Source organism: Papaver somniferum, chromosome 3, assembly GCF_003573695.1.
Source record: "Papaver somniferum cultivar HN1 chromosome 3, ASM357369v1, whole genome shotgun sequence".
In the NCBI taxonomy this organism is placed as follows: domain Eukaryota; kingdom Viridiplantae; phylum Streptophyta; class Magnoliopsida; order Ranunculales; family Papaveraceae; genus Papaver; species Papaver somniferum.
This window is the reverse complement of record NC_039360.1, coordinates 25,982,721-26,054,809: the sequence shown is the minus strand read 5'-3', so window position 1 is coordinate 26,054,809 and position 72,089 is coordinate 25,982,721. Positions and strand designations below refer to the sequence as shown.

Below are 72,089 nucleotides of genomic sequence, written 5' to 3'. Positions count from 1 at the left end.
CAAACATTATTTTTTAAATATAATTTTATTATAATAAATTATATTTCTAATTTTAATATATTTAATAAAATATAAATAATATTTATTTTCTTATTTTATTTATTTTTATAATTATTTTATTATTTAATAACGAATTTTGTGATTATGGTTTGCTTAAAAAATATTATTATTTTAATAAACAAATTTGGTATTATTATATTATTGGAGTTATTATTTTAAAATGAAAAATGAAAAAATAAAGAAATAAAATAAAAGTTAGAAATATGACGTTAAGTGAGCAATATTTTAGGATAAAACTTGTCTTCATAATAAAATGACAAGGTTAAAATAGAGAATCAATTAAATCGAATTATGTGGATCCACATCTTCTGCTTTTCCAGCTTTTAAAAGCTAGTGTTGAGCAGCTTTTAAAAGCAGGCCTAAAATGAAAGTGCTTCTCTCCAAAAGCACTTTGAAATTTTTTTACCAAACACAATATTTGGTAATAGTTTGTTATAAATTTGTTACAAAGTGCTTTTGGTTGAAAAAAAACAATCCCAAACATGGCTCAAAATAAGATTTTTAATTAAGAATTGCCAATATTGACTACGGGTTTATTTGATTATGACTTGAGGAATGTATTTAAAACTAGGATAATATTTTGGTAGGGCTATACATGGCTGCCTGCTCTAGCGTGCATCAAACTTTGTTCCAACTTGTTGGGTTGTTCAACACTCCAACTTGTCCCAACTTGTTGGGTTGTTCAACACCCCATGGATATGCTCCGAATTTCATATTAGCAATTCGGGATTCGGCAAACGTATGGAACGGCAAACGTACGAGTATTATACGGTTTTGTAAAATCCAGATTCGGTCCAAAATTCGGTCAACGGGACGTGATTCGTCATTAATTCGGAACGGCATACGTACGTGTATAATTCGATTTATAAATGTGAGTTCGGCTCTGAAAATTCGGTATCTATATATAACAAATAATTTGTATTTATAAGGTCATATACCAATTTTTATGCATATGTGTGAGTTATTTAAGGAAAAAATAAACTCAATATGATGATATTAATAATATATACAACATTAGTTATCCAAAGGGGAAATTAGGCTCAGGCCCAACCCATGGATAACCCATAATATGAGGCCCTTAATTAAAAAAAGTTTAAATCTAGGCCCCGAGTTTTTAAAAGACCTTGATACCCTTATGCATATTGTCAAGCCCATAATTAAATAAAATTTAAATCTAGGCCCAAAATTATTAAATCTAGGCCCGAAATTATTAAAATACAGTGCGAAGGTGTAAACAGAAGTTACACATGCATATGGCATGTGTAACCAGAAGTTACACATCCTTATGATATGTGTAATGCAAAGTTACACTTGTATATATATGCAAATAAATAGACATAAAAAAAAACACAAAAAAAAGTTATTACTTTAATATTCATTTACAATAATTTCTTAGCATGTGTAACTAGAAGTTACACACGCATCTGTTTAGTGTAATTGAGAGTTACATATGTGTCTATCTAGTGTAACTGAGAGTTACACATGCATCTGACTTGTGTATTCAGCGTCAACTCCAGTTCCAGCGAGACCATTACCACGTTTAAGCAATTAGCTTTTATGAAGTTATCTAAAACCTGAAATATAACAACAAGCAATCAGTATTTATACGATTAAAATGAACAGTACATAAAACAATGTATATTCCAGTTTCACAAGCATCTGACTAGTGTAGCTAGTGGTTACACATGCATCTGAATTGTGTAACTGAGAGTTACACATGCATATAACATGTGTAACTAGGAGATACACATTCATCTGGCTAGTGTAGCTAGCAGTTACACATGCATATGACTAGTGTAACTAGGAGTTACACATACATATTGATATGTGTACCCAAAATCAGTATGTGTAAGTAAAAGTTACACATCTAATTAACATGTGTAACTTGCAGATACACATGCATCTGAATTATGTAACTAGGAGTTACACATGCATCTGACTTAGATATGTCAACATAAAATCAGCAAATCAAAAAGTGAGTTTTATCTTTTTGGTATGCAACGTCAATCTATTGCAGGTGTAAACTCCTGCTTCTTGAAGCTTCTTAATGTCTATCAGTTAGCATGTGTAACTAGTAGCTACACATCCATTTAGTTAGTGTACCTAAAAGTTACACATCTAATTAGCATGTGTAACTAGTAGCTACACATACTTTTAACTTCCAAGTTAACACACTCAGCAATTGATAGTAAAAAACAGATCAATCTTAGCTTGCCAAGTTAGAATCACGCATACGTCCATTATAAACTCCAGCATTAATCTCATCAAGCGCACACCATGGTATCTGCAGTGGATTTAAAAGTTACAACAGCATACCGCCACTAACTGATCATACACTAGTAAAACAGATGAAAGATGCTAACATTGTTCCTAAACAACATGAACTATGAAATGTACCAACCAATCAATGAAATTTTTTTATTGAAAACTGACAAAAGGACATACCAGCAGTATTTCTCTAAGACCCTTATACATACAAAAATTCATATGTAATCAGCAGTTACACATGCATATGGCATGTGTAATTGTTAGTTACATATGTAAGTCATTCGAATCTGCACAAGCCACGTCTGGATCCAATCCAATAACTACATGCCTAGCTTAAAACAAATTCAAAGGAAAGTATGTAACTACAAGGTGGAAGATTCATTCCATTCGGGAGCTACAAAATGGAATAACTTAACAAGATTAAACCATATCTGTATTTATACTTTTAAGATCAGAAATAAAATTGACGACACATTGCTACCTGGTCACAATCTACTGGCGTAAGTGGTTGCTTCCCAAAATTTTCCTTTCACATAAAAAATGCCAATATCAATACAGTTAGACCATGAATAGCTGATAATACCACAAAATAACTAAGTGAAGGAAACATAATCAATCAAAAATATAACCATACCTTATGTAATCTGACCCGAGCAAGCGATTCCTTGATAGAATTAACCTATTGTTGGGACTTATGTAATCAAAAATATAACCATACCTTATGTAATCAAAAATATAACCATACCTTATGCTGGACTAACCTTGCAGTATCAAGAGAAATTTTCATTCGCAGGTGCCACGTGAGAGTCGTTCCATGAGAAGGTCCTGTAATGTCAATCAAAATAGTGTCAACCTTTACAAGTTTCAGTAATGTCTGACATAAAACAACATATAATAGTTATGCCGTGCAATTGAGTTTCTATAGATCCATTATGCATCAATTGGTAAAATATGAACTTCGTCTCGCCATAAATACAATAACCCAGTAGGGAAATTATAGTCGAATGTCAAATACTACTCAACGAATATACTTCATTCTGTAATTCGAATTCAGTCTAACATCAGAATGACCAAAAAATGAAAAAGAAAACTTTGCATTGATCTCTATAAATGAAGTTGAGTAAACCTTAAATTCAGTTTCTGCATCTTGTCTTTTGCAATTCAATCTCTTGAAAGATGCAATGAGATTGTCATCATCAATATGAGCTCTATAAACACATCCAAACCCACCCTTACCCAAAATATTAGTCTCATTAAACTTGTCAGTAAGAGAGCAATACTACTTTTCAGAAAACGAGACAAATATATTTTCAACTTTAACACACTGAAATAGCATGTGTAATTGGCAGTTACACATCCAACTCATGTGTATCTAGCGGTTACACATCCAACTAGCTTGTGTAACTGGTATGTGTAATTTTTGGTTGCAAAGTTTGTTCATTTTAGCATGTGTAATTAGAAGTTACTTATGCATATGTCTAGTGTAATTCAGAGTTACACATGCATCATACTTGTGTAATTAGAAGTTACACAAGCATATAACATGTGTAACTTGAAGTTACACATATAAACTAGAAACTACACATTTATTTAATCTGTGTAACTTGAAGTTACACATCCACTTAACTTGTGTAACTAGAAGGTATGCAACAATATGGGTATTTCAGTAGAATTGTGGTTACCAAGGGATATTATTTCCAGGCGTTTCCTCTTAGATTTACCGATGCCAGTGAACTTCTATCTGCAAATAAGAGACAAGACAAGTTAAAGATCACCATCATTTCACCTATGAATTTGTTTACTTCATAGTCTTCTCGATCTTCTCGAAATGAAACTGAAGTTTTCAGTTTTTGAGATTTATGAAAATATTTTTTGAATTCCATATTGAGATCTATCACTAATTATTTTGATCGAATTAAAATGATTGCAACAGAAAATTTACTGTTCAATAATTTCTGGTGATGAAGTCTTCTCGATCTTTCACTGCTGATGACTTTCTCGATCTTCTTTACCTCAGGAAGATGGACTCCAGGAATATTTGGGCGAGACCCGAAAAGAACAATAACAAATTCATAGGAAACAACTCCAGAAGAAAAGAATCCATTGGAAAACTTGCAAACGCTCAATCAATCGACTCACTTTTGGATGAAGGTAGATGCATTCGACCACATGAACAGAACAACCAAAGTCAATATAGAACAGTGGCAGACCAAAGTGAGCAAGTGGTATTCCAACAATTCAAATAAAACCCATGTAACAGTAGCTCCACCAAGAACACTAGCTGAAATCTTCTTGTTCCTCCATAAGAAAACATCAGCAGCTGCAGCAGCAGAAAATTCACAACACATTAATCATAACGAGAAATCTAAGCATTCACAAATCAACCAACCAATTTTACTAAAATAATTCTGGGCCATATCGTAACAAAATAATTTCTCAACTCTCAAATTCAAAAAGACATGTAGGTGGACTGTAAAGTAAACAAATTGATATGTGAAGTAATGGTGATATTTAACTTGTCTTATCAATTATTTGCAGAGGGAAGTTCACTGGCATCGGAAATGTGTTTGTTGGATAAGCTACATGTTATGTTTCGTTAGCTATTGCGGTAATTCTATTCTCTTATGATGATTGAAAAGGAATATACAAATGCATGTCTTGAAGTTTACCTTCAACAAACTTGACTGTTTCAAATTTCAGTAACAATCTTGCTCAAACAAATAAGCTACATGTTCTGTGATTCTCATTACCTTAAGTCAATCTATACTTCTGTACCTTCGCAAAATATAATTTAATTCAATATAATCTTATAATGCTTGTCCATGAATGCAAGTTTCTGATTTTCAATTGCTAAGACATGAAGCAAAGTATATCTTCAGTGTTTCTGTTTTCAATTACTAGGACAATATTGACCAAATGAATTTTCAGAAAAATAAGGATCTTAATAACTATATACATTGTTTACGTGTACGTGTGGATTGCAGGGAGTGGTGGTGTTGATAATGATACCAAAAAAGTGGTTAAGCAGATGAGGATGGTGTTTCGAGTGAGCTTCAGGTAAACATGACTCCATAAAATTTGATTGTGATTTCCACATTTCTAGGTATCTATATATGTTGGCATATGGATGTCTAACTGCTAGTTATCCGAAACCTGTAACTAGCAGGATGTGTAACTGCTAGTTACACATCCTGGGATATAAAGTTTATGTTATGTATATTGCAAGTCTTATGAAAAGGTATATCATGCATATTAAAATGACTAGATAACATTGTTCAACAGTTGCTTTATGGCCAGCTTGTTCTCAGTAAAGGACCATCATTCAGTTTGGATGATGATCTAGTAGTAACTACCAGGATGTGTAACTGCTAGTTACACATCCTGGGATATAAAGTTTATGTTATATATATTGCAAGTTCTTATAAATACATCTATAACAAGCTTGGTAATACCCAAATTCCACCTTCGTAAATCTAATCAGATCGACGAAATCAATCAGTTCAGCTACAAAGTGAGATACCGATCAATATAGCTTCAATTTTTACATGTTTAATATTTAATTGATTCATACATCCTAATCTAAGTATACAAAAACAAGAAATTACAGCCACTTAAACCTCGATAAGATCACAGACAAGCAAAACAAACTAAACATCTAGGAATTGACATCAACTTTACATACAAACCCCAATCAAGTGCATCATGAAATTAACAGTAAAACAAATCATTATTCACCTCCAATAACATGCAACTAAGTCCATTAAAACCAGATCAGAAATTATTCCAAATCCAAACAAAATCAAACCAAATCTAGAACTTCAAGCTCAAAATTCAACCTCAAAACACCTAGATCAACCACCAAACTACCAAACAAATCTACAAAAAATCACAAAAAATCAGTAGTGAGATTCTTACGCTTTCCACCACCAAAGACATGATTAACAGGTTTCTTCGTTCCCAAGAGGCGATTAATAGCAGAATGAACACCTTTTGCTGATGAAGATTTAGGTACTGACTGATGTTTAACTTCCCTTTCATTATCAGAATCAGATGAAAACGATGATGATGAATCATGTGAATGAATCTTCTCTGATATCTTCTCCATCAACGATGAATGATTTTGACGAAATCTCCATTGAATCAAATCAATTCGCAAGGTGGAAAATAAATCTCAGAAAACCCTAGAAATGGTTTCTCCACAGACGAGAGAGAGGCAAGAGAGAGAAAGAAAATTTAGAAATGAAAATATCTACTGATTTTATTCTTGTTTAAATAGAAAAGGGTAAAGTTGTCATAGCGAAAAAAACATTTTCATTATGAAGCCCTAAAAATGAAAGTATTGGGCCTGGAAATATCGAAATATGAAAGTATGGAGTTGATAGTGGAGGATCCATTTTGTGGGGCTTCTAAATATTGAACCCATATAGTAGGGTGGTTCTAGTATTTTTCACTTATCCAAAAGGACGTCGTATGGTGGTTTAGATGCTTGGTTAGTGAGTTTGAGATTTCTCTCACCTTCACCTTCAAATCTCTTCAGTCGTTTTTGTTTCATAAAAATTACAACACGTCTAATATTCGGTCGTGTATGTTCGGGAGGCAGTAAAGCCCAAAAAGTGGAGTCTTTGAAAAGTAAAAGCTAAAGAATTTATGGCGAATTAAGCGGACGTATCATTCGGGATACGTAAAATTCGTGGACGATTCGCGAATAATCCGGGAATGCCACATAATACGCGACTTGGGTTCGGAGTTGCAAACGTACGCGAATAAGACGGTAAAATTCGTGATACGGAAAAATTCGTGAATGATTCGCGAATCATTCGCGAACTTACTAACTAAGTTCCATAGTCGACAAAGTACAACAGCCGCCAAAAAACACAATCATACTATAAATAGCAGCCGCCACAAAAGTAAAATATACTATAAATAGCAAACTAATTGTTGGAACAAAATCATCTCATTCTTAAGAAAAAACAACATTCTTTAATCATCTGTTTGAGCTAACTTGTTTTTTCATTTAGAACCAAAAAGAAAAATGAAGCCATCCACTTTCTCGTTACTCTCCTTCACTTTCACATATCTGTTATTTCTCTTTATTTTCTCTCATGGTGTTAATGGTGCCGACATAACTGAACCTACTTGCAACAAGGCGGCGAAAAGCAGTCCAAACATTAAATACCACTATTGCATGAGTTCTTTTAAATCAAATCCTGAAAGCCGAAATGCCAACGTACAACAACTTGGAATAATTTCAACAGAATTGGCAAAATCGAAAGCAAATTCGATAAGTACAAGTATCAAAAGTTTGTTGGAGAAGAATAAGAATCGAGCTGATAACAAGTACTTACAGGACTGTTTGGAAATGTATACGAGTGCAGTTTCGGATTTAGAAAAGGTTCTTGAAGCTTTTATTGCTAGAGATTATTTCAAAGCTAATATCCGAATGAGTGCAGCTATGGATGCTTCGACTAATTGTGAGGATGGATTTAAAGAGACAGGTTTGGTTTCTCCGTTGACGAAGATGAACGATAGTTATTTTCAAACAACTGCAATCGCTCTTACCATTACTAATATGGCCTGATGATCTTTTTTTGTTCTTTTAAGCGTGTAATTAAGTTTTATTTTACGAAATACTGTATACGTCTTAATTTTTATAAGAAGGCTTGAATATAAGTATAAGCTATTTTTACTTACAGCATTCATCTTAGATCTAATCCAAATGTGGCCAGAATGAAAAAGTGATAAAATCTCTTAATAAACGGAGGGAGTATAAAATCATCAAAGTAGTAAGAAATGAAGCGCAAACATTACACCATGGGAAGGAAGATAATGTATTAAAGAGGTGGGATCCTAATTCCCACCAACAAATAATTGTCACCATGACTACGAGATAGATTACAAAAATTTTAGTAAATTCAGATACATGACAACAGCTCAATTATCTCCTCCATGAATAGTTGAATACAAGAAATAGTTTGAGATAAAAATAAATAAATAAATAGATAAATAAATATATCGTTCAACATCAATTAAGCCAGCCAGCCAGCACAGTTCAACATAAAAGGAATTCTGGTCCATCAAAAGGGCTTGTTGTGTTCATCATCATATCCATGTAGCTGGTGCTGCAATTCAACCGCTGGAACTCCAACTCAATCATATCAGCGAATCTAGGCTCATAATCACAAAACATGTTATCAGCAGCAGTGGTAGTGGTTAACCCAGCAGGATCAAAAGTAATCAAAGGTTGGGGTTGCTGTTGGTATAAAACATCAGAAGAAGAAGAACCATGTTCGTAAACTGATCCTACTACCAGCGAACTAGACTCGCAATTAGTAGAATTAAATACCCCAAAATTCTTCTTCATCTCATCATCTTGATAGCAGCAATTTGAAGATGATGATGATGATGATGATGATGCCACTCCTGCTTTTAACTGCTTTTCTCTCTCGGAAATCATATTAAACTTGGATTCTAAATCTCTCTCAATCCTTTCAAGTGATTCAACAGTAGATAAATTATCGAAGTTACAGAATCTCTGATTCTTGGATTTCATCTTCTTTTGATCGTAAAACTTCTTTAGCATCACCACCTCATCAAATTCTCTAGGGTTCACTGGTAATGATTTTGCCCCGTTCATGAATTCAGAATAAACAACTGCAGCAGCCTTAACATCACACAGTGTTCTCAACTCATAGAATTTCTTCTCAAACCCTTTGATTCTGTTCTTGAAACTCTTCCTTCTAATCTTATGATCGACATTGTTAATGGAAGATGATGATGATTTCCCCCTTTCATTACAACCCATATTTTGTTTGAATAAGAACAGTCTATAGCACTCAGGTTGTAATGGCAAGTGATAGAACTACATAAGCAGAGATGGTGCTATTTATAGATAGATGTACAAGGTTGAGTTTATATAAGGAAATTGCAGAAATTAGGCTTCTAAATTTTGTTAACTAGGGTTGTTTCTTGGGGATTAAGAAACGCGGTAGTTCTTTTTTACTGGCGACAAAACGCGGTAAGATTCTTTTTGGTAAGTGAAATATATGAACTACATGGGCCTCAACGATCCTATATCACTAACAGGTTTTTTTGGCTTCCGTGTAGTTATGCAAAAAAGAAATATCCTAAAAGTTACTAGCTAAATACAAGACATCATTCAGGATATTAGCAAAATACCAAGGAACTAAACATTCACTACTACAAAGTAATATAGACAGAGTCACTAGCTACTTCCACCTTTGTGTTCTTTTGCAATTTGCAATCCTTTTCAGATGGCGCGGAGCTCAGCAATGTTGCTGCCCTTTCTGTATATGTACTCTGCAAAGGCAGCAAAAAACTTCCCTGAATCATCTCGGATGACACCCCCAGTACCTGCATTAAGAAACTCATTAGCTGCACCATCTATATTCAACTTGTATCTGGACAGGACCACTCAATATGTTTAACAGCATAATGAGAAATTGCTGAACTGGAAGGATGTAAGGTGGCTATATATTCTGCTGTCTTTGTATAGGCCTTTTGAACCACCATGTAACACTGAAAACACTGATTTTGAAACACCAGTTCGTTCCTAGCAGTACATATTTGCGTAAAAAAAGGAAGGACCGAAAACACTTTTCATCTGATATCTCCACTGGAGATAAGACTGCAAAAGGAGATGATTCCGGTCCAGATCCATATGAGATCTTGCAACAGATAGTCTCCATTGTAATTTATAAAACTACAGCATTCAGCTAAGGATCTAATCTGAGTGCGAGTCTTATACAAAATTATCAAAGTAGTTAGTGTTCAAGTGGAAAGCTTTAACTAGAGACTGTGAGCATGGAACATTGAACAAGTAATGTAAAAGTGAAATAGAGAATCAAATGAAGAGAGACATTCAAAGAGGGATTTTTTTTTTCTTCTGTACCTGCTCCTTTCATCAATTGAGTTTCGCGCTTAGATAATAGTTTGGATCCCTAAAAAATCTTGTTATTGTGTCTGCCTTTTCTGCTGAAAGATCTGTTTTCTCCAAAATAAGGCTTTTTGATGCTTGGGATATTGCTTGTATAGAACCAATTGCTGCATAGAGCTGAAAAAAGGAGACCAGTTATTTTCTCATGGAGTAGAGTATAATGTGCATAGTAATATACCAAGATCATACAGGCCCTCATTATGTAGAGGTATAAAGTTCACAGAAAACCGCCATTACCTCTACAGGAGGCATCAAGATTCAAGGGTGAGGTATTCTATTGTAGAATAGAATCATAATCTAGAAAGCTTGATAGTAAAAAGAATTCCTAACTAAGACGAGTTTAATCCATGATTTACCCAATAAATAAAACAATTTAGGAGCGACCGGGTTGTCGAATAGTGGATTCCACTACAAAAAGGATAATGAGCAATGGATTCAAACAAAATAATTACCGTATTAGCATCATGGTTGTTGACCCCGGGTATTGAGGTAACCACTTTGACGAACTGGTCCATCACTAGAACTGATTGCTCCCTCTTGTAAAAATAGATGAGTACTTTTATCAGGTATACTTTTCAATTATATGAGTGAGAACACAACAAGCAAACATCAAACAATGAACTGACCTCGGCATTTATCTTGGCAATGACACCCTGTCGCTTGCAAACTGCACTAGAAGTATAAAACCATTGCAGACACTTTCATTGGAGAATATCTGAGAAAGATAGTACATGTATTTGGTTACCTCCACGAGAATGAGCAATTCTCACAATCTTCTCAAATCCCATCTCCAAGTCTTGAACCGGCACAAAAGTTGGCTTCCCAAGCTCCATACCATACCTAAGATCAAAACTCATGTTCTTTAGATACAGACAATACGATAAACGATCATATTAGTTACAGCTGCTTTTAGCTTACTTGAAGTATGAGCGGGTGAAGGAGTCATTTTGTTCCTGAGTCGGAAGGGTGACAATGACATAAAAATGCGCAAACTGCCCCTTCAGCTTCTGCACTCTGGGAAACAAATTGACATCAATCAACCATAAGCAAGAAAGCCTGGAACAATGTTCAATGATCAGATTACCTGCTAAAGATGGAGGAAGAGATGTTGCAGTCCCATTTTGTGAGAAATAAGAATGCGACTGAGAGTCCGCCACAGTTAAATATGAAATTCTACAAGTGGATATTTGCATTTCTGAGTGCTAAGCCAATTAAACTTGAGAAATAGATAAATAAAAGAGGGGGACCTACGGGGCCGATAGGGACAAAGTTTAGTTTGAACAAATTGTCGGCAAGGAAAGAGGAAATGGAATGAATGAGGGACGGATGTTGTTCATCTCTCCATTTGGTTTGCATCATACACACACCACCAACTCCTGCTAAAACGAAAAAAAAAATTAGTCTTGTCCACTCGAGAATGATACAATGTACATCAACCATAAATATCCAAGAGCATCCACAATCACAAATGCCAAAGCTAAATTTGGCTTTCAGGTTTAATCTTAGGCCAAACCGCACAATGGGAAGGAAACTATAGTTAGCTTTCATTCCAGACGCACTCCATAGATCCGCCTATTTGGTAGGCACACTTTTAATGTTCATTCAGACGCGATGGAATATTTCCCAAGCGTTTGTATTTATAAATACCCTTTGATGATACGCTATTTAAAACAACACATGGCCGTTCTATCATCAGGCGCAGTTTTAATCTGTGCCCTGCCAAAGATGATACTTAAGGTCCCCCCACTATGCTTCATTTATTTTGGCATTTATACTCGTGATTGTGGACGCTCTAAGATACTTGTTGTAATCACATTCTTAGCGACATAAAAGTGTGAAACGTCCCAGATAAAGAATCAAAATGGTTGTCAAGTGCAATCATTTGAAGTATTTATCACTGAAGTTGAGATCTAGAAGATTTGAAACCTGACCTTCGATTGCATTTTGCATTAGAATCAGGAAAACATTAACTGCTTAACGAAAATATATTCAACTCCAGTCCCTAGTACTTGAACGAAAGAAACTACACAATGTAACTCTTTTTTGTGACTCAAACCTAGTTCAACTTCTCAAAATTGATAGTTTATAGAGAATTTTCCAAGTGTCACTGTGGCACATCAACAACTAACCAACGACATTGTTCATCTGAAGTACATCTCTGGCTATAAAACAAAAATAATCGCTTCCATTTCAGAGCTCACACAAAGAACAAACTCCAACCAACCACAGACTTTCACCACTTGACTTTTCAATGTTAACCAAGCTAAACATAAGAAATTCGAAATAGAAAAACCAGGATCTCATTATCCTCCTTACAAGATTATGACATCCCCTAAACTCGTCTCCCCGAACAGCTTGTCAATTTTACTTAGCTATTATCAATTTTCAGCAAGCACATATACACTTTTACGTTTTCATTTCAAAATTACTTACAGAATCAAAGCGAAAGAAGCATAGTCCTAAGTAAATCTCCAGCTCTACTATAAGAATTGCACTACACTACATATCATCTAATATATTATTAACATAATTTTCAGTCTGTACTCGTACGAATCTAAGCAAACCTAATTTTCAAATTCGTTCCTCTTTCCATCTGAAACAGATTTTCAAATCAAATTTGAGTGAGACTAAGCAAACATAAGTATGATCTTCATCATCTAGATTTTTTGAATCTCACTGTAAATAACATGCAACAAGAAACCGCAACTTGGAATCTACGCAAACCTTATTCGCAAATTTTAAAAATAATTGAATCTTCAAATCAAATGCAAATCAGAAAAAAAAAAAAAAAAAGAAGGCACAATCGAACTCAAATTTTACCTGGACTAGGAGCATCTGAAGGATTTGTAGGTTGATAATCACTGTAACTTGGTCTCAGATTCGCCATTGTCGGTTTCTGAGTATTTCCAGAGACTGAAAACTGGAGCGGATTTCAAAACAAAAGAGAATTACTGTTACATTTCTCTTTGGGGAATTTTTCAGTCTTTATTTGCATGATTTTTAACCGAATTACCTAAATGCCCTATCCAAAAATTCCCGCTCTGTTTATGCTTGCGCGTATTAAGAAGTGTCAAAAACCTGGACGAGAGTCACGACGAGACAATCTCATTTAACAGGTAGGAAGAAGTAACTTTCGTCTTGATGAAATCCAAAAGTCAAAAATGATTTTGTTTTTTAAGAAGTAGAAGCCAAAAGCAAAACAATTTTGCTTCACGAAAAATTAATTTTTCGACTTTTAAAAGTCGTTTTGAAATTTAACACCCAAATTGATTTTTGATTTTTTTACTTCTATAAATCGAAAAGCTATTTTTGATGTGTTATCCAAACATGTACGTAGAGTATTTGTTACCACGGTTTCAAAATAACTTTTCAGCTTTTTCTTGTGCTTCTGTCTTGTAGTAACTTTGAGTTGTTTCAGATCGGAAATGCTCTTACTTCTTCAGAATCAGCTTCTCAGAAATCAGAAACAAATTGTCTTTTGGCAATTGTAGGTCTATTTTTAAGGTTGTTAGCTCAGGGCCGTCAGGCTCTCTCTCGGTGGATGCAGAATTTGGAGGTCCTTTACTCTGCCGAAAGAGCTTGATAACCAGAAATAAAAATGCTTATGTTTCTCTAGTTATAATTTCAGAACGATTTTTAGAAACAGAAAAATCAACTTGAATGCACGTTTGGATACAAATCTACTTCTCCAAAAGTAGAAGTCAGAAGCAAAGCTATTTTACTTCACAAAAAGATGATTTTCCCGCTTTTAGAAGTCGTTCTGAAAAGTTATTGCTGAACTTCACAAATAAGATTCATGCACTGTTACATTGCATCTAATAGAAGTTTGCAAATCAGATTCATAGGGTGTTTGGATGTACACTCTCAGAAATTGCTTTTCGACTTCCGGGTCAGAAGCCAGTTTGGCAATAGTTTTCAGAACGACTTCTAAAAACATAAAAATCAGCTTTTTGTGAAGCAAAATAGTTTATTTTCTGATTTCTGGAGAAGCAGATGTAAACGGGAAGTTGTTTCTAGTAAAAGTTTGCAAATAAGATTCAGGCAATAGGAAATTGCTTCTAGTAGAAGTTTGAAAGAGTGACAAGTGAAATATATGAAATGTGCATATATGATACCAAAAGCATGTTCAGATAAACAAAAGCTTCTTTTATACATGAAACCAAGATTAGTACCTACACCTGATTTGTTTGTATTACATTGGTTGGGCAACAAAAGCCTATCAAGAACTACTCAAAATTGTAATACAAACAATACCATTACACTACCACTATCACCATTCATTTTTCTCTTTTGCTCTCTCAACAATACAGATACAACATTCATGTACAGAACTTCCACTACCTTTTGATTTTGCTAACAGTAAAACATCACTTTCTTAACATTCTCTTTCAATGCTGGTAACTCGCGAACACATGACCCGTTGTTACCCGTAAAATGTGTGTGTCGCTTTTTCGGGTTTTCTGGCACTTCTGGTCCCATATAGAATCGAGCACGATATGCAGCAAGATGTGCGTAGTAAGCTGGAGGTACTGCTTGTCATGAAAAATGAACAACTTTAGTGGATGCTCAATAAACGTATGGTTGGAGATATCGCAATTAGTCAATAATTTGGGTTTGTCAGAGTGTACTCGGTTTTATTATGAACAAGGGAAAACGTTCACTGTAAATAAGGATAAAATGAAAGAACGTGCATGGAAACCAAGAATATGAATACATCTAGTCTAAATACAGATTTTTCTACGAGACGTTTGATTGACATTGTGACCTACGTATGTTAAGAGTTCAAAGCTTACCTATAGAAACAGACCGAGTGCATCGAGCATACCTGCAAATACGCTCAAACTCCTAAGTAAGTGCCAACTAACATAGCCTGGATGAATATACATAAGCACTAACGATAAAAGTACTTACGTGTAACAGAGGTTGTTTGTGAGAGATTGAATCTCATCGGCACTGAAATTGTTCTCATCCCACAGAACATGATAATGAGCCGGTCTACTTGTCCCCTGCCATTTAAAAATTTAGTAATATCAGGTGGAATTCTTTTGCTGAAACTGTAAACAAACATTGTGGTGCTAAAATTGCAATCGTATTTATCTCTCTCACACACACAGAGCAAGAGAGACTAATATTGTCTCGAACATTTTAAAAGCACACCTGGATCCCAGCATGACTACAAAGATAAAAGTCGAACTCAGTAGGATGACAAATTTTTGAATCCACCACGGTCCCTGCAAATGATACAAAAGGATGCTTAGTATAGTGAGAGTAAAAAGTAATGGAGAGAATATAAAGGGTGCCAAAAGTGAAACAGTTAATACCAGGAAGGATATTTCCACTCTTGTCAGTGCTACTTCGATCCTTGTGGTTATTTGCATATAGTCTTGTGTGGTGACGTTTTTGAACGATCACAAAGGTTACTCGAGGCTGGTAGTTTGGTTCTAAAGAGGCACAAGCCTAAAAAGAGCAGGCAAATTAGTTAAGGAAAATGGGTAACTAAGATACTACTAGGTCTGAACTCGGGCTTGGAGATAATAACTAACCTTACGAATGGCATCCAATTCATATAGCAACACCTGATAAAATTGCCCTTCGCTTACACCATCCCTGCGATGTTCATGCAAGAAGTTTGAAAATAGATAAAACCAGCAAGTTCTCAATTTTAAGCTTTCACAGGAACAGAAAAGAGAGCGAGATATGATAGTAAGCTGGATGTAATTTAACTGGTTATCAAATTTGAACCTGTAAAATATGATCCTCAGTGGTTTTTGTCCAGTTGCCTTTCTGAAGGAAATTAAAAGCTCCCTGCAGTGGTCAAGCTTTGGTGTAAATAAGAAACTGTGGCAGTGAGCTTTAAATTTTGCGTTTAACTGTCAAAAAAAAAAAACATTTTCACATGTACCTGATCATTCCTCCAGTAACGGTACCCCTTTGAGGATCATGCCAAGTTTTGAACAAGTCTTGAATAAGCTCTTGTCGATGAGCTTGCGCAGATACTAAACCAGCATACTTTGTAACCTCGGGCCAGTCTTGAGAAGCTACGACCTGAACTAATAAATCGTTAGTATGGAATTTGGTGATCCATCTCATAGAACTAAAGTAAAAAAGGAGTTTCTTGTTATTACCGCGGCAATAGATGGACTGGTGTCCTCTCCAGTTTCTGGATGAGTTACGTCAGCTCCGAATATTATAGTAGGAATGTCACTGACCAAAGGAATTTTCCAACATAGTGCATCTAAGAGTACCGTATTTCTTCCTCCCATCTGCAACAGTGGAGTTAATATGTATACACCAAAACTTAACAGGGGAGAGAGTGGAAATGAAGATCTGAAAAGTGTACCATATGATTTTTAACTTCAAAATGGATATCTCAGTTTTAAATTTACCTTGACATTGATTTTAAGCGAAACGTTAGCCAGGTACTGTTTGCTTAACTTGAAAACATGTTTTGTTAGACAGCATTGGGATATCAATCCTAAATCTGTCTCGCAAATTCTCTTTAGATCACCTGAACAAGTAAGTGTAATCAGTACGCAAAACAACATATTTTCCTTTAGATACCATTCCTCACAGGAAAATTAACATAGGAAAAGAAAACCTGTATTTGCTTGAAAACATAAAAAGAGAAACTAACCATACAACGACCCGTTGTTATCAGGGAGGATGGCTATAAGTAGATCCAACTCTTTCCCTTTAAGCTTGTTTAAGGCTGCATCATATACATGTTTTAATGCCTTCTCTACTTGATCTGGCCTTGCTGAATAGATTGGCATCACAGGCTCACGGTTGAATTCCTACAATGAAGGATCGAGAACATTTAAGATTTACTTAGGTTCTTTATGCATCCTTCCTACATGAACATCGATATAGAGAACGTTCAAAGGAAATAAGAGAATGATGGGATAGGAATGTCACCATGCCAGAAACTTGGCACATCTGTGCCAGCTCTTGACAAAAGCCACGAACAGTGTTTTCTTGTACGCTTTGTGAGAAGTTGATACAAGCCCAGTAGTTTACAGTGCTTCCATTTATCATTTTCTTCAGTACGAAAAGAACCATATTAGCATACCAAAAATAAAATATTGGATGGAAAATCTAGAATGAATCTGGAGGCATGTGCCCCCAACAATTGACTTCAGTACCTTGTTCATCATGTTCCACTGACCAACTTGAGGCAAGCAATCTTTTTCTTTCCCGCTATCATGATATTTTAGCTGTACCATAAAGAGACCAAATGAAAGAAATTTAAGCAGCTTAATACAACATGAAAACATACTCATGTTAAGAACACTAATCATCTAGTTATGATGTATGTTACCCATGGGGCAGGAAGAACTCGAGCTTCAAGAGATGCAAGCTTATCACTTATATTGATGCCAAACTCCTTCGCATAGGGATCTTGATCATATCCATTTTGGCGAACAGTCTGAAAAAATGATACAGAAAATTCTGTGTGAGTCATCTTCGTTGGTCGGATTCTCGACAGATTCATATGTTTCGGTTTAGAAAGGACTATATGGACAACTAAACCTGGTTAAGAAAGTGAATTTAGATACGAGTAAGTAACCTGCAAAATGCCCATTTCTTGTTCACGTGGTCTTTGGCATGTAACTTTCAAAAAGGAAGTTATCTGCTTATCGTTTAACCTCTTTGTGTATCTTTGCCCGCCGACAATCTTGCAAGTCTGCAATAAAATGTATGTGGATAAACTGAGAAACGGGCATTATGCGAAAGCTTACTTATCAAAAACACAACTGCTGATGAATGAGATTTACCTCCATTGGCAAATAGTTGGCCTTCTTTTCATTTCCTACTTGGAGGCAGGGAAGATGTGAGTATTGAATGGTATACCCATACATCTCTTGAAAGTACTCGACAACTGATTTCATATTCATTTGCTCATCCACTGGAAACCTATTCAACCCAAAACCAAAGAAAGATCACTTCAAAATCAATATTATGAAGATCAGTATTAAAAAGTTATTAAAGGGAAACGATCTGTACATTAGCTCCCTTGTAGTCTGTGACGTCAACCCTGAAACACGGTATTTCCGTCGTACATTTTCTCTATGAGTTACTTCAACTTTGACACCTCTGAGAGATTTCTTAACCTGCGGAAATTGCTCACACGATTACTTGGCTAGAAGCTAGATCTCGAGTTATTTGAAGCTAAAACAAAGTCTCCAGATTAGATATTTTTTGGGTGGGAGTAGCTGCTAAAAAAACAACCCAATCAACTGGGATGTCATTGTTACAAGCACTGTTATACATCCAACATAAAATTGGTAGAAAATTTCAATTCCATATTATGCCTGATTTATAGTACAAAGGACCTGATACAAACCAACACAGTTGATATTGGCACTCAATGAGTGTTTACCAGCGCATAGCGCCCTACCTTAATACGATCAGCATCTGACAGAGGCTGACAGAGTATGTTCTTGCCCAAAACTTGAGCAACAAACTCCATTACAGGAAGTGGTTCAATAAAAGCAGCCGAAGAATTGTCTGTAATTGGTTCACAAAAGAAAAATGTCATCAACACAATATTTATAAAATGAGAAACTGATCCATCCATACTCATTTCACCAAACACAGCATTTACCAATATTTAGAGACAGACCCATTTGTGTAGGTCTTACACTCTGATAAAATCCACACCATGATTGTAATCCATCTCCAAGTCGTCGTGATTTTCTAATATCAGGAGCATAAAATGATCGTCCGATAGATAAATACCTACACCAAAATTCAAATGGATTTACAATGACCTCAAAGTTAAGCGAATTAACAAGATATATTCCTAGATGAGACTGTCTACAGAAAGAGACCATAAATTTCACCATCACACCACTTGCTACTAAACGAACCCAATTTTCAAGACTAGTGACTAGGGCGAGTATTGGCCTTAATAATACAATTCAACACGAGTGAAGAGTTCTAGAATAGAAACACAAAGCAAGTAAGAAATTCACCTTTGCCTAGGTAATTCTCTTAAAACAATGTCAAGGACTTGAATAGCATCATGAGGAGCATCAGTAATTTTCCCAGCAAGAAACTGACGCAAATGGTCGAGCTCAATTCGAGCTACAAACTTGACTATCACTTTGAATTCCAATTCTCTGCCAATCAAGTATATAGGTAAACAGACAGAACTAGCTAGATAAAATGTCATTTTCTCTAAAATCTCGAACTTGGAAATATACCAATCACGAGAACTACTGACCTTGTGAGCTCAGTTCCATCATGCTTTTGCAGTATAATGACATTAAATTCCTTTGAAGTAAAAGGAAGTAATCCAGCAGTATACAGGCTTTTCATTCCATCATAAGCTGGAAGTCTCATGCCCAAATCAGTTCCTCTATGAACTTTTATTAATTCAGCCATTATAGCTCTATTCATACCACAAGAACTAACATCAGGCATAATCGTTACCTACATTAAACAAGACAAAACCAATTATTATTGAGCCCCTGGACTACAAAATACATAAAAATCTTGCAAAGAGGAATGAAATGAAACTTACATCATAATGAATTAAGTCTGTGTTATCAGATAACTCAATCAAGAAATGATTTGCTTTAACAATACATTTAGTACCGAGCTGACCGAAACCCGGTCTTCTCCGAAACATCAAACCCTTACTGGACACTGGAATAGAAGAAGATATCAAGCTCAGATCAGTTTCCTGTTTCATAGTTTCAACTTGATGATGATGATGATGATGATGATGATGAAGAAGAACATCATGATGATCACTAGTAGTACTATTCATCATTTTGCCTCTACATTTCTTCCTTCTTCTTCTACCAACACTAGTAGTACTTTTCTTTTTATTTTCCTGTAAACAATTTTTTGATGATGATGATGATGAATCTGATGATGAAGAAGAAGGTTGCCTTTGTTGCTGCTGCTGTTGATGATTATTCAACGAATTTTGTAATGGTTTTCTAGAAACCACATGTTTTTCTTTGGGTTCTTTCATCTGAACTTGAGGCATTTTGTCAAAAACAAAATGATCTTTCTTTCTGTCTCTGGAAAGCTGGTGGTGATCTCTGTTTTTATGTGCTGATGAATTGATTGATCATATTGTTTACCTGTGAAACATAAAGAATGTTAATTGAAGTTTGAAAATGAAAACTCGTCAAAAAAATCAAAAAGTACTAAATAGTGGTCCATAATATACAGTAGTACTTTCCAAGAAAATCAAAATCTCTGGTTAATGGGAGGAGGGCATTTATGATTTTTCAAACTCTTTTTTTTTTTTTTTTTTTTGCTGAGAAAGATGAAGAAAAGGAAAGGGGGGAGAGAACTGCATGCAGAAGGGATGAACAGAGTTGAGTGAAATAATGAGAGAAATGACAAACTAAGGACTGTATTTGGACATACCCTTATGACATTTTTCACGTTTTCTCTGAAAATTCTTGAGAATATCGGGATCTTTTTATTCAAGAAGTATAACGGATGGAGTGGAGTGAAGCAGAGAATGAAGAAGGAGGAGGAGGAGGAGGAGGAGGATGGAACTTGGAAGGATAGAAGGAAGCTGCTGCGTTTAAGTGATAATAAAGAAAGAAAAGTACCGACCGTTGTATCGTGGTTGCTGCAGGAGGGGAGTAGAAGGATTAAAAGAAGGAAGTACACAGCAATCAATACGAGCTCTGTGCTCATAGCTAGATGATAGATTCAAGAAGGAACTAATAGTATAATAATTTGTCTAAAAGAACTAAAAAAAGGGAACAAGAAGTAAGCATAAATGTCTACAATGTCTCTGTCTCGATTGAATATTTGTATTGCTTCATTGGATAATGTTTTCCTACAATTTTTATGTGATGGAGGTCCGTCAAAAACTCTTGGGGAACCACTAGGACCAAGCACTTTGGCTATCCCGACTACGGAAGTGATAGCCATCCATTATAGGCGGGATTTTTGTTTGGGAGATTTGCTCCGTCGAGCTAGCATTTTCTATGCGGACTAACCCCATATTTGTTTAGGTCTCAAAAAAATCTCAAAAAAAAATCTCAAAAAAAAAAAAACAAACGTAAAATTCAATAATAAGCTGAATGTTCTTTGGAAACTGAAGTTACAACCCTCATGGAAACATACATAGTTCTCGTGCAAATGGTTCCTACCACAATGCAAAAAAAAAAATATATCTTGGCATTGTGTCGTATTTTTTTTTATACTCTAAAGAACCGGACAAACAAATTGTATCATAATACTTGCTCTTAGCGATTCAATAAAGTGGGTTTTAATTACCTTTTCGACGGTAGAGGCCGAAAAACCAATGTTGCTAACTGGGGTACCAAGAGTGTACCAATTTATAAGAAATAATGTTTTGATTTATATGGATTTCAGTACACGCAGATATGTTGATATCCTTATTAGAAGTCATCCAGGAAAACCTGGCTTGCTTGGGCTTATAGGTTTTATTTGAGGCGTATTACTAAAGACAAAAAGAAATATTTAAATATTTTGAAGTAAAATTAAAAACCTTTATCCACCAATTATAATTAGTATCAATTTAATTGATTAACAAATTTTTAATCTTGTTAACTCAAAAACCAACTAATGTTAATGGTCACCAAACTTTTTCTTTTTTGTAAAATTATTAACCAAGACCAGTCGATGTTCATGTTCTCGTAGGATGACTCTGGTTGATGCCCATCATTCATGAAGAATACTCAGAATCGGTCGATACTAATTACTACATAGACCGATTGTCGCTTCAAAAACAAACTGAAAAAAGTTAAAAATTTCTTTTACCAAGAATCAGTCGATATGAATCTTCACATCCATCGACTATCTGCTGGTGTTGAAAAATATCAAACCTAATTTAAATCCATACTCATTTCCAGATCGAGTATGAAATCATATTTTATTTGAGATCTCATACTCATGAGTATAAAATCATGCTCTTCAATTTGGGCGTAAAATCCTGCTCATACTCATTTCCCATTCGGGTATAAAATTGTCTTCATTGTATAAAATTTATATTTGAACTGAAATCGATCATTTAGATTGAGAATGAGTATGATTTCATACTCATTCTATGATCGAGTATTAACTGGAAAAAAAGGGGGTCAACCAGAATCGTTCTTTATAAGTGTCCACGTTGGTCGATTCTGGATTGATGTTCTTCAACCCCGAAGAACATTAAGAATAGACGGTCGACGTGTATGTGAATATCAGTCGATTGCTCAAAAATCGGCTAATGTGGTTATTCATATCAACTGATTCTGGATAGAAACAAATAACCTAAATTTTTGAACATCTTCAATTTTGAATGTATGAACACATCAGAAACCTTCTTAAGAGTAATGGGTCGGCAGAAAAATATCTAAGAGAGTGGAAGTTTAAAGACTTTTTTTAAATTTTTAAGTTTTAAAACTTAATACTTTCACCCTTTTTAGACACCTTTTATCCCTCTCAGCTTGATGTGTGAACAAATTGATTGGCCTCAAATAAGAGCCATATGCCTCAAACTAGGGAGGCAAGAAAATCCGCAAGTTCGACTTTCACCCCCTTCAAAAAGAAAAAAACCTATTATAGGGACTGCAAGGATTTGATTTTGAAGGATCCTATGGATTCAACTATCCTATATGTGGATGAGGGGGGCCTAATCTATTATCAAAAATACCCTTTGATAACCAAAATAATTACCACACCTAAATCAAATCAAATCAAAAACTAAACCTAAACCCAATAAAATAAAATAAAAAACAGAAACGCGTTTCTTCTGCTTCCTCTCTTCTTATCCTCCATCGTCTCTTCTTCTTCTTCGTTTTTTTATTTTTCAACGACGATTAATCGTCAATTCTCGGCTAATAATAACATTAATTGGGTAAGAATCGAAAACCCAACCTTTTTTTTATTATTTTTTATCCCATAAACAGGTTAGATTTGATTAAATTAGAGATTGAAAAATTAATTCCAGAACTGAATACAGTTGGGAAATATTGATTTCCTAACCGTAGAAATGATTTACGGTAGGAATATATTGATTTCCTCACCGTATAATTTCTTACGGTTGGGAAAATATGAATTCCCAACCGTATATAACTTACCTAACTTTGTATACGGTTGGAAATCTTAACCGTAAGTTACCCTGACTTCTCATACGGTTGGGAAAATATGAACTCCCAACCGTATATAAGTTACCTAACTTCGTATACGGTTGGAAAATCTAACCGTAAGTTACCTGACTTCTCATACAGTTAGTAACATGAATTTTCGCGAAAAAAAATTTTGATTTTGATTTTCAAATATTAACCATAAATCAAATGATTAGTCTAATCTTATTACTAATCTTATCACTCATCTTGTTTAATTTAGTTAACCTAATCATTAACATTAACTATAAGGGTTTTAGAGATTACTATTTGATGACCTCATTTTTTGTCATCATGTGAGCCCTCAAATCCAAGATTTTGGAGCCCCTATAATAAATTTCATAAGAAAGGGCCCCCCATTCCTATCCCATGAGATAATAGCTCTAAGGCCGGTTCCTATGGGGGTGGCTAACCCACCCATTTGCCATGCCAGCTGACCTGGCAAACTGGCCGCGCTACTATGGTAATAATGTTAAGCGATCGAGTCTCAACCGAACGATGGAGATTGCGCTAACGGTAGAGACTCGACCTCTAGCGGTATAGTTTCCTCCGTTCTGTTGATTTCAAACCTCCAACGGCTCTTTCTCCACCGCTATAAAAATGTGACAGTCACACACAAAAATTACACCGAATTTTTTACACAAAAAGTTTCTATCTTTATCTATCTTATCTTTCAAAATGGCAAAGTTTGAATCCCAACTTGACTTGGCTACCCAACTTGATTTTTCCAGAGTGGTGCTTGAAGCCGCCGTTAGTAAGATATGTGAAGGTTGTAAAGAAATAGGTAAAAACCAAAGAAGACTACAAGTTTTGGATATTAACCAAATCAAACCTCCAACTAAAAAAAGACAAAGAAAGGTTGAAGGGAAGGATAATTTGAAGGCAAAGAAGAAGATAAACAAAGGAAACTTCGTTCATGAGCGCATTGATTGGAAGTTTAGTGAAATGGAGAAGATAAACAAGATGAAGAACATTGTCCTAAATTTTTACTTTTAAAGTCTTTATTGTAAGTTATGTCATTATCTAGATGAATGAAAGAGGCACTACTGTAAATTAAAATTCTAAACTTTTAATGAAAGATGCACTTGTTTTATATTAATAATATCTTAAAATTAAAATTTGATACAAATGAAAGATGCATCATATTTGGGAAGCTAATCCAAACTCATTGTATTTGGGAAACACCCTCAAGATAAGATAACAACCATCGAATTGAAAAACTTTTCCCACTCTGTTGCGCCATTCGAGCCGACACATTTGCTCCACATCAAATACGTTTTTGCCATTTTGTCGGTTTCGATAGCCTTCAGTAAGTGCAGCAACAAACAACTTCACATCCTTGCTGATTATTCTGAAACGATGACACAATCCATTTGCATCTCGATTTTTGAGGTTCAATATTTCTTCTTGAAATCTCTGAAATATGCGACTCCATACAAACTCTTGTTGCTGATGTTGTCCATCATTGCAAATGGATTCATCTTCAGCTATGCTAAATTTGCGAGCTCGAACTCGAACTGACATATTGGATATGTGGAGTGAAAGAATGGAGATTGAAGAAATGGTGTGAGTTGAAATGAAATTTGATATTTATAGGATGATGAAATGATGACCGTTAAATGAGATGATACAAGCGGTCGAGTCGGTGGAAACTTGACCTGGCCTGGCTAAGTGACAAATTTGCCACTTGGTCAGGCCAGTTTGCTCGTTTGCCAGCTTCATTGTGGGTGCAAAACCGACAAATCTTGATTTTTCACACCCATAAAAACCGTCTAAGTAAAATAAGAAAATAAAATACTTCACAGGTGATGGGACTAGGGAGATCTAAACCGGTTCCAGAGCTCTAGAATTAATTCTGGTTCGGAAGATCTAGGCTTTATTCGAGGATAAGTCGCATTGTTTAGAAAGAAAGTTTGATTTCAAAAAACTGGCTCTGGTACTAATACTATTGTCTGTGACAGAAGATGCCTCCAATCCGTAAATTAGACAAAAGGTATACTGAACTGAAGTGGACTGGACACCAGGTGAAATTTCGTTTAACCTACAAAAGATTTGTCAATTGTCAATCAAAATTTCTTCACATTGGGATTTTGTGTTTTTTCTCAAATAAGGATATAGAGTTTTCACTATCACAAACCCTTTTTGTTATCGTAGATTGTGGACAAGTAAATTTCATTTTATTTTTTATTTTTAAATTAGTGGTTCTAAGTAAAATAAGAAACATACATTACACTAAACTCCAACTCATGAAAGAAAGCTAATGAATCCATTATACTAAACTCCAAGGAGAAAAAATTGGTGTGATCGAACAAAATGAAAGAATAATGCATGCAGTGCATCTAAGTACGTATGCTTGGGGATAATGAAACATCCTCTTCAAAAATGGGATCCCAAGATTTGTTTTCTTTTTTGGCAGTTTATAGATTTGAGCCCTATCAAGTTTCATGGAATTATAAATGTTTCACGAAAAATCTAACTGTGCTTCAAAAATAAATAAATGAAAAATGAACTTAAATTTGTAACCACAAAATCCCATATTCAAAAATACTTATCACTATGATACATGATTTATAAGGGATGATACCAGTCCATCGATCCAACGATCAGGATTGTCAGGATCTTTTGATTTTGATAAATCAGTAAAGCTAAGTCAAAATGAAAAAGTCACAGTATTTCTTTTTTTAGAGATGGAGAGAGCATTAAAAATTGATTTGGACCAAAGTGGACGGCCCCAAAGTGGCAATTGTACCGGTAACGTTTTGATTTTTAGACATCATTGGATTATACTGCCCACATTAAAATGGTGCGGTTGGGGCGTGGGATTTAGCTGCACCGCATATTAGGTAAGCGGTAGCCTGATCAGTTAGGTTGCAAGAAAATCGTAATACTTGCACGGGTAGGCGTGCAACAGCCGTGATAAACACTCAAGATATTGATTTTGAATATTGTAGAAAAAACTTGTATATTATCATCACGGGCACTCTGTGGCTCTAGAGACAAGACTGGCCAACAACTACCCGAGAGAGATAATAAATTCAAAAGAGAGAATTTTACATAAAGCTTTATGTCCACTTACTCTCTTGCTTTATATGACACGAGTAGACTGCCGAGTGCAGAAAGCGTCAAAGACTGAACAAGCATTTTCGCCTAAAAACAGCCTTGCAGCTGTTAGCAATTATGGAAGCCAGACAAGTTTTGGCTGAAAAACGCCGACACCTAATAACTAGAGTTTTAAACTTTTAAGTCTATAACACTTGAAAGATGAGCCTATCTATTAGCCGGAGAGATGAGCAGGATTTCTGATAATTTATACAAGAGTCTTCCTAGAGAAATAGCTTGAAAAGCCCTTCAAACCATCGTCATTTATAATGTGGGATACAAGGTCTTCACATGATACTGTTTCATATAAAACAAGACAATCCAGATCGTTGGATTTTTAGATTCCCTTCTTATAAATCATGCGAAACATTTCGGAAACTCCACCAAAACTCAAATCTCATTCATTAATTAATTACATACAAGTCCCATGGAGAAAAACCAATATAAAAAACGGATCTTGCTGTTTTTGTTCCCAGGGTCTTCAAATTTTTTTGAGTACAAGCTCAGACTAGTGAGTTTGCGAACCCACACTCAAGTGAGTTTTTGAGTATAGGAACTTCAAAATTCGTTTAGGTTCGAGAACTCAAAAGGTGGGGTTCGTAAACTTGATCTATTTTGGAGTTCACGAACTTCTCATTATTTGTACGTTCGCACACTTAATGCCTGGGTTTGCAAGCCAAGTGATACTTGGAGTCCTGGAACTTTCAGTGCCCTGTAAATTCGCGAATTCATATGCTCAATGTTCATTGAGCTCCGAGAGCGAATGTTCGGTTTTGACAAATTTTACTTCTTTGTTACTACTAGGAGGATTTATACCATTATAGCCCAATCCCCTTTTATAAGGATGATTTCTATTTGATCCTAATATTGAGTTTAATTCGTTTTTCAAGTCTTCTTTTAACCTTTTGATATTTTCAAAAGCGATATCAGGATCCTAGTTAGCAATTCGGGGTACTAAGTGATGTTCAGAATGACAAACATAAGTGTATTATATAGATTCGGATTATTGAATGTGATCAAAAATTCGGTCAACAGTTCGTTATTCTGCAGTAATTCGGAACGACATATGTATTGAATAATTCGTTTCAGAAATATAATTTCGGTGCTGAAAATCGGCCTATATCAAAAGATATTTTAATATAATTTGTCATAGAAATATGATTTGAAATATAATATATATACAAAGTATTTAATGCTACTTAATGCTACTTAACAACCGAGTTGTGGACTAGTGGTGGGGGCTCTCTTACCATTCATGAGGTCATGTGTTCGAAATTCGAGTCATCCGTTTTAAAAAATGAAATTAGATAAAGTAGTAAATCGATTGACCAATACGCCAAATTGCTAACCATGGTCTAGATCGTTCTTAGAAGTTTCCTTCAGAGGTTTGAGTTTTTCAGTCTCTGAGTTCTTTAGTTTTTCTAATTGACTTCTCAAGAAGGCTTTTCCTCAGCTTATCTTCAAGTATTTGAATCTTCACAAAGAAATTAACTTTACAAGAAGTAAGCTCTTGCTTTTTTTAGATCGTGAAGGAGCTCGTCATATTTCATGATTTTTTATTTCAAAGTGCCAAAATTTTGCCTTCTCTTTCATGAAACTGATTAAGACATTGACATAGGTGAGTTACTGCTTATTCAGTTCAAATTCTTGGAGATTTATATGTCCAATGAGATTAAAACCATCTTTAGGAAGTTTCTTTTTGGAATATATGAAGTCTCGACATGCAGCACCGACTAAATCTAGTGTCATGTTAATGGATTTATTTCTAGGTTTTTGAGAAACATTTTTTCGACTTATGTCTTATAGGTTTGATCATTACAAACATAAATTATTAGGTCTTTTCGGTATTTTCTTGTTATGATACCAATTGAAAAGAGGAGAGTACCAAATCCACTACAAACTTTTTTTGTTTTGAACCTAACAGATGATCCATTTTGTGAACTTTGATAAATATAAAAGCAAACAAGGAATATCCTTGAATAATCTCAATTCAAGATTCTTAAATTACAAGGATGATTAAGGTACAATTTGCTTCTACTTCAACTATAAAAAACTAATCAATATAATGTGGAAAAATAAATAAAAGCAAGACACAATAAATTTTGTTAATGAGGAAAACCATCTTTAGGAAGTTTCTTTTTGGATTATATGAAGTCTCGACATGCAGCACCGACTAAATCTAGTGTCATGTTAATGGATTTATTTCTAGGTTTTTGAGAAACATTTTTTCGACTTATGTCTTATAGGTTTGATCATTACAAACACAAATTATTAGGTCTTTTCGGTATTTTCTTGTTATGATACCAATTGAAAAGAGGAGAGTACCAAATCCACTACAAACTTTTTTTGTTTTGAACCTAACAGATGATTCATTTTGTGAACTTTGATAAATATAAAAGCAAACAAGGAATATCCTTGAATAATCTCAATTCAAGATTCTTAAATTACAAGGATGATTAAGGTACAATTTGCTTCTACTTCAACTATAAAAAACTAATCAATATAATGTGGAAAAATAAATAAAAGCAAGACACAATAAATTTTGTTAATGAGGAAAACCATCTTTAGGAAGTTTCTTTTTGGATTATATGAAGTCTCGACATGCAGCACCGACTAAATCTAGTGTCATGTTAATGGATTTATTTCTAGGTTTTTGAGAAACATTTTTTCGACTTATATCTTATAGGTTTGATCATTACAAACACAAATTATTAGATCTTTTCGGTATTTTCTTGTTATGATACCAATTGAAAAGAGGAGAGTACCAAATCCACTACAAACTTTTTTTGTTTTGAACCTAACAGATGATTCATTTTGTGAACTTTGATAAATATAAAAGCAAACAAGGAATATCCTTGAGTAATCTCAATTCAAGATTCTTAAATTACAAGGATGATTAAGGTACAATTTGCTTCTACTTCAACTATAAAAAACTAATCAATATAATGTGGAAAAATAATAAAAGCAAGACACAATAAATTTTGTTAATGAGGAAAACCACAATTGCAGAAAATCCGTAGGACTTTGTCCAGTTTGAACACACTGAACCAAGCAGTTACGAGCACTAGATTACTATCTGATTTCATATTGGAATGTAAATGAGACAGAATAAACCCTCCAAGATACTTTGTTTCATCTGTATCCCTACATCTCTTGGATCTCGCAAGAACCTAAGAATTTGATTCCCCTAATTGAAGTCCTTTATAAGCCTAGAAAGTTGCTTCACAATCCTTCTTGAACATCAGTGTTCGAGCACTGCTCGGTCGAACTCACAAGCGTTGCTATCTCAAACTTGTTTGTCAAGTTTAATTGCCAAAACTATAACTCTTGATTTCTAGTATACTAATAGTTAAGTCTCGGACTAGGATAGAAAGTGTAATTGAGCTCTAGACTCCACAGTGTTCATCATGCAAAGACGAAGTACTACTCAAGGAACTGGTGGAACTTCATCGACAAAAAGGTATGTGGAGACTTGAACTTATCTATCACTCAAAAGTCTACACTATCTCCTATCTTGAGACAAAAATCGTATTGCTATATAGACTATGATTATACAAATATACTATTTCGAGCTGAGTTTATCTTGTTTCTCTATTTCTCGAAATATGTGTTGGTAAGCTTTCGCTTTGGCCAAGTTCACGACCACACTAACCTCTGACAAAGAGATCATCGTGTTCACGCACCTTTTAATTAAGAGTTAGCGCGATCGAACGAGTTTAAATTCCTTAAGGAAAACCTAGATTGTTCATATCAGTCTTAAAAAATGATCACGACCACACGATTTGGCCACGCAATTCAACCAGCCTATCCTACTCCTAACGGAACTAGGCAATTGTCATGATAAATACCGGCGAGCCCACTAACATCCCGACCGGTCGAAATTCCTTTAGCTCGTCCGTTACATCCTTGAGCGTTCACCAAAACATGGGTGATCGCGTTATCTAAAAATACCTCAAAGAGCTAAGACCGGAAAAAATGGTCTCAAAACCCATCGCATCCGTCCAACTTATCCGGCCTAGTTGGACGGCTTAGATCGCATCTTGAACGATCAAAGAGGTGCCAAGGTGTTCACCGGCGACCCAATTTTCTTCCCAGTTGATCGACTTGCTCATGGCAAGTCAATTACGCATCAAACCATTCGATCAAACAAGAGCAGACGCGGCTGCTTCGAAACCCTAATTTGTGTTTGACGCAGTATGTTACTATCGCAAATTGATCATGACCGCTCATCTTCGCCAGCCAAATCGAATGGCTTAGATCTAATTTTAGATAGCCCAAAAGATGTTAACGTGCACACGAGCGGCCTGTCTTTGCGCATGGCCGATCGACCTGCTTGAATTAGCGCCCAACGCTTCAAATCGCTTAGCCAAAATAGGGTTGGCCGCACGGCTTCCAAACCCTAATTAGAATCAACGACAGCGTACAACTGCCGCAAATCATCTCGTCCGTCCAACTTTGCTAGCTTGGTCGGATGGTTTATATCGGATTTTAGATGGCTAAGAGGATGACGCCGTGATCACCGGCCACCCCTCCTCCTTAGAGAATGATCGGCCAAGTCATGGCTCGTTCATAAGGTCCCCAAACGATCACTCAAAAAAGGTCGTTCGCGCTACTTATAATTCAACAACAGTCATTAACTGCCACAAATCGTCCCAGCCACTCAACTTGGCTAGCCGATTTAAGCGGTCCAGATTTAAACTGGATCAACCGATAGGATTTTAGAATGACTACCAGTTGCCACTCTCCTATATGGCCTGACCGGCCACTCATTGGGATGCGTGCGTAGCTCCTACCAACTCCCTGAAAGAGGACGACCACGCTCCTTTTAAGACACTAAGCTCCGCGACTGACTTAGATGAGCTTGGAAACAATGATTCTTTATATACATTGATTATAACCAATGTTTTATAAACATTGTTTCTACCAATAATTTTGACCTAAAAGCACTATGTGCTGCTTTTAGCGGCGAGTCTCATGACTTGACACATTCACTCGAGACATCAAACATGTCACAAACTGGGGGATGCTCACTGGGTATTGGTCTGGCGGTTTACAGCGTGCGACGTGCAACACGCCCATTACGAGAAAGTGTTAGGAAAGGACGGACGGTTAACAACAATGGGAGTAGTGGGTGAAAGTGTGACCAGTTCTCCCTCGTAATAGAAACGTGGTGATCACCACTGTTACACAACCCCACTTCTCCACTACTTAATCACCTCCACTTCCTACGAGATCAGGGGTGCTCAATCATGACTTGTATAAATATGTTTTCGACCTATTTCGACAAAACAAGTGTTCTTAGCACAAGTAGCCAGAAACCATTTTTCTGATACAAGTCATAAAACAACCACACCTTCATAATTCAACATTCTGATCTCAAACACCTTCTTCGCTTCCCTCCCAAAGATCAACCCTTATCCTTCGCCTTGTGACCGAATTGAATCTGGAATAACCATTTCTTGGTTTAGGCCACAATCTTACAGATTGATCTCTCGAATCTAAATGTACTCCCATGCAGTGCATTTGTTTAAGGTTTGAATTCGTTTCTCATCAACACACCCAAATCACCAAAAATAGCAGAATCATTTTTTACCCCAAAACAACTGGCGACCACAGTGGGAGGTTAATCTCTCGGTTGCAAGAATCAATTTTCAATTTGATTTCAATTTTCTCAAGTTCAAGAGGGCGAATTTTTGGTCTGAATATATTCGTTAAACCGATTTCGTTTCAATCACCAATTTAAACATCCACTCTGTAATGCATCCCCGCCAGTAGAACTCTCAGAAAGTCATGAATGATTGAAGTGCAATCACCGTGGAAGACATGTTTAGGATATTAGAAGATGTCCTTGCAAATCAGGTTGATATTTCCAAACGGCAAAATGAGATGTTGTGTCTCTTAAGGAGTATAGTAAACCGGTTGTGGAAAGAGTCGGCAAGCACTCGCCCGGAGAACATCATCAACAATAAAGATAACATCGGATCGTTATCTGAAATCCATGTTTACAATGATACAGACAGAATACGTAACCACATCGGGCATGAGCCGAATGGAAACGATCAACAAAATCCAGCCGGCAACAAAGAGCTGAAATAGTTCCATAGGTAAAGGGACTCGCCAGGAGTGTCACAATACCTGCGGAATAAGAGCAGGGAACTGGCTTATGAAACTCTATTAGAGAGTCTATACCTCAAGACCCTCGTAGAAGTTCAGAGAGCTGTTCAACAATACGCAGCCACGACTGCGCAGATTTTACCGAGCAGAGAAGCGCTTGAAGAAGGATAAATCTTCCAGGATCTCCATGAAGACAAGAGCTTCCCTAGTGAACGGTACTCGGTTCAACCGCTTCGCAGCGCTGTTGCCATCGATGCATAACCCTCGAGGGAAGCTGCACTTCAGCAAAACTGCCAAACTAAGCGATCTGCGTCTTTGTCAACACACACTCACGTCTCAACCCCACTCTCGAAACGATCCTTATACCAAAGCCCGCAAGAATTTTCACGACGACAGCTGCCAACGAAAGAGAAGCTAGACTCAGGATACCCACATTTCCCATTTCCAATGAGGAAGGTTCTGGAGTTGCTAGAAGTTTGGGTGCAAGATGGAGTAGTTCAACTACCTCCTACATGGTGTCCACCAACCCATCAGGAGATGATCGATCCAAGATATTGCCATTACCACAGATTTATCCATCACCTTACCAGTGAATGCAACGGCCTGAAACGCATTGTCTAGGAGAAAATTAATTCAAGGGAGTTGCGTCTATGAACTAGAAATATTCCTTTTCTCCACAAGTCGGTATGTGTAGTTTCACAGAAGAGATCAAATCAGCTGGGGACTTTTTTCATCATCATAGGCATGTTACAACAACACGGGTCACAACTTGGATTGTAAGCAATTATCTGGGAGAGCCCAATTTCGTTCGTTGGAACCTCGTCAACAAATAAGTCCCGTTGAATGATTATATGTGCGAGTCCTTTGGAAATTTGTTGGGGACTCGACACATGCATCCCATTTGAGAATGAAGTTAATATCGTTTTCAATCTCTCCGTTATATTTTCCTCTACATGTTTCCCTTTTCGTGCAATGCTTGCAATTTTCATGCAACATGCACGATTTCTCTGGGGCATACTTGCATTCAAAAATTAGAATTTCAGTCTGAGTAGTCGACCCCAAGCATAATTCCTTTCAGAAAACTACTCAGGAATTATCCCAAAAAACAAATTCAAATATTTTTATAAAAAGAAATCACTTGCTAATTCAAAACCAAAAATCAAACCATGAAAGGAATTCCTCACGTCACTCAAAAGACACCTAAAAATAAAGGAGGAAGTATAAATTATTCAAGGGAAATCGTCCAGCAACAACTGGTCCTTCTTGGCAAAGGCGTCTTTCATGTTCTGGGGAGCAGTCTGCTTCAGCTTCAACTCCTAGGATAATTTCTCGATTTCCGTCTCTTGCTGAGTAATGAAGTCCATGGAGGGAACATCATCTATTTCGACTTGCAACTCTTGGAGTTTAAAAATCCTTCACAGAACCAGGAGGCGTTGAACTCAAACTTCACAAACACGTCTCGATGGAATTCCCAGCTTTGAACTACCTCGTCAGAAACGGTGTGTCCAGTAACACTGCACATATCATAAATGGAAGATAGGGATTCTCCAACACGCTTAACCAAAGAAAAGAGACTCTTAATATTCTTGAAAGTGGAAACGTGACCGTGTTTCTTCCATATTTCGGTGTACAACTCCGCATACTTAGCCGGAACGCTAAATCCTCCAACCAACATATGATATGTGTAAGGGGCGTCAAATGGGGGGGGGGGGGGGGGGGGGGGGGTCAAAAATGGCTCCAGCTACAGAATCCACAACTAATGCCGTAGCATTTCCGAGAGCTTCTTTGGGGAAGACCACATCTACAGCCATGGACGCAGCATCTCTGTTCTCATCAGGAGGAGGAGAGATGTTCTCTGCATCATCGGCCACCTCTACCTCGAGATTATTCTATGTTATGGCTTCACCCTGAAACGTCACTGGTTAATGTTTACTTCCCATAAAAAAAAGAATCATCTTCAAAGAATATGTAGAAGACGTACCGGTTCATCTTCCGGCTCACTAGGAGAGTTAGATTCTCTACTACGCTTTGAAGAGCTTCCTTCATCACCGTCAGAGCCTGAATCTTCTTCGTCCTCAGTTTCCTCTTCGAGAGACTCATTATCACCAGATTTCTCTTTTGAAGGTCATGTGTTGTAGCTGCGTGCGAGTCTAGTGAAAGCATTCACGTTCCTGAAACCTTGTTCTTTAAAAGAAAGAAGATGTTAGTGAAGCTGACTCAAAATAAATAAAATTGGCTGGTTAGAGGAATCGTGTGTACCTGCATATTGGAAGATTTGAAAATTACCGGAGCAGTTAAAGTCGTTCGAACTCCGCCTGCACGCGTCTTGGACCTCGTCTCTTTCTCCTGAGGACTGGCTCTAGTCCGTTTGCCCGAAGGAAGCGGCTTCAACAGCTTATGTCGTTTCAAAATCTCAGAAGAAGGCTTGTCGCGCGGAACTGTCACAACTTATTTCGCGAATTTTTGAAAAGATAAGAGCTCTTCTCTCCATAATTCCTTGTACTTATCAGTCGCCACTGGTTTTCTTCCTGGGAGCCAGAATTGAAGGCTCATCTTTGTCGCGAAGAGGCTAGCATTAAAAACAGATGACAAAATCTCCGCTGAAGGTTTTGACGGGCGATCGAACGAGATTCCCTGATCAATCCCATATGACGAGCGGCTCTGTCAATATTATACGGAACTGCAGTAACAGATCCATTAAAGAAAGATGGGATATATCCCGACATGCAGCTTCGCATAAATATAATCTCTTCAAAGCTCATATCCTTTTCATCAGTATGCAACACTGTATCAGGAGCGGCGACAAAGGTTTTTGGCTAAACCATAGAGGAATGAACCGGTTCCCACGAACGAAAATCTATGGGATGCACGCTGTTGAAAAAATCAATGAGTTTCAACCCGGGCTTTGGATGCCTTTTCTGCCAACGGAGAATTCTGGAACCTCCAAACAAACTGGAGAATGAAGTTGCAGGGACATGAGCATAACCTTTAAAGTGCTCCCATAAGCATGCTTGAAGGAAAGCAATGTGAATATGCGACTCCACCTTCATATACCCGTTGTAAACATACATGTCTGCTGCCAGGGAATCCAGATGATAGTACAAAGACCCAAAGAACAAGCTGCCTAAGGGGAGGATTATGCCTTGAGCCAGCTTAATAGCAAACATCACGAGTTTCCATATTATAATCTTCTTACCAGAACCATCGTCAGAAACGTCTCTGGACAACCACAAAGATAAAAAGGCAGCAACACCGAGTACATCATCCAACAGTTGTCCTACTTTCGGTTTCATGGGAAACCATTCAGACACCAACCAAGTATAAAATCATTTTTCATCATTCTTCTTCGAATCATATCCCTCCGCCTTATTCACTAGAGTGGCGAATATCGCTTCTTCTTCAGCAGATAACTCAACATCAAGATTCCCCGCAATCGGAAGACTCGGCAGAACTGCTACACTCTCTAAAGTGATGGTCATTGATAGCAAGGGAATGATACCCTAAAACTATGTTCTAAATACTTGCAAGTACACAAGGCCAAGAATAACTAGTGAGCAAGCAAGGGAAAGTCCACAGGGACTTGGAGGATGCAAATGTAACTTTTTTGTTCTTTTCTACTAAAACCTAAATCTAAACAGTGACAACAAAACTAAACAGGACACTAACTAACAGGAAGATAACTAATCAGGATAACAACTAACAGGACATTCACTTGAAGAAATAATTCACACCAACATTAAAGTCAACTAATCATTAAGCTGAAACTAATCATCAAACATTAAATAGAACAAAATTTTTGACAGAAAACTACACTAATTCAACACTGGCAGTTGAAGCAAGATTAACAATGAAACTTAAACATGAACAACAAACATTGAAGTTGAGATTTTTGAAACAGCAATGAAGTGATTGAATATTTGATAGAGGGGAACTAGGGCTTGAGAATTCACCACTCAACCCACACTAGCATGTTAGCTATTGCACTACTCTAGCTTCTTAGATGGACAGTTTAACTTCAATCACTATATCAAGGCAAAGTATTAGTTGTCTTCTCAAAGAAAAACTAATCAAAGCTAACTAACATGAAATTGAATGCAAGTGAAACATACATATGATGCATCTAACTACCTAGGATGCTTGACATTCTAGGTGAAAGTAATATGTCATCCACATGCTTAAACTATCCTAAAAAGTGAGCATGGCATGAGTAAGAGCAATTTTCTTAACATCCTAGCATTCAGGCTAAGGGTTTTATCTAAACCCTAGCTAGGATGTTTAGAACATGAAGAACATCTCTAGCATATTACTAACAGTGATGTTAAACATGGAAATTTATAAGTGACAGGGCATACAAAAAATTGAAAGTAAGCTTCTGATTTTTACTCCAAAATGAGCTTGGGTATCCCAGACTAGCTCAACATCATACACAGTGTCTCAATTTATAGTTACACAAACTAACCCTAAAAATCCCCAATTTCAGAATTAGGGTTTCATAAAAAATAAAATTAACTCTTACCTAATCTCTGAAAACACTCAATCATCTTCACCCATGCTTCTATTGCTTATTGTCGTCCAACTGCTGCTCCAATTGCGTGCTATTTATCAACCTAATTTACTAATCTCACACGCCTAGGGTTTCTGAGAAGAGGCGTGAAAAATTAGTGAATTAGGTTGCTGAAATGGTTGAGGAAGTAGGTAATGATGGTGGTAGTGATGGGTTATAGTGGTTGATGGATTTGATGGCTTTGGTGGTGGTAGGAGAAGCGGCAGGAGGAGTTGGTGGCGGAGGCGTGGGTGATGGCAGAGTTTTCTCTGCAGACGGTGAGGGAGAAGATGGAGTCGATAGAATTGGAGAAGGGTGTGTTTGTTTTGCGGGTATAGGTGTTAGGTGTTGTAGTGTTGAGCGGTTGTAGCAAATTCGATGTCCAGCGAAGATGATACGTTGGATGATCACATCTGGATTGAATCGAACGGCTAAGATGGAACAAGCTTGCAGCGACCATTGGATGCGTGATACAACAATTCTGACGGCTTAGATTGGAGTTAGGTACTATGATGTTTGACAGGAGCTTCAAGATTTGATGCTCGGTGATGAGGCGAACGTTGGATGATGTGATGGATCCAATCTGACGGCTCTCATGGAAATGGGTATGGATATTGGAAATGGATTTGGGTAAGGGTTTTGGGCCTTGGGTATGTCAAGCCCATATCTTCTTTAAGGACAATTCTTCCTCTTCAAGCCCACTTCTAGTTGATCCGGCTCTTGCAAACATCATTCTTCGCTGCCTTTCTGCGGGAGTCTTTGCCGTTTATTTGCTCTTTTCGCTCCGTGAGTTAACCAGGCTTTATTTAGTACCTAAAAATGCAAAATTAATTGAGAAAAGTATTTATTCTTGAAAATAACGAAAACACAAAATATGGGATAAAATGGAGCGTTAATGCACAAAAGATGAGTTAAATGCCAATAAAAAGGGTGCAAATATATACAATATTTGGCACTAATCAAATACCCCCAAACCTGAATTTTACTTGCCCTCAAGTAAAACAAAACTAAGGAAATCCTACCTATACCACTGTCGCTGGTCTCTCGATTGCATTTAGCGAATGCAATAAGCCTTTTAAACCACTAAGTGTCCCTAGTGGACGAGTTGAAGTCTCGTGAAGGTTTTCTTAGAACGTACCTACAAATTTCTAGGACAAAATATAAGCTCAGATTCCATGAAATGTGACATGTGCAAGACAGTAGAAGCTCACAGCAAAATGGAGATGTCAATCTAGCTATCAAAGGCACAATCCTAGCATTGATAACAAATAAAGACATGTGATAAGAGTGTAAAGTGTATCTACACATGTGTAAAGAAAGATCGGATGTTATGACTACTAATCACCAAGAGATAGTTTCTCAGGCTAAGAACCGAGGTCGAAATCTAGCTAGCTGTCCGGACTTTACGAGAATTGTGAATGAGTTGGAGGTGTTTCACAATTACTCGCGTTGTACATCAATGGCATACAGCCTTCCTTGCTTATAACACAAAAACACAAAAGATGACTCTTTACATGACTCTTATTTACATTGACTACTCTCTTTTATTTTTGGAACAAGAGAGGATGGAATTGATAAATACTTGATTGTTTTTTTTTTTTTTTGATTTTTTTTTTGATATTTTTCTGAATATATACGAAAGGAAACACAAAATTACATGACTCTTAGCAAGAGGTAGCCCTTTTTGATGCACCCAGTTAAATTCGATGGTTGTTTTTCTTAACGTAACCTCCACCTTCTATCCCAACCAACCAAAGAACAAACTAGTCAAGTTTCATTCAGTATTCTAAAGTGATTGGCAATCGTGACTTCCGATAGAACACCTCAAGGATGAGGCTATACATGTATTGGTAGATCGTGCGCGTGCAAGTTTCTTATCACTATATGAATTGTGCTAGAATCAGGGTGCCTAAATATCTAGACTAAGAATCCTTATGTTTACATAATGCACAAGAGTCAACATTTCAAGGTAAATGAGCTCCATTTTTATGTTTTTTTCAATTTTTCTATTTTTTATTTTGATTTTTTTCATTTTTTTTTTTCCAAAATGACAGAGTTTTGTAATCATTTATAGCATGTTATAAGGGTACGTAGTGATCATCACCCCAAAACCTAAATTAAACAGTGTCCTCAATGTTTAAAAAGTGCAGAAGAAAGAACTGTACAGAAAAGGAGAAATAAAATGGAATGTTCAACCTGGTTTATGTACAAGGGTGGACCAATCAGGCCACATAAACGGGATCCTCTAGATTGGTCGTCTCAATGTCAGGGGGAAGTGGTTCAAGGAACGGTTTCAATCGCTGCCCGTTCACTTTGAAAATGTTCTTGTTGGGGACATCTTCAAGTTCCACAGCTCCATGAGGGACTACCGTGCGTACTAGGAACGGGCCGGTCCATCTGGACCGCAATTTTCCTGGAAAAAGATGCAACCGAAATTCGTATAACAAAACTTTCTGACCCGGCGTGCATGACTTGCGCAGAATACGCTTATCATGGAACAACTTCATCTTTTGCTTATACGACTTGGCACTGTCATAAGCCTCATTCCTCAATTCTTCTAACTCATTGAGTTGAAGTTTTCGTTGAGCGCCCGCCTTGTCGAGAGAAAATTTAAGTTTCTTGATACCCCAGTAAGCTCGATGTTCTAATTCCACAGGAAGATGACATGGCTTTCCATACACCAGACGATAAGGGGACATGCCAATTGGTGTCTTATAAGCTGTTTTATAGGCCCACAAAGCATCATTCAATCTCAATGACCAATCTTTCCTTGACGGGTTGACCGTCTTCTCCAGAATGTGCTTAATCTCCCTATTAGAAACTTCTACTTGTCCACTTGTCTGAGGGTGGTACGGAGTTGCAACCTTGTGGGTTATGCCATACTTGCGTACTAAAGACTCAAAGTACTTGTTACAGAAATGCGAACCACCGTCACTGATTATAGGTCTAGGGGTACCAAAACGTGAAAATATGTTCTCCTTCAGAAATGAGAGTACCACCTTGTGGTCATTTGTCTTGGTTGCAACAGCTTCAACCCACTTCGAAACGTAATCAACAACAACTAGGATGTATAATTTGCCTTCCGAAGTAGGAAATGGACCCATGAATTCAATCCCCCATACATCAAATAGATCAACGATCAAAATCGGATTCAACGGCATCATGTTTCTCCTCGAGATACTTCCTAGCTTCTGACAGCGCTCACAAGCAATACAATACTCATGTCAGTCTCTAAACAGCGATGGCCAGTAAAACCCACACTGCAAGATCTTTGCAGCGGTTTTCTTGGCACTGAAATGCCCTCCACATGCTTGGTCATGACAGAATGATATCACATCTTTCTGTTCCATGTCGGGTACACATCTCCTAATGATTTGGTCTCGGCAGTACTTAAACAAATATGGGTCGTCCCAAAGGAAATGTTTAACTTCATCCAAGAACTTGAAGCGGTCTTGTCTCGACCAATGTGAGGGCTTTCTACCTGTAACAAGGTAGTTAACAATATCGGCAAACCAAGGAAGGTTTGACACAGACATCAATTGTTCATCAGGGAACGATTCTCTAATCAGCGTAGATTCATCACTAGACTCACTAGTTAATCGGGACAAGTGATCAGCAACCACATTCTCACAACCTTTCTTATCACGGATTTCGATGTCGAATTCCTGTAATAAGAGTATCCATCGAATAAGGCGAGCTTTAGCATCCTTCTTAGAAAGAAGGAACCTCAAAGCCGCATGGTCAATGTATATGATGATCTTAGATCCTATCAAATAAGATCTAAACTTGTCTAATGCAAATACCACGGAAAATAACTCCTTCTCGGTAGTCGTATAATTGAGTTGGGCATCATTAAGAGTTTTACTAGCATAGTATATCACATATGGTAGTCTATCAACACGCTGTCCTAAAACAGCGCCAACGGCATAATCATAGGCATCACACATGAGTTTGAACGGTAGTTTCCAGTCGGGTGGTTGGACAATAGGAGCTGAGGTAAGGAGAGTCTTGAGTTCTTCCCACGCCTTCACACAAGAAGCATCGAAGTTAAAGACAACATCTTTGGCAAGTAGATTACACAGAGGTCTTGAGATTTGGCTAAAGTTTTTGATGAATCGCCGGTAGAAACCAGCGTGACCTAAAAATGATCGAATCCCCTTCACAGAGTGGGGTTGTGGTAAATGTTGAATGAGGTCGACTTTAGCTTTATCTACTTCAATTCCTTTTTCTGAGACGATGTGTCCTAGAACTATGCCGGAGTTCACCATAAAGTGGCATTTTTCCCAGTTTAAAATCAGATTCTTTTGCTTACATCTAGATAGCACAAGGACCAGATGGTCCAAACATTCGTCAAAAGAGGAACCAAACACATAGAAATCATCCATAAAGATCTCGAGAAAACTATCTATCATGTCTGAAAAAATGCTCATCATGCAACGCTGAAAAGTAGCAGGTGCATTACACAACCCGAAGGACATACGTCTAAAAGCAAATGTCCCAAATGGACACGTGAATGTAGTTTTTTCCTGATCTTCCGGTGCAATGTGAATTTGGTTATAACCGGAAAAGCCATCTAGAAAACAGTAGTAACTGTGTCCAGACACACGTTCTAGCATTTGGTCTATGAAGGGAAGGGGGAAGTGATCTTTTCTTGTTACTGTGTTCAATTTCCTGTAGTCGATACATACTCGCCATCATGTGGTTGTACGTGAAGGAACTAACTCATTCTTTTCGTTCCGAACTACAGTAATGCCTGACTTCTTAGGCACAATGATAAGCACGTAAGTGCTACATTTTGTACCCATATTTATATTAGGTAGGACTCGATGTCTCGGCTAACGGCACTATTTTAGTGCTTTTGTAGAAAGTACAAACAATTCCGATCATTGAAAGAATAAATGACTAAATGGAAGTAAAATGGTGTTTGCGAATAAAATAACAAACTGTAGCTGGCCTGGTATTTCTATATATCAGCAGCACTATATATCACGGCCAGAGACATCATTTCATTCGTGCAAAAAAGAAATCTTTCTCTTTATTTAAGCACTCATTTTCCGTTCTCAGTGGAGAGAAGAAGTTTGAGCATCAACATTTGGTAATTGGTGTGTATTGTTCAAAGCAGCTGCAACCTTTTCTGCGGCCAGAGATGGAGAAACTGAGATGGAGAGAATGAAGACGTTGTTTAATTACAACAAAGTGTTACTTGCCGTTGTTGTTGTCTCTCCACAGTTGGAGTTCGAGCTCTTCCCCCAAATTCGTAAGCACTAGGTATTGAGGAAACATCAATGGGATCTGATATAAGAGGCGCCTCATACAACCATCTTAAGGCTGCCTCTAGATGCACTGAAACTGAGCTGCAGTTGCTCGCAGAATTGCCTGAAAGAAGAAATAAGAAGGAAGAAGGTGTTGCTGCTGCCTGAATTAAGAAGAACTGATGGGAATGGAATGGATGATGTTGGGGTTCTCTGCGGTTGGACGTGAATTGAAATACGAAAGAAGAGTAAGAAGGGAGTGAAGCTTGGATTCTGTTGAATGTGGCTGTTTTGAATCGGCAGTGATAGCGATGCAGATTGGTTGATGCCATTATTGGCAGTCGGTGGAGTTGCTTTGTCTAAGTTTGGCTCGTATGGAGAATGCTGGATGATCGACTGGAAGGAAGATAAAGCTGGGATGGAGAGCAAGCTACTGATAGAGACGGACATTAAAGAATGTTTAGTTGCAGAAGCAACGAAATGTTAGGATCTGTGAGTCGTTTGTGTTGGTCCTGGGTGCTGCTTGGAGTTAGAAGACACCGAGATTAGAAGCTGAGGAAAATATTACAAGAGAAAGCCATTGATGGAAGTGATGGCTGGAGAAGAAACTAAGAATCCGAAGGTACTGTTGGGTGAAGTTGTTCCGTATGAAAATGGAATGACTGAAAATGGAATTGGTGCGTGGGTCGTGTGAACTAAGAGGCTGGTGCGTCGAAGACGAGAAAGGCAAGGAAGTTTTAGACCTGAATGAAGAGGGCAGTGATGGTGTTTATGTTGAACTGATGCTTGCAGCTGTGTTCGATGGGTATTCTCCAGTGGTGAAGAAAAGTGGTGTTTTTGCTGGTACTCGAATACGTTTGCCTGAGATGCTCGAGTGGAGTTAGTGATATAAAGCTGGTGGAGCCGGCGACTTGAATCTGTGTTGGGTCGACTGAAAGTGATGCTGCGGTCGAAGTCAAGAAAGAACCTGAATTTGGCAAGGAGCAGTTGGTGTTCGAATTGCAATTGGCAGCAACAGATCAGGGAGGAAATGAAGACGAACTCTAAGTGGTGTTGTATCAGCTGAACTATCTACGGACTAAACTGAGATGGCATTTGGTTAAGCTGTGTGCAGTCGGTGGTGGAAATAAGTATTGAAAGCTGAGTTGTGAATGTAAGATGGCAGCAAATGTTAAGGTCGTGTTAGCCGAGTGCTGTGGGAGTAATTTCTTCTAGCTGTTGCTGCCGGTGGAGATGGGTATGCCCTTGATTCGAACTGAAGCTGGGATTATTAGCGAAGAACTGGTGATCAAGACGAGTTTGTTATCTAGAGGATCAACTGTAATGGGTTGCGGCTAAGTAATATGGGCTGCTAATAATGGTTGGAGTTAGTGTTGTTCTGACCTGCCCGGGAAGTGGTGATCATGCACTGGAGAAGATGGAAAGAGTTTGCTGTGAACCAGGATCGGATTTAATCCGGAGTGAAGTGGACATGTGCGTTGAGTTATTGCAATCGATGGTCGCAGTGGAGCAAGTTGGAGTTGTGGCCGGATTTGGGAAAGCACACAAAATAAATCGGTCATGTGGCTGTGGTTAGACGAACAGAATATGAAGTTGGGTGCTCTGGCCGAAGTTTGGAGAGGGCCTGAAGTTGGACGTTGGTTTGTGATTGGACTGGGCTTTTTGGTCAGATACTACTTGGATCTCAATTCTCAACGCCTTCGCTACACTATATATTCTTCACTTGAGAAGAATAGAAGGGAGGTCGGCTACGGAGCTGAAGAACAGAAATTGGGAAAAGGAGGCCGGCAAGGGGACGAAGGCGGCTGCAGAGCCAGGGAGGAGGCCGGCTGGAGGCTACACAGCCGCAGCAGAAGAGAAGAATAGGGTTTGGAGTTTCATTTTTCTTCGATTCCATTTTTTTGTTTAGCTAGAGTTTTTGATCTTAATATGTTTATGGCTTTTGAGAAAGCCATGTCTAGCTAATCATGTTAGGGTTTAGGTAGAAACCAATTTGATTGTGTGAACTCTACATTTATATGCTTAATAATGATTTGAATGACTAGTAATTTATCTTCATAAAAACTTGTATCTAATTGTTTATGTGATTTTCTAGATTATTTATGCTTTTGAATTGATATTTCGTGCTTCGGTTAAATCCCTAGACGTGGTATGCAAGGATAGATAGGTAATGCTTTAGGATCACTACATAAGAAGCGAAGAAAATTACAGCGGAGAAACAATATTTAAAAATGCATGAAATATGTTTTTAAAGACTAGTAGAGTTTGCATAATTGATTGGTGGAAATCGAAAATCCTAAGAACCCATTCCCTATTTTGGTTACATCTTTACTATTTTGCTTTCATAATTTCGTGAATTTCTAAATCCTTGGAATGTATTAGTTGGTTATTGGTATTAGTTAGTAGTAGTATTTTCATACACTCCTCGTGGGAACGACCTGTACTTGCCATTGTCTACTAGTTAGACGTTGTGCACTTGCAGTATTTTATTGTACGTTTCCCAACCTACCACACAACTTGAATGGGACTAACCCATTTACTATCTGAAATCGGATATATGATACCCGCATCAAGTAGCTTCAAGATCTCACTCTTAACAACGTATCTCATGTTAGGATTAAGTCTCCTTTGCATTTCCCTAGATGGTTTGGCATTCTCTTCAAGATTAATGTGGTGCATGCAAATGGTGGGACTTATTCCTTTGAGATCTGAGATGGTCCATCCTAAGGCTTCTTTCTGCTCCTCAAGTACTTCTAAAAGCTTGTTTTCCTGTTCTATGTTTAATCGTGAAGAAATGATAACAGGTAAAGTATCAGAAGGACCTAGAAATGAATACTTCAAAGTGTCAGGTAATGGTTTCAATTCCTGCTTGGCCTTAGGAGACTCATCCGAAGATATAACAGACTTCTCAGAAAGTGGGAGTTGTTCCACTTTAGTCTGCCATTCAGTGATGTTCATATGAGGTACAGATTCGAGCAAAGATTGGACTTCACCAATGTATTCATCATCATACAACTCCAAGTCAACTTCTTCCAGACATGCTTGCAAGGGATCTACTGATAAAATGCTAGTCAGTGAATCTTGAATCAAACTCTCCATCATATTAATCTCATGTACATCTTCATCATCAAGACTCACATGCTGTTGACTAACATTAAACGCATTCAATTCTACAGTCATGTTTCCAAAAGATAGTTTCAACACTCCATTCCGACAGTTAATGATCACATTGGACGTCGCCAAGAAAGGACGTCCTAAAATTACAGGAATGTGACAGTCTGTGTTTTGTACAGGTTGAGTGTCTAAGACAATGAAGTCTACAGGGAAATATAATTTTTCAACCTTAATCAAAACATCTTCTACCACTCCACGAGGAACTTTGACGGATCGGTCCGCCAATTGGAGAGTTATGGGTGTTGGTTTCAACTCTCCAAGACCTAACTGCACATAAACATAATATGGCAGGAGGTTCACACTTGCACCTAGATCTAATAAAGCTCCATTGATCGTGTGTTCTCCGATAGTGCAAGAGATTATTGGACAGCCTGGGTCCTTAAACTTGGGTGGAGTTTTGTTCAGAATGATGGAACTCACCTGTTCAGCTAAGAAAGCACGTTTGTGCACATTAAGCTTGCGCTTTTGAGTACACAAGTCTTTGAGGAATTTGGCATATGCAGGGATTTGCTTGATTGCCTCAAGAAAAGGAATGTTGATGTTGACTCTTTTGAACATTTCTAACATCTCATTGTAGTGGGTGCTTATCTGTTGGCGAACTAACCTCTGAGGATATGGAGCAACAGGAGCATTAGGAGGTAGAGGGACATTCACAGCAGTGGGATTGTCGGCTTCACTAATGTGCTCGGACTCTTTTTCTAAACTGGAGGTTTCCTTTGGTGGTGTAGGCAGTGCTAAGTTTGGCTCAGATTCATTTGTTTGTGGCATGCCTATATTGTTCTAAACAATCTTACCACTTCGGAGAGTGGTGATGGAATGGACTTGATCGGGTGAGGTTTCTTCGCAAGATGATGTGCCTGCTTGAAATATCCTCTTTGGATTTTGTTGGGTTTGTCTAGGAAGTTTACCCTTTTCTCTTGTATTCAGTGCATCGCAAATTTGACCCATCTGTAGTTCTAGAGCAGGGACTCGCTGATCAGTCGCTTTCTCATTTTTCATCAGATGTTGGGTCAACTGATTGATACTCTCTTCAATGCTAGACAATTTCTTTTCAGCAGTGTATTGAGGGTGCGACTGCTGCTGAGGATTTCTAGGGTATTGATAGCCTTGATTGTTTTGATAGCTTTAATTGGGTTGAGATGGTCCTCCTTGAACAAGGCCTCTGGACCATGAAAAGTTTGGGTGGTTTCTCCATTCTGGATTGTAGGTCTGAGAATAGGGGTTGTGCTCTTGTTTTTGAAACATAGCGTGTGCTTGCTCAAGCCTAGATTCCTAGAGTGCAAGCAAATCTGGGAAGTTACTGAGTTGATGGTCGGGATCATGACAAGCAGCACATACGGACATTTCGACATGTTCACGGAGAGTAGTGTTAGAAGGTTTGATATTTTTCTGCATCTCTAACTCTTCTATTCTCCTAACTAATGATGCGATTTTTGCACTTCCCTTAAAATCTGACTCAATCCTATGAACCTTAGTTACAGGTGTAGTCTTCCTGGGTTCACGAATGGATTCCCACTGTTGAGTCTTCTCAGCTACTTCAATTAAGAAGTCCCAAGACGCATCAGCAGTTTTGTTTACGAATAGCCCATTGCACATTGACTCTACAATTGTTCGGGTGGACACATCTAGACCCTCAAACAAAATTTGCACAAGTCTCCATTTCTCAAAACCATGGTGGGGACATTGGAGCAATAATTCATTGAATCTCTCCAGGTATCTAGCTAAGGTTTCACCCTCCAATTACACAAAGCTATTCAGACTTTGACGAATTGTCGCAGTCTTGTGATTTGGGAAGAAATTTTTGAAAAACTCCTTTGTGAGGTCGTCCCATGTCATAATGGATTGTGTATGTAAAGCATACAGCCATGCCTTGGTTTTTTCCTTCAAAGAGAAAGGAAATAGCCTTAACTTTAGGGTCTCGTCGGACATTTGAGTGAAACGTATAGATCCACATATCTCCTCAAATTCTCTCACGTGATGGTAAGGTTTTCATTGTCGACTCCTCTAAACACAGGAAGCATTTGTATTGTGCTTGATTTTAGCTCATAATGACCATTAGCTTCTGGCAAAACAATACAGGAGGGATGGCTTGCCCTTGTGGGGCACATGTAATCCTTGAGAGTAAGGGGTTCTCCCATTGTCTCAGGTTGGTCCGGTGTGTTTTCCTCAGAAGTTGTGGGTATGTCAATTGGGTCTATCAGATTGACTCTAATTAGTCTATTTGATTGGTCTCTAAAGGTTACAATCATATCCCAATTTAATCATGAAATAACAAGCCCACAGATAATGGAGAAAACAAGGCCCACAATTTGCTTTTACAAGGGTTTTTTGAAAATTTGGTTTGTTTAATGGGTTATAAAATTTTTGGTTATAATGGGTAATTTGTGAAAATCAATTTGGTTTTGTTTGGTTTAGTTGGGCTTAGGAACTTTTGGTTTGAATGGGTTTGGAACTTTTGGTTTCAAAAATAAAAGGGAAGCCCACTACTTGGGTTAAATGAGGCCCAGTTGGGTTATTTGACCTAAGCCTAGTTTGGGTTGAAGTTGGTTTGGGCTCACAAATTTGAATCCCAACGGAAGTTATCACAAACCCACAAAAGAAAGAAAAAAAAAATAACAATACAAATAATTACAAGCCCACAAAAGAAAGAAAAAAAGAAAAATAAAAGAAAAATAAAAATTATTACAATCCCAAAATAGAAACACTTAATTATTACAAGCCCAAATGAATTTTAATGAGGCCCAGTTGGGTTAGCTCATGGGTTAGGCTTACCTATTTTTGGAGGGAAGCCCAGTTGGGCTTTGGTCCCTTTGTGTTTGTTGCAAAATCCCAGTTGGGCTTGGATCTTCCTTAGCTTTTCTTTGCAGCCCAGTTGGGCTTGTCTTGGAAGCCTTACTCAACAGCCTAGCAACAGCTTCAACAGGCTTGGCAAGAAGCAGCAGCACCAGCTAACAAGTCTCACCAGCTCCTTCAGTAGCACCAGCTTTGCAAGCAAGCAGTGAACAACAATAGCAAGTATGGAGATGGAGCAACAAAGAAGATAGCAAGAACAGCAAGCAATGACAAGATGCAAGAAATGTTAACAGCAAATGATGCAAGTACAGCTGCAAGCTAAGAGCAACAACAAGCAAATGAGCAAGTGACATGAATTGATGAATAAAGCAAGAAAAACAAAGAAACTACACAGCACCGCTACCGAGTCCCGGGCAGCGGCGCCAAAAACTTGATAGCAAGGGAATGATACCCTAAAACTATGTTCTGAATACTTGCAAGTGCACAAGGCCAAGAATAGCTAGTGAGCAAGCAAGGGAAAGTCCACAGGGACTTGGAGGATGCAAATGTAACTTTTTTGTTCTTTTCTACTAAAACCTAAATCTAAACAGTGACAACAAAACTAAACAGGACACTAACTAACAGGAAGCTAACTAATCAGGATAACAACTAACATGACATTCACTTGAAGAAATAATTCACACTAACATTAAAGTCAACTAATCATTAAGCTGAAACTAATCATCAAACATTAAATAGAGCAGAATTTTTGAAAGAAAACTACACTAATTCAACACTGGCAGTTGAAGCAAGATTAACAATGAAACTTAAACATGAACAACAAACATTGAAGTTGAGATTTTTGAAACAACAATGAAGTGATTGAATATTTGATAGAGGGGAACTAGGGATTGAGAATTCACCACTCAACCCACACTAGCATGTTAGCTATTGCACTACTCTAGCTTCTTAGATGGACAGTTTAACTTCAATCACTATATCAAGGCAAAGTATTAGTTGTCTGCTCAAAGAACAACTAATCAAAGCTAACTAACATGAAATTGAATGCAAGTGAAACATACATAGGATGCATCTAACTACCTAGGATGCTTGACATATTTACTTACATATGTATTGAGCAATTCAACATATTTATGAAGTTTATTCAGAATGGTGCATGAAGCAACAACCCCTGATATTCTATAAAAATTAATCTACTGCATTATTAACTAATGCATGACCTGCTTAGTATTTTCCTATGCTATGTTCTCAGCTGAACTCTCAATATTGGCATGACATGACGGTTAATGTTCACTCGCAGCAGAGTAGCATAAATCTCCCGGAATGTCAGTATTGAGACCTGCATGAAAACACTCACATAGGCTACACCACTCTCTGATAAAGATATCAGCGTGTTCATGCACCTTTTAATTAAAAGTTAGCGCGATCGAACGCGTTTAAATTCCTTAAAGAAAACCTAGACTGTTCATATCAGTCTTAAAAAATGATCACGACCACACGATTTGGCCACGCAATTCAACCAGCCTAGCCTACTCCTAACGGAACTAGGAAATTGTCATGATAAATACTGGCGGGCCTACTAACATCCCGACCCATCAAAATTCCTTTAACTCGTCCGTTACATCCTTGAACGTTCACCAAAACATGGGTGATCGTGTTATCTAAAAATATCTCAAACGAGCTAAGACCGGCAAAAACGGTCTCAAAACCCATCGCATCCTTCCAACTTAGCCGGCCTAGTTGGACGTCTTAGATCGCATCTTGAACGATCAAAGAGATGCCAAGGTGTTCACCGGTGGACCAATTTTCTTCCCAGTTGATCGACTTGCTCATGGTAAGTCAATGATGTATCAAACCATTCGATCGAACAAGAGCAGAAGCGGCTGCTTCGAAACCCTAATTTATGTTTGCGGCAGTATGTTACTATCACAAATCGATCATGACCGCTCATCTTCGCCAGCCAAATCGAATGGCTTAGATCTAATCTTAGATAGCCCAAGAGATGTCAACGTGCACACTAGCGGCCTGTCTTTGCGCATGGACGATCGGCCTGCTTGAACTAGCGCCCAGCGCTTCAAATCGCTTAGCCAAAATAGGGTTGTCCGCACGGCTTCCAAACCCTAATTAGAATCAACGACATCGTACAACTGCCGCAAATCATCTTGTCCGTCTAACTTTGCTAGCTTGGTCGGATGGTTTACATCGGATTATAGATGGCCAACATGGTGACGCCGTGATCACCGGCCACCCCTCCTCCGTAGAGAACAATTGTCTCTCATGAAACCTAAATGAAGTTACATTTCATGAAGTTACGCCTTGTACACGATTAGGTATGGTTACTCAAACCTAAATGAAATTACATTTCATGTGTGTATAACAATCTAAGATTCGATCTAACGGTTGAAAGATATTATCTTGAATCTAATCAGGTTTTCATCTAACGGTGAATATTGAATGCGTTGTTACCAAGGTAGCATTGATTGCAAACCCTGATTTGAAGACTATATAAAAGAGAACCCTAGCAATTGGCAAACCTAATCCCCACACCTCCTGTGTGATACTAGTTGTATAAGCTAGAGTCAATTCTCCCTTAACCTTAGGTTTCTATCGAGACCCTGTAGGTTAACGACTCGAAGACTTCATTGGGATTGTGAAGCCAGACCCAACTATTTTCTCTGTAGTTGCGTGATCTGATCTTGCTGTTTCTATCATGTTGAGTACAATCGTAAGATTGGCTTGAGATTAATTTATCCGTTAGGCAAGATAGAAAAGTAGTCACAAACATCTTCGTCTCATCTTTTGTGATTCCACAACATCTAGTTTCGCCATCATACGATTTAGATTATTATGAGGTGATTGATAATTCTAGGCTGTTCTTCGAGAATATAAGTCCGGGTAATAGATTGGTTCCTGTTCACCTTGATTTATCAAAAGACGAAACAAAACTCGTAGGTATTTCTGTTGGAGACAGATTTAACTATTCCAGTAGGCTTTTCTGTGTGATACAGATTTGTTTATTTAAGTCTTCGACTTTGGGTGGTAGCAACTCTTAGTTGTGGCTGAGATCAACTAAGGAATCAAGTGCGCAGTATCCTGTTGGGATCAGAGACGTAAGGAGCGCAACTGTACCTTGGATCAGTATGAGATTTATTGGGGTTCAACTACAGTCCAGACCGAAGTTAGTTTGTAGTAGGCTAGTGTCTGTAGCGGCTTAATACAATGTGTGTTCAATCTGGACTGGGTCCCGGGGTGTTTTTTCATTTGAAGTTTCCTCGTTAACAAAACTTCTGGTGTCTGTGTTATTTCTTTTCCGCATTATATTTTGTTATATAATTGAAATATCACAGGTTGTGCGTTGAATCGATCAATTGGTAAATCCAACATTTGGTTGTTGCTTGAAATTGATTGATACTTGAACATTAGTCTTTGGTACCGTTCAAGTGATTTCTCATTTATTTATTTATTTATTTTATGAAATAAGAGAGTTAAAATTACAAACCAATAAAGAACTGAGAAAATGGGAACAGAACTAAAGCTAAGGAAAAAAGAGCAAAAACTAAACAAATATGTAGTAAGGTTTCGCTGGGAACTCAAGCCTTAGCAGATTGCTTGGTTTTTTATTGAAACTCAAAGTCTGCCCATTCTACAAATGTGCCCCCTTCCTAGCAAAGTGATCAGCTGAGAAATTGATTCTCTGTAGGCATGTTTGAAAGTAATTGAGTGAATACTAGCCATAATTCTTTGCCATCTAGCCAGCAGAAACCAAGGGATATTCTTTTGCTGTAAAGCTTTTGCACACATACTAGAATCAGATTGCAGAACTAACTCGAAGGAGAGATGCTCAACTGCCCATTCTAAATCCTTGATACAAGAAATGAATTCTGCTACATAATTAGTAGTAATCCCCAAACCACCAGATTCTGCAAAAATGCTCCAACATGATTCCTTACTAAAAAACCATAGCCTGCACTGCCTGGATTTCCTCTAAAAGCCCCATCACAACATAATAATAGTTCATTCTCATTTGGCAGATAAAAGAATATTTCAAGAATTCTTGTTCTTCTCATTTCCCTTACTTGGATATTAAAGAATCGTAAGATTGATTTTTCAATATCAGTTCCCCACATAACACCTTTCAGTCTAACTTCACAGTCATGGACTTTTCTAGCAATTCTTAACTGTATTTTGGTTAACACAGGCTTCTCAGCATCATAATATATTGCATTTCTTAAGAACCATAATTCAACCATAACTGTATAAGAACTGATAATCCATAACTCTTTAATCACAGGACTAGAATTTTTATGCATTTTCAAAACATCCTCAAAATGATTTGGTTTCGGAGATAAGAAGATACCTGAGAGCCAATTCCACAAGCTGGTACTGAAATCACATTTCCACAAGATATGCTCTATATTATCTTCTTCATCATGACAAATGTAGCATCTTGAAGCAAACTGAAAACCCTTTTTCCTCAGATTCTCTTCTGTTGCACACACATTTCTAGCAATTTCCCAAACATTAGCAGATGTTGAAGGAAGCACTGCAGGATTCCATATTTTTTTATACCAGTGCAACTTAGGCTGGTGCATTCTAATATTATTGATAGCATCAGAAATAGTAAAAACCCCAGAATTACTGTTACACCAGATAAGTAAGTCTTCACCTTCTTTCAGAATAGGTAATTGATCAATATTGAAGAATTGAAGAAAGTCTTCATGAAAACATCACTGATTATCAACAATTAAATCTTGAACTTTCAAGTGATTTCTCTTGTATTCAATTAGATTCGCAGATTTCTATTTGCTTGAGTAAGTATTGAATCGAGAAATTGAGATATAACTCCTTATTATACTTTTTATTAAAATTGAGTATGACTGTCTAGTTGATTCTCTTAAAAGTATATTGGAGTTAGTCTATACAGATTTCTAAGCGAAATATTGGGTGTGGTTTTTAGACCCCCGCTTTTTCAATTGGTATCAGAGCAAGCAAACACGTTTAAAGACCTTATAAGTCTGTGTTTGTAGCGATCTGACTATATGGACAATAAGATCTCTAATAACGCAACACCAGATCAGATTTCCCCTGAGATGTTTCAAAATCCTGAGACATCTAAGAAATCTCTTGTTTCTGCCTCTGTGTCTGAATCTGAATTCAACTGGGAAAAGTGTCTTGATGAACAGTTGGATGATCTTTCAAATGAGAGTGATTCAGAAGAAGGACAAACTATTTATGAGGAATTCTTTCAATATATCAAGCTCTTTGACCATGATTTGAAAGAAAATAAGTCAACAGCTTGCTTGAGAAAATATTTGGCATCTCTCTGTCAAGAAAACAAAAAGATGGGAAAACTCTTTAAAGGTTATGATTGCGGATATAAAATTTTATAATCTACCGTTAAAGATCGAGAAGAAGACTTACGCTCAAAAAGGTCCGAGTGTGACAAACTCCTTCAAAATCTATTTGTGTTGAAAGAAAGACTTGCGGAATCTGAAGCAAGATATGGCTCTCAACAAAAATGTTTTAATGACAGAGAACTCAGTCTCCTCTCCAGAGAAGAATCGTTGGAGACTGATCTCGTTGCTTCTCTTAATAAGGTAAAATCACTGGAAGAAAATATAAAAAGATTTAATTCTAGCTCTACAAAATTATCTTCTATGCTTGGAGCATGTAAAGAATATCGTGATACACGTGGTATGTGCTATAAGGGAATAGACGCTCCAAGTACTGGTACGATTAATTTTGTTCATGCTAACAAAAACTCTTCATGTTAAAAAACTTTTCAAGCATACGACAGTCTTAGGAACAAGGATTGTACTCCTTTAAAATTAACTCGCATGAGAACAGTCAAGAACAAATCCTTTAACTGCTATTATTGCGGAAATAAAGGACATCTTGAACGAAGATGTCGTTTTCGACTGATGAATGAGAAACTTCACAACATTCTTGCATGGATGTATAAAGAAGTAATTAAACATGTCTCTCATATTTCCGGAGTAAAAGGCAGTGTCTGGAATCAAGAGAAATGTTGTGATGAGTCATTTCTAGATTATGATTTTGAGACAAAAAATGCCTACAATTGTAAAAGGAAGAATGTCAGGTGGACAGCTTACTCTTTAAATTACTCTGAGAAGAGAAAAAGGCATAGGAGAAAGAAAGAAAAGCCAAATTCCTTATCTCATTCTAAAGAAGACAGTAAACCCGAGGTGTCTGCTCCATATTTCATTCATATCAATAATCGAGTCTCGGAGCTCAAGATCAGCATAAACAGACTCAAATGGAGCATCAAAAAGGCAAGGAAAGCAGCAGGTTCAGGTATTCCTTGTTCCCCTCTGGTTAATTTTCTTTCTACTAATCCTAGTGATTTTTCTGAAAATCTTCAAGAAGGAAAGAAAGAAGAAGTCAATATTATTGATGAGCAAAAATCTCATCAAAATACAACATGACTACTCAATGTAGCATCCTTCTTGTAATATGGAAGGATGCTTATAATTCTGAAGAAACCTGTGTGTCTTGAGAAAGTAGTTGTTGTTATATTTCATTTTGTTTACGAAACGATGATTATTAAACTGTTGAGCCTTGCTCCAGTATTTTACATGATGTAATGTTTTTTGATCGTTCACTCTTGAGAATAATTTCTTGTTGATTGCCTTGTTTTTCAACAATTCTCTTATGTTCCCTTGAACTAAGAAGGTCATTCTTTGTTTAGAATGATTCTTGAGTTTTTCAAGACCTCTTCCAAAATTTAGCTCCATTTTTCTCTTGGTCTCGTACCAAGGTTGTAAACATCAGTGCACGTAAACATGACCCACGGAATGTATACGAGTATCCCTAGGGTTTCCTAAGAAACACTCACACATATATATATATATCATTCTCAGTTTTGGTACATACACGTTCTGTAACGTCAAAAGATTCACCTGATTTCTCTGTGCACAATGGATGGATGCAACAAGGAAGACAATGTTGAGAAGGGCAGGCCTATCGAGTTTCAAGAGAACCCTGTTTTCATAACCTGCTATCATGTTGTTGATCATGAAAAAATACTACCAGTTCAGATGTCATCATAACTGGTCGAAAATCTTCTTCGAGATTTTGAGGTCGTACGTGAACAACTTGGAATTGCAACAAGGAATCTTGATTTTCTGAAAAACGAACTGAAGAAAGTAACTGATGAACTCGTCCATGTTCAATCTTTGGTTGCTGGCTGTGTTTAATGTGTTTTCCGAATCATGTTCTCTAAGAGTTGTTTTTATTATCCCTAGGAAATCTTCTTATGAAAATTTTCTTCTTGTGTTTTTAGGAAGAATAACTAGAGTTTGGAATAGCCATTATTGTGATTACACATAGCTATGTCCAATGATTTTCATCTTTAATGTTTTTAGATTTATTTGTTTAAATTCTAAAGTTTGTTTGGAAGATGATTTTTGCAGTATCAATCTTTATGGTATTATATATTGCAATTTGTTATGGGATATCTGTGTTTGCGTCCGTGAACTATGATTTTCCCATACGTGGTCAAAAGTTAAGTCCTTCATATGTCAATATGCAAATATTGATAAAAGATTGAATGAACTTTTGACTTACAAAAGTTAAAGTCTTTATGTCATTATTTGATGGAAGAAAGGATAAAACTTTTGTTTACAAGGATTTTGTCTATTGTATGTCATTGTGAAAATAGTGATGGAAAATAGAATGAATCCTTGTCTATTCCACAATATTGATCTTCCCGGATCCATATTTCTTATGTATGTACTGTGCGGCTCCGTAAGTTCTCTTATGTTGAGCATTTCCGATTAAATTAATCATAGGTTCTCTTGTGGTTAATTTAATTGAGTATTTTGGATACAAATTTATATTTTTATGTGATTTGTGTTGTCTAAAGAAATCCTTCTTTTCTTGTGAAAGTAAGGTTGCTCTTGTTGTTCTTTCCGGAATGACATTTTATGGGGGAGAGTTCTTAATTGAACTTGTGCTTAATTGCCAAATCTCTGTGGGGAGTGCGGATGTGGAATATTATAGGAGTTATCTTATACCTTTATAAACTCCTTGATGAATGCATTTAGCTTTGACTATATGATTGCATCTAAAAAGTTGATATGTACTTTATTTTTGTCATGAAGTGTCTCTATGGAAATTTCATTAGGATCCCACTAGTTTTCGTACCTTTGCCAATTTTATTGACAAAAAGGGGGAGAATTAATGTGTAGTTCACATTACAGATACATATGGTTTTCGGATCATTGTCTAAGGGGGAGTGGTTTCCATGTGAGATAGAGTATTTACTAAGGGGGAGTGGTACATATTACCATAGTATTGTTGTTGAAGTTGTGATATAATTGAACTTTGATGATGTGTAATAATACTATGACACTGTATAATAATGATTGAGAGCTTTTGTTTTCTCATTGTTATGGCTACTTATTTTCAACAACGATGATGCTGAACTTACAACCTTTGGAATCATTGGAGTACTTGGAAGTGATGAAGATTCGAGTAATGTTGAAGAACAAGAGATCATGTATGTGGAAAAGAAGCTGCAAAAGTTTATTTATTTTCTATTCCATATGTATTGATAGTTTTTTCCTAAAATTGACAAAGGGGGAGATTATTAGAGCATTGCTCGATCGAACTCGCAAGCGTTGCTATCTCAAGCTTGTTTGTCAAGTTTAGTTACCAAAACTATAAGATTTATAGTCTACTAATAGCTAAGTCTCGGTCTAAGATAGAAAGTGTAGTTGAGCTCTAGACTCCACAGCGTTCATCATGCAAAGACGAAGAACTACTCAAGGAACTGGTGGAACTTCGTCGACAAAGAGGTATGTGGAGACTTGAACTTATCTATCACTCAAAAGTCTACTTTATCTCCTATCTTGAGACAAAAGTCGTATTGCTATATAGACTATAATTATACACATGTACTATTTCGAGCTGAGTTTATCTCTCTTATCTATTTCTCGAAATATGTGTTGATAATCTTTCGCTTTGGCCAAGTTAATATTTACTAGTGACGAAAGTCATGTTAGTTTCAATCACTTGAAAATCGCTTTGACGGAAAATAGTTTGTGAACAATAACTATATAACGTTCTCTAAGAATGTTTCAATGATTGAAATGCGAGTTTAGAATACATAACCATGGTTGGATATAAACAATGTGAGACAACTCATATGTGTGTAAGTCCAATATCCTTGAACCAAAGTATGCGTACTTTGCTGCTCAGGATAACTAGAACTAAAGTCTGCGTACCAATACGCATGCTGTCAGAAGTTCACATCCCGTGAATTTCTGCTGGAGTTTGTGAACTGAAAACAAACTTATTCCGGGTACTTAAGTCCGCGTACTAGTATGCATACTTAAGTAGGTTATTTTCTAAAAACAGTTTAATTCGTGAACTAAGATATTTATATTTTAAGGAATGCAATATTTGCAAACCGTGGCTATAATGATCATGAATCGATTCGAGCGAATCAAAACTATTTTTGTTTCGATTTTGTCTTGTATGCTTCTATGAGATCTAAGCAATTGAACATCTCTCTAACTAGTTCATTTGAGTCATTTGAACTAGTTGTGGTAAAGAAGAATAAGGTTGATATGAAAGTGCTCATATGGCTAACCTATGGTTAACTACTGTTGAACAAACGACTTGTACACTTTTAGGCATGGTTAATCAAACCTAAATGAAGTTATATTTCATGTGTGTATAACAAGATAAGATTCGATCTAACGGTTGAAAGATATCATCTTGAATCTAATCAGTTTTTCATCTAACGGTGAATATTGAATGCTTTGTTACCAAGGTAGCATTGATTGCAATCCCTGATTTGAAGACTATATAAAGGAGAACTCTAGCAACTGGGAAACCTAATCCCCACACTTCCTATGTGATACTAGTTATATAATCTAGAGTCGATTCTCCTTTAACCGTAGGTTTCTATCGAGACCCTGTAGGTTAACGACTTGAAGACTTCATTGGGATTGTGAAGCCAGACCAAACTATTTTCTCTGTAGTTGCGTGATCTGATCTTGTTGTTTCTATCGTGTTGAGTACAATCGTAAGATTGGTTTGATAATTAATTTCTATACAATCGTAAGATAGAAAAGTAGTTACAAACATCTTCGTCTTATCGTTTATGATTCCACAATATCTAGTTTCGTCATCATACGATTTAGATTAATTTGAGGTTATTGATAATTCTAGGCTGTTCTTCGAAAATATAAGTCCGGGTTATCGATTGGTTCCTGTTCACCTTGATTTATCAAAAGACGAAACAAAACTCGTAGGTATTTCTATGGGAGACAGATTTAACTATTCCCGCAGGCTTTTCTGTGTGATGCAGATTTGTTTACCAAAGTCTTCGACTTTGGGTGGTAGAAACTCTTAGTTGTGGGTGAGATCATCTAAGGAATCAAGTGCGTAGTATCCTGCTGGGATTAGAGACGTAAGGAGCGTAACTGTACCTTGGATCAGTATGAGATTGATTGGAGTTCAACTACAGTCCAGACCGAAGTTAGTTTGTAGTAGGCTAGTGTCTGTAGAGGCTTAATACAGTGTGTGTTCAATCTGGACTAGGTCCCGGGGTTTTTCTTCATTTGCGGTTTCCTCGTTAACAAAACTTCTGGTGTCTGTGTTATTTCTTTTACGCATTATATTTTGTTATATAATTGAAATATCATAGGTTGTGCGTTGAATCGATCAATTGGTAAATCCAACCTTTGGTTGTTGACTGAAATTGATTAATACTTGAACATTGGTCTTTGGTACCGTTCAAGTGATTTCTCTTGTATTCAATTAGACTCGCAGATTTCTATTTGCTTGAGTAAGTATTGAATCGAGAAATTGAGAGATAAATCCTTGATATACTTTTTATTAAGATTGAGTCTGACTGTCTAGTTGATTCTCTTAAAAGTATATTTGAGTTAGTCCATACAAATTGTTAAGCGAAATATTGGGTGTGGTTGTTAGACCCCCGCTTTTTCAATTAGCATTACCCTGCCTCCAACATGATGTCTATTGATTTCCTGTTAGATATTCAATCAAGATAACATAAATTTTTCTCAAACTTTGATGAATCTAAACCAAAAATTAGGTTTTTTACTCGTCAATATATTTAGCGATACCTAATCAATCTATCTCACAATAATACCGATGTTAGGACTAGTCTTAGATGAATTATGTGGTATCTCCAAATCTGGATTCGATATATAAGCTTTATACACGATCGAGATTGAAGTTTCTATCAAACCTTGTATCTGACCAACAACACTTGAATTTCCTTGTAGCAGAAGAGAAATACTTTTAGAATATACAAAAGTTATACATCGTATCAAAAAAAGATACGAGTTCTGAAACTACTAAGAAGATAACTCCATATGTGCTTGTTGAATCCCTAAAAGAAGTCTTTCAAAGTCTTACTTGGTTCTCGAAGAACCTTCGGTATTGGAGGATAATCTTTATAACAAATTACACATCGTGTAGGGGATTTAAAGTATGTGTTGCAGAATGTCTCCAATATATATATTAATCAATCAAGGCTAGGATGATTTTAGATGTAAGTAATGATTCAATGCTGCTAAGTTTAAGTTCTTTGCTCAAATACAGAAGGCATGTTTCTTTGAAGTTCTTTCTATAAGTTTGAGGTATTCAAACAATTAAGCATCAAGTAATTACCATGAGTAAATTACTTCCAAAAGATAAGTTCAAATTTTTAAAGCTAGGTGCACGCACGAAAGTCTAACTGCCTAAATCAAGATCCAAAATTTGGTTCACAGTTTAGGTCAATTCTTGAAAAGAACTAATAACGTTTTTCGCCCGAAATAAATACTAAGAATAACAACCATAAGTGTGTGAAATATTTGGTGCACAAAAGACAAGAATAAAAATTTGGTCGGTTGCACTCCCTAAATTTGGTTTAGCGAACTCAATTCAGTTTTCAAGTTTATAACCTTCAAAACTCAACTACTAGGTTCGCGAAATCAAGTACATTTTGGAATTTAGGAACTTCTCATCACTTGTAGGTTCAGGAAATTCCACCCCCGACTATTTATGGCCTAGCTGATTGCTAGAGTCGTCCTCTATTGACTTAGGTTTCCTTTGAGAAACATAATTAGGTCTACGACTAAAAGACTTCACTTGGGGATTCGTGAAGCCAGGTTCAACTATTAATACTTTGATAGTTCTTGATCATGCTTTTCTATTATCGAGGTTTTCGTAATCTCTTTTAGGCAAGATAGATAGAAATCACAGAGTTCTCTTTGTCTCAAACTTTGTGATTCCTCAAGATAGATATCTTAAAATTATTCTTAATTGATTAGTTCATAGATAGAATCCAGGTTTTTCATCTAAATAAGAATCCAGGTTTTTCATCTAAATAAGTATAAGTGTTTCGGATTTGCAAGGTTTGCTAGTTTTGTCTGTTGCAAACAGATTTCGAAACCTCGATCTTTGATCTAAAGGGAAATAAAATATACTTATATGTTAGAGGCAGATTGGTATCAAAAGTCTTCACTTAGGTTGAAGCAATTCTCATGTTGTAAAGGACGTCAGCTAAGGGAATCAATTGCGTAGATCATGCGAGGTTCAAGAGATCTAAATAGCGCCACCATAACTGAATTGCTTGGAGGGTGAATTTAGTCTAAACTGCATTCCAGTCCGAAGTCTGATAGTAGGAGGGTATCTCTAGCGGCTTAATACAGTTTGGTGTTCAAATATTGACGAGGTCCCGAGGTTTCTCAATAGTTGTTTCCTCGTTAATAAAACTTTTGGTTGTCTTGTGTTTTTCCTTTTCCTTGTTATTTTGTTTATCTTTATAATATGATTTACACAAGTACTACATATTCAATTCTTGTAGATACGTCCATATAATTATGATCAATTAAGAGATTTTTTTCTCGTAGAATTCGTATCTTGAAAGATAGATAAAAGTTTCATACTTGACAGAATTCGGATCTGGATATATCAGATACGACTAGACTGATCTTGGATAGTGATTTTTCAGATTGAAGTACTCTATTTAAATCAGGTTCACAGACTCCATTATCTAGTCTTTCTGATTGAGAAGAGATATAAATATAAAATTTATATACATATTATCAAGGATCATGAAGTTGGTCTACTTGCAATTTCATTAGGCTTTGTCCATACAGGTTATCGAACGAAAAAGTTGGTGGTGTACTTGGTACCCTCTCATCTTTAAAACCTCACTAGATAATTTTCATTTGTTATTTTATTACTTGATCTTTCTTTGCAATTCACGAAATACTGAAGTTCCAACTTTGCTTGGAAATATAGATAGATGGAAAGGAAAATAATCAGAAAGAAAAAGCGGTCTTCGTTATAAACTTTTGATGAAGTTCTTCAAATGATGTGTTCGTATGATTTTCAATCTTCAAGAGTAACTTGGATAAATCCTAAAACTCTACTACCTAAGCTAATCTAGTCCGGAGATGACTTTTGTAGGCTACAAATCAAGAAATAGTTTGGACATCTAAATTTGACAACGAACTTGACATAGGAACACACATTTGGGTTAAACCAAGCATTCTCTCTAACATTAACAACCACTCAACCTAGATTAACTTCCTAGGCTAGATACAATACAATGTTCTCTTCTCGAAATGGCTTGTCTTCTTTTATAGGTGACCTCCAAAATAACTTTATTTCGAGGAGATTGTCACTACCATTACGAAGTTAATTTATAAACATAACTACAACTAGTCACGATTGGTAATTGATAAGGGAGTTACTTCGAGATTCTTCTGAGTTTCACCAAGGGATAATGTTGTCAAGGTGTCCCGATGTCGGGTGAGACGAGTCCGAGACACGATATTAAAATTGATCTGTGCTCCTATTTCCTTCCAACTTCAAAATTTGTAGTTGGTTTTGAAATTTATTTCATTGAGATTGCAATTTTTGGGTTTTCATTTGTGTGCACCTTAATTGGGATTTTTTTTGCACTTGCATGGTGCTTCTCATATACTTCAAAGGCTATCGTTTTTTTGGTCATATGGTTTATTAAGTACGACGTCGGATTTCAGATATCGGGTTCTTAGTTTTCCATTCACTTTTTTGGAAGATTATTCCATTTATATTGGAGCATCACCTTTTCATGAAGACAACTTACCAAAATGGTCGATTGTTACGTCTTAAAAATACTATCTTATGTTTATGCAATTTTATCGGTTCAATCATTTTTGTATTTGGTTTTGTCAATTTCAATTTTTTTGCTTGTTGGAAATTACGATCTTGTATGTGCCTTTACCACTAACAAATATGTTGTTTCAATTGTGTTTTGATTCTTCAAGTACATGAAATCTATAAGTAATCCTAGTTACTATCAATGAAGAAGTAATTTTTGTATATGTGAAACAAAAAGAATTTCAACATTTAATTTCCTTTCTTATTAAGGAGATTTTACGTCTCCATTGAAAATGAGAGGATACCAAGTACACCACCAACTTTTTCGTTCTGCAATCTATATGGACAAAATCTAATATAATTGCAAGTAGATCTAAATTAAAGATCCTTAAATAATATGTATATAGTGTTTTATCTAATTTCTTACACAATCAACATGTCTAGACTAAGAAAAACTATGAACCTGATTTTATAGTAAAGTTCTTGGGTATTTCATAAATCGATATCCAAGATCAATCTAGTCGTATCCAAATCAAGAAGATCTGTATTCTGACAAGTATGAAACTTGTGATCTATCATTCCAGATACGAATTCAACAAGAACAAGTCTCGTTATCGACCACAACTAATAAGGACTAAAACCACCTAGCTATATTGATTATGTACTACTTGTTTTATAATTTTATAAATATAACACAATATAATACGAAAAGGAAAAACACAAAACACCAGAAGTTTTATTAATGAAGAAAACTGCACCTGCAGAAAAACCTCAGGACCTCATCCAACTTTGAACACCAAACTATATTAAGATGCTACAGACACTAGCCTACTATCAGACTTCAGACAGGAATGTAGTTGAGGTCGAATTAACCCCTTTTTATGTCTCTCGAACCCTGAAATCTCTACACAATTGATTCTCTTAGCTGACGTCCTTTATATCCTAAGAGTTTCCCTAACCTATGTGAAGACTTATGTTGGAAATCTTCCTCTAACAGATAAGCCTCTTTGATTTCCCTTTTAATCTAGGTTTGTAAATCTGTTTCCAACAGACACAATCTAGCATATCTTACTAATCCGGAACACTTACACTCAGTTGGCTTAGAAGTATGGTTTACTAACCACCTCTAAATTACAAATCAAAGAAGTGCTTAGATATCATCTTAAGGAATCACAAAGTCTGAGATGAAGATAACTTTGGGTTAGAGCACTGATCGGTCGAACTCGCAAGCGTTGTTATCTCAAGCTTGTTTGTCAAGTTTAGGTGATCAAAACTGTAAGTCTTGATTTCTAGTCTACTTATAGCTATGTCTCGGATTAGGATAGAATGTGTAGTTGAGATTTAGACTTCATGGTGTTCATCGATTGCAGACGAAGATCTACTGAGGAGAGCTTGGAGGAACTTCATCAACAAAAGGTATGTGGAGACTAAAACTTATCTATCACTCAGAAGTCTATTATATTTCCTATTGAGACTAAGTCGTATATATATATAGACTTTTACATTACACACATTTATTATTTCGAGATGAGTTTAACTCGCTTATATCTTTCTCGGAATATGTGTTGGAAGCTTTTTGCTTTAGCTACGTTCATCATTATTCTTGACGAGTTTAGTTGAAAACAATTAATTTGTTGGAAACTAAATAATAAGTCAAAAGATGATCATGTGAAAATTGCCTTAAAACATCTTACATAATTTGTGTGAGACAGTCATTTGATGTCGACTAGGAATGTTTCGTATTGATCATTCGATCACTTGAAAATTACTTATAAGCTAATACAGTATAACCCCTATAATAATCCGCGATAAATTAATAAATTTTGCTGGTCCCGAGTCGGGACCAACATGCTAAATTAATAATTCTCTAAATTTATAAAATAATAAAAAAAAAATTAGCTTTCTATAGGTCCCTTGGAATATATAAATTAATAACTCTCCAATTTATATAAATTACTTTTGCATTTATGCTAATTTGGTAAAGAATGATCTAAGTGTGACTTGTTTTTTCTTAAAATTGATGTCACATTGAATTTCATCTTGGATTTTTCTTGACATTAGAAGAGTTTTTGGTGTTGTCGTTTCCTGATGCAATAAAAACCTAATAAATATCTTTGCAGCTAAGATAACTTCTTTACGGGAAGGTGGTTCTGTAATTACACTTTCATCTTCGACTTCCACATCATCACTTTCGTCTTTTCCCATACGCTATAAATTATTGCTTCATCAGTCAACAAATATAAAATAATATCATTTTGAGGGAAGTTTAAAAGAAATGCAACATCCGTTCCACTGTGATAATTTAATACATTAAATTGCGCAATTCTCTAGTTCCTTTATTATCTAACGCTTCACTTGGATTCTTCGATACGGTGTCATCCATTGGACAGATCTTACAATGACGAAAACAATTTACAATGGAATAAGGTGTATTGATAAACTAATTAATATATAATTTAATAATTATTAATTTATGAGATTATTTAATATCTCGATAAATTGATATATTTTGGCGGTCCCGACGCTATTATTTTATAGGGGTTATACTGTATTTTGTGTGAGACGGCTATTGTCGTCTTTTAAGGATGTTTCAATGATTGAAATTAATGGGGGTTTAGAACAATTAACCATTGTATGGATATAGCACAATATGCATACAAGTATGCTAACTGTTGTGATATGATTCGGGTCCGGAAACCAAGTTTGCATAGTAGTATGCGAAAGGTTTTAACTATTAAAGTCCGAGAACCAAGTTTGCATACCAGTATGCAAACGGTTCTACCTGAGTTAGGTCTGGAACGATAGTATGCATACCGGTTCGCAGACTGTCAGACAAGACCAAAGTCCAGAACTTAAGATTGCGTACCCGTTTGCAAACTGAGTTGGTTTAAGTTCTAAAATCGGTTAAGTATGATTACAGACTCATAAAAAAATACATTTATAAATTAAGGAATGCAATCTTTGCAAACCATGGCTAAATGTTCATGTATTAATTCTCATGAATCAAATCCGACTTTGTTTCAATTGTGTCTTGTATACTGCTATGAGAATATAGCCAATTGAACAACTCTATGAGTAACACAATTAGATTCATTTGATTATCATTTAATATGGAAGCGTTAGATGAGTGGTTAATCCAAAAGTATTCACATGCTGGCTAACTTCGGTTAACTGTTATTAAGCCAACTCAATATACACGTTTAGGTACGGTTACCCATATCTAAATGAAGATATATTTCATTTGTGTGCAACAAGCTAAGACCATCTAACGGTGGAGAGATATTGCTTTGGTTTTAAGCAAACTTAGATTGAATCTTAAATCAGGTTTTCATCTAACAGTGAATATTGATTGCTTAAAACTATATAAGGGAGAACTCTAGCAATTGGAGAACCTAATCCTCACACCTCCTGTGTGATACTGGTTGCGACTAGAGTCGATTCTCCTTTAACCTAGGTTTTTCCTAAAACCATTATAGGTTAACACTTAAAGACTTCATTGGGATCCTGAAACCGGACCCAACTATTTTCTCTGTAGTTGCGTGTTCTGATCTTACGTGTTCTATCGTATTGAGTACTATCTTCTCTAAGATTGGCTCGAGATTTATCTCCAATAGGTAGGATATAAAAAGTAATCACAAATCTCTTCGTCTCATTCTTTGTGATTCCACAATAACTTGTTCTACTACCATATAGTTAAGTTATCGTGAGGTGATTGATATTTCTAGGCTGTTCTTCAGGATTAGAAGACCGGATTATCAATTGGTTCATGTTCACCTTGATTTATCAAAAGACAGAACAAAATTTCGTAGGTATTTCTGCGGGAGATAGATTTATCTATCAGAATAGACTTTTCCGTGGGAGACAGATTTGTTTATAAAGTCTCCGACTTTGGGTAGTAACAACTCTTAGTTGTGGGTGAGATCATCTAAGGGAATCAAGTGCGTAGAGTCCTGCTGGGATTCCGAGGCGTAAGGAACGCGATTGTACCTTAATTGGTGTAAGACTTGGTTAGGGATCAACCACATTCCAGTCCGAATTTAAATTGTAGTAGGCTAGTGTCTGTAGCGGTTTAATATAGTGTGGTGTTCAAATATGGAGTAGGTCCCGGGGTTTTTCTACATTTGCGGTTTCCTCGTTAACAAAACTTCTGGTGTTTGTGTTATTACTTTTCCGCATTATATTTTTTTATATAATTGAAATATCACAGGTTGTGCGTAGTTCAATCAATTGGTAAATCCAACCTTTGGTTATTGATTGACACTTGAACATTGGTCTTTGGTACCATTAAAGTTATTTCTCATATCAATCAGGCTCACATATTTCTATCTGTTTGATTGCAGATTGTTTTGAGAAATTGAGATATACTCTTGGATATATTTCCTTGATTGAGTCTGACTTTCTAGTTGATTCTCTTGGAATTATATTAGAGTTAGTCCATACAGATTGGCAAACGAAATATTTGGTGTGGTTGTTAGACCCCCGCTTTTTCAAGTCTATTATGTCATTATGTTAATATTGATAAAAGATAGAATGAACTTTTGGATATTCCGCAGTATTGATCTTTCCCTGGTCCACTTCTATGTGAAAGTATTGTATGGCTCCATAAGTTTTCTTATGTTGAGCGTTTCCGATTAAATTAATCATTAAGGATCTCTTGTGGTTAATTTATTCGAGTTTTCTGGGTACAATATCATGTTTCATATGATTTGTCAATGTCCAAAGAAATCCTTCTTTTCTCGTAAAAGTAAGGTCGCTCTTGTTGTTCTTTCGGGAATGACATTTTATGGGGGAGAGTTATTAATTGAACTTGTGCTTAATTGCCAAATCTTTGTAGGGAGTGTTGTTGTGGAATATTGTAGGAGTTATCTTGTATCTTTATAAACTCCTTGATGAATACACTAAGTTTCGACTATGTGAAATCATCGAAACCAAGTTGATATGTTCTCTTTTGTTCATGCATAATCTCTTTCCGAATTTCATTATGCTCCCGCTAGTTTTCGTACCTTTGCCAATTTATATTGACAAAAAGGGGGAGAATCATTTTGTAGTTCACAATACATACATATGGTTTACGGATCATTATGTAAGGGGAGGTGGTTTTCATTATGAGATGAAGTATTGACTAACGGGGAGTGATACATATCACCGTAGTATTACTGTCAAAGTTGTGATACAATTGAACTTTGATGTTGTGTTATGATACTATGACACTGCATAACAACAATTGAGAACAATTGTTTTCTTATTGTTATGGATATAGATCTTCAACGAAAATGATGCTGAGTTGAACACGTTCAGAATCACTGGAGTACTTGGAGTGACGAAGATGCAAGGAATGTTGAAGAACCAAGGAAATCAAGCATGTTGGATGAGGAGCTACAAAGTTTATTTATTTTGTAATCCATATGTATTGATAGTTTTGTCACTAAAATTGACAAGAAGGGGAGATTGTTAGAGCACTACTCGGTAGAACTCGCAAGCGTTGTTATCTCAAGATTGTTTGTCAAGTTTACGTGATCAAAAATATAAGTCTTGATTTCTAGTCTACTTATAGCTATGTCTCGGATTAGGATAAAATGTGTAGTTGAGCTTTAGACTTCACGGAGTTCATCGATTGAAGAAGAAGATCTACTGACGAGAGCTTGGAGGAACTTCATCAACAAAAGGTATGTGGAGACTAAAACTTATCTATCACTCAGAAGTATATTCTATTCTATATCCTATTGAGACTAAGTCGTATAGCTATATAGACTTTTACATTACACACATTTGATATTTTTTAGATGAGTTTAACTCGTTTATATCTTTCTCGAAATATGTGTTGGAAGCTTTTTGCTCTATCTATGTTCATCATTATTCTTGATGAGTTTAGTTGGAAACAATTTATTTGTTGGAAACTAAATAATAAGTCAAAAGATGATCATGTGAAAATTTCCTTGAAACATCTTACATGATTTGTATGAGACAGTCATTTGATGTCGACTCAGAATGTTTCGTATTGATCATTCGATCACTTGAAAATTAATTATAAGCTAATAGTTTGTGTGAGACATCTATTGTCGTCTTCTAAGGATGTTTCAATGATTGAAATGGGAGTTTAGAACAATTAACCATTGTTTGGATATATCACAGTATGCATACTAGTATGCAAACTGTTGTAGTATGATTCATATCTGGAAACCAAGTTTGCATACCAGTATGCGAATGGTTTTAACTATTAAAGTCCGGTAATCAAGTATGTATACTAGTATGAGAACAGTTATACCTGAGTTAAGTCCCGAAAGATAGTACGCGTACCCGTTTGCGAACTGTCGGAAAAGACCAAAGTCCGGAACTTAAGTTTGTGTACCCATTGCAAACTGAGTTGATTTAAGTTCTAAAATCGATTAACTATGATTTCATACTCATGAACAAATATTTATTAATAAATTAAGGAATGCAATATTTACAAACTATGGCTTAATGTTCAGAATTGATTCTTGAATAAGTACTTTGTACAATCATGAATCAAATTCGATTTTGTTTCAATTGTGTCTTGTATACTTCTATGAGAATATAAAAAATTGAACAACTCTATAAGAAACACAGTTAGATTCATTTGATTATCATTTGATCTAGAAGTGTTAGATGAATGTGGTTAATACAAAAGTGTTCATATGGCTAACTTCGGTTAGCTGTTATTGATCCAACTCAATATACACGTTTAGGTACGGTTATCCATATCTAAGTGAAGGTAAATTTCATTTGTGTGTAACAAGCTAAGACCATCTAACAATGGAGAGATATTGCTTTGGTTTTAAGAAAACTTAGCTTGAATCTTAAATCAGGTTTTCATATAACGGTAAATATTGATTGCTTTGTTTTAAAGCTATCAAACCCTGATTTGAAAATTATATAAGGGAGAACTCTAAAAACTGGAAAACTTAATCCCCACACCTTCTGTGTGATACTAGTTGCGACTAGAGTCGATTCTCCTTTAACCTAGGTTTTTCCTAAAACCATTATAGGTTAACGACTTGAAGACTTCATTCGGATTCTAAAGCCAGACCCAACTATTTTCTCTGTAGTTGCTTGTTATGATCTTACCTTTTCTATCGTATTTAGTACTATCTTCTCTAAGATTGGCTCGAGATTTATCTCTGATAGGTAAGATATAAAAAGTAATCACGAAGCTCTCTGTTCCATTCTTTGTGGTTCCACAATAACTTGTTCTATTATCATATAGTTAAGTTATTGTGAGGTGATTGATATTTCTGGGTTGTTCTTAGGGAATATAAGACTAGATTATCAATTGGTTCATGTTCACCTTGATTTATCAAAAGACGGAACAAAAACTTCATAGGTACTTCTGTGGGAGACAGATGTATCTATCAGAATAGACTTTTCTGTGGCAGACAGATTTGTTTATAAAGTCTTCGACTTTGGGTCGTAGCAAGTCTTAGTTGTGGGTGAGATCAGCTAAGAGAATCAAGTGCGTAAAGTCCTGATGGGTGATATCAGCTTAGTTGTGGGTGAGATCAACTCTTAGTTGTTTATAAACTTCATGCCGTCCTTCCCTTCACGGCTACCAAAATGAAGGTGTGCGACAATCAACGACCACCCTTCCATCTTAGATGCAAATCTCAGCCGTCCAAGGTCACCAAACAACACATGGTAACCTTTGGCCCAACGCCAAAACCCTAGTTTTGGTCACTCCCAAACCGCGCCAAGGCATGCCGGCCTTTGCTATGCGGTTACCAAAAAAAAGGCTTGCGACGATCAACGACCATCCTTCCATCTAAGATGCAAATCTTAGCCGTCTAATGTCGCCAATCAACGCATGGTAACCTTTGGCCCAAAACCCTAGTTTTGGTCACGTCCAAACCGCGCCAAGGCATGCCGGCCATGCCACATGTGCCAATGGCATGCCAGCCACCTTGTCGCGCCATACCATGCCGGCCTTCCCAAACCGCGCCAAGGCATGCCGCCATTCCACATGTGCCAATGGCATGCCGCCGGCCTTCCATCTAAGATGCAAATCTTTGTTTTGGCCACTCCCAAACCGCGCCAAGGCATGCCGCCATGCCACATGTGCCAATGGCATGCCAACCACCTTGTCGCGCCATACCATGCCGGCCTTCCCTATGCGGCTCCCAAAACAAAGGCTTGCGAAGATCAACGACCACTTTTCCATCTAAGATACATATCTTAGCCGTTCAAGGTTACCAGCTAACGCATGGCAACCTTTGGCCCGATGCTAAGCCCTAGTTTGGTCGCGCCCAAACAAAGCCAAAACCCTAACTTTTGGCCGCGCCTAAACTAAGCCATATTAAAGCCGTACCGGCCATGCTTTCATGCCACTGGATACCAAACGAAGGATTGCAATAATCAACAGCTACTCTTCCTCTCAAGATGCAAAATCTCGACCGTCGAAGGTCACCACCGAGCCGGCACGTCTCCCAAGCTCAACTTTCCGAACAACAACATGCTACATGTTTTCCACGAAAACACTCGAGACATCAACACATGTCACAAACTGGGGGATGCTCATTGGGTATTAGTTTGGCGGTTTACAGCGTGCGGCGTACACTACGCCCGTAATAAGACAGTGTCATAAGGATGAGGCGGTTAGTAAATACAAGGAGTAATAGTGAAACGCTTTCTTTTATGGAACATCAATTCCAGGCATTACCGGTTACCACCTCCTCCCATTTACTCATCTGTTTTCCATTTCTTACGAGACTAGAGTACGTTTCACTTCGACTTGTATAAATAGGTCTTACCTATTTCCACCGAACAACAAGTACATGTCAGGAAGATACAACACTCAGAAAATATTTGCTAGCTTTCCATTTGTTACCTTCCCACTTTCTGATACAAGTCGTGAAACAACTACTCTTCCAGAATCGACTATTCTGGTCTCAACACTCTCTTCGCTTCCCTCCCCAAAACAAACCATTCTCCTTCACTTCACTACAAAAAAAATGACCAAAGGCTACTTGACCAATGGTAGTGGCCTTTTCAAATCTGTAGTTGACAATCACTTTATGCAATTAATGTTAGTTGCCCAGTCTTAGTGGCGGAAAAGGTTGTTGTCTTATGTTTAAGGCAACAAGTGCGCACTGGTTAGTTGTACGCCATGTCTAAGGCTACTAGTTTGGCTTGTTGACCAACAATTGTCACCTAGTAGATAAATCCATTAATTTGTCTAGTTGTCGGTTTTTTAGCAAAAACATTAAGGCAACAACAATCTTCTAATTGTTTAATAGATTTTGCATTTAGAGACTTATCTAGTGGCCAACAACATCAAACCACTTGCTTTTATAGTAGTTATTTTATATGCCTAATAGTTTAAGACACTAATTTTTGTCTAGTTGTTCGATAGGTTACAGGTATATCATTACATGCATTTGCAAAAATATATATGCAACTAAGTTATAGTGGCCAAACCTTTATGCTATCAGTATTTCTAATAGACTCTAGTAGCCAAATGGCTAAAAGCTACCAACATCGCAGCAGTAGCCAAATCATATATATGAAACTAACTTGGGAGTGCCTAAACTTAAAAAAGACACTAGTTCTCTAGTATTTAAATAGGTAGTGCTACT

At 36.8% G+C, this 72,089-nt stretch overlaps 4 protein-coding genes across 6 annotated transcripts; 1 reads left to right on the top strand and 3 right to left on the bottom strand.

Annotated features, from left to right (window-relative positions):
• Positions 1-7,360: 7,360 nt before the first annotated feature.
• LOC113359188 (putative invertase inhibitor) lies at positions 7,361-7,906 on the top strand. Its single transcript, XM_026602862.1, has one exon. It carries the CDS (start codon positions 7,361-7,363, stop codon positions 7,904-7,906), a length of 546 nt encoding a protein of 181 aa, XP_026458647.1.
• Positions 7,907-8,279: 373 nt separating this feature from the next.
• LOC113355630 (protein PARTING DANCERS-like) lies at positions 8,280-13,211 on the bottom strand. Of its 2 annotated transcripts, XM_026598542.1 has the most exons (9): positions 13,103-13,211; positions 11,534-11,658; positions 11,367-11,455; positions 11,201-11,296; positions 11,028-11,122; positions 10,909-10,949; positions 10,735-10,818; positions 10,238-10,399; positions 8,280-9,699 (listed from the first exon to the last, which is right to left on the bottom strand). In XM_026598542.1, exons 1-8 carry the CDS (start codon positions 13,167-13,169, stop codon positions 10,250-10,252), a joined length of 747 nt encoding a protein of 248 aa, XP_026454327.1. In that variant the 5' UTR covers positions 13,170-13,211; the 3' UTR covers positions 8,280-9,699; positions 10,238-10,249. The 2 variants fall into 2 exon arrangements, with proteins under 2 accessions (XP_026454327.1, XP_026454326.1); XM_026598541.1 differs by lacking the exons at positions 10,735-10,818; positions 10,909-10,949; positions 11,028-11,122; ... (2 more) ...; positions 11,534-11,658; positions 13,103-13,211 and having other exon boundaries at positions 10,238-10,252.
• A 1,196-nt stretch (positions 13,212-14,407) lies between these two features.
• Positions 14,408-21,027, bottom strand: LOC113355628 (protein argonaute PNH1-like). 2 transcript variants are annotated; one of them, XM_026598538.1, is made up of 23 exons: positions 20,672-21,027; positions 19,809-20,379; positions 19,509-19,717; positions 19,258-19,404; positions 18,888-19,021; positions 18,681-18,790; positions 18,287-18,393; positions 18,058-18,196; positions 17,850-17,966; positions 17,601-17,708; positions 17,425-17,496; positions 17,198-17,320; positions 16,917-17,076; positions 16,669-16,790; positions 16,408-16,545; positions 16,185-16,327; positions 16,025-16,087; positions 15,826-15,889; positions 15,604-15,739; positions 15,440-15,513; positions 15,194-15,288; positions 15,076-15,107; positions 14,408-14,811 (listed from the first exon to the last, which is right to left on the bottom strand). In XM_026598538.1, the coding sequence occupies exons 2-23, from the start codon at positions 20,280-20,282 to the stop codon at positions 14,636-14,638; spliced, it is 2,943 nt and encodes a 980-aa protein (XP_026454323.1). In that variant the 5' UTR covers positions 20,283-20,379; positions 20,672-21,027; the 3' UTR covers positions 14,408-14,635. The 2 variants fall into 2 exon arrangements, with proteins under 2 accessions (XP_026454323.1, XP_026454324.1); XM_026598539.1 differs by having other exon boundaries at positions 20,867-21,027.
• A 30,966-nt stretch (positions 21,028-51,993) lies between these two features.
• On the bottom strand, positions 51,994-52,958 carry LOC113359187. The gene is made up of 2 exons (XM_026602861.1): positions 52,443-52,958; positions 51,994-52,350 (listed from the first exon to the last, which is right to left on the bottom strand). The coding sequence occupies exons 1-2, from the start codon at positions 52,956-52,958 to the stop codon at positions 51,994-51,996; spliced, it is 873 nt and encodes a 290-aa protein (XP_026458646.1).
• Positions 52,959-72,089: the final 19,131 nt, after the last annotated feature.

What these genes read in the sequence shown, in the direction of transcription:
- LOC113355630 (XM_026598541.1), bottom strand. Translation starts at nt 9,130, where the DNA reads ATGGGTTGTAATGAAAGGGGGAAATCATCATCATCTTCCATTAACAAT.
- LOC113359188 (XM_026602862.1), top strand. Translation starts at nt 7,361, where the DNA reads ATGAAGCCATCCACTTTCTCGTTACTCTCCTTCACTTTCACATATCTG.
- LOC113355628 (XM_026598538.1), bottom strand. Translation starts at nt 20,282, where the DNA reads ATGCCTCAAGTTCAGATGAAAGAACCCAAAGAAAAACATGTGGTTTCT. An exon ending in TAACAACGGGTCGTTGTATG is followed by an intron (nt 16,791 to 16,916) that starts GTTAGTTTCTCT and finishes TTACTTGTTCAG; the next exon opens with GTGATCTAAAGAGAATTTGC. An exon ending in CCAGTCCATCTATTGCCGCG is followed by an intron (nt 16,328 to 16,407) that starts GTAATAACAAGA and finishes TTATTAGTTCAG; the next exon opens with GTCGTAGCTTCTCAAGACTG.
- LOC113359187 (XM_026602861.1), bottom strand. Translation starts at nt 52,958, where the DNA reads ATGCACCAGCCTAAGTTGCACTGGTATAAAAAAATATGGAATCCTGCA. An exon ending in TACGATTCTTTAATATCCAA is followed by an intron (nt 52,351 to 52,442) that starts GTAAGGGAAATG and finishes TGGGGCTTTTAG; the next exon opens with AGGAAATCCAGGCAGTGCAG.